The sequence below is a fragment of the Larus michahellis genome, chromosome 7 (genome assembly GCF_964199755.1).
Source record: "Larus michahellis chromosome 7, bLarMic1.1, whole genome shotgun sequence".
Taxonomy (NCBI): Eukaryota; Metazoa; Chordata; class Aves; order Charadriiformes; family Laridae; genus Larus; species Larus michahellis.
The window spans coordinates 54,152,191-54,224,279 of NC_133902.1; the positions used below are offsets into that span (position 1 = coordinate 54,152,191).

At 41.9% G+C, this 72,089-nt stretch overlaps 1 protein-coding gene across 1 annotated transcript; it reads right to left on the reverse strand.

Moving 5' to 3' along the window:
• Positions 1 to 5,195: 5,195 nt before the first annotated feature.
• NXPH2 (neurexophilin 2) lies at positions 5,196 to 48,540 on the reverse strand. The gene is made up of 2 exons (XM_074595237.1): positions 48,052 to 48,540; positions 5,196 to 8,316 (listed from the first exon to the last, which is right to left on the reverse strand). The coding sequence occupies exons 1-2, from the start codon at positions 48,103 to 48,105 to the stop codon at positions 7,573 to 7,575; spliced, it is 798 nt and encodes a 265-aa protein (XP_074451338.1). The 5' UTR covers positions 48,106 to 48,540; the 3' UTR covers positions 5,196 to 7,572.
• Between the last annotated feature and the right edge of the window lie 23,549 nt (positions 48,541 to 72,089).

Consider the following 72,089-nt stretch of genomic DNA (forward strand, 5'->3'; position numbering starts at 1 on the left):
CAGGAAACCTACTGTGATGTTCCCGTGTCCCGGTTGGTAGCAAGAGAGAGGTGTTGGCTTTGAGCTTGCCTGGGGCTGTCTGAGCTGTAGACTTCGAAGAATTGTCGAGGTGTAGATAGGGACACCTGTGGAGCCTGGGCACCTGAACTGTGCCCTGGGCCAGGCTTTGGCACCCCTTACCCTGTGCCCCGACGGGACTCTGTGCTCGCGAGCACAGGGGATCTACTTCATCCCCGGCGGTTGGGAGCTGGCGGCATCACTGCTGTCTGTAGGATCTCTGGATCCCAAGTCTTGTTTCCTGGGAATTAACACCGGCTGGAACGGAGACATAAACCTGACCAACGCTAGAAGATCGAAGCAAACACCCCCATAACTTTAGGTGTGGGGGGGTTTTTTGGCCATTTTTAACTTCAAGGCTAATTCAAATAACCTCCGTGTCTCACATTTCGCTATTCTCTTTCCTGCCAATTTGGAACCAATTATAACGTATCACCTTTCAGGAAGATCACCAGCTTATTTGGAGCTGTTAAGATAAGGTAGCCAAAGCTTAATTGACTGCGTAGCGATGAAAGAGCCACGGACTGTCTGGGAATGAGGCAAGAGAATGGAGAAAGGGGATTTGCGTCTGAGGTGGCTGAAATGTGGAGCTGCCAAGGGCAGATGCGCAGGATGATGATTGAAAGGAGATGTTAGTCTGGGATCGGGCTGGTAATAAAACTGTCTTGTTTTCCGACAACAGTTAAAGTGAGTGGAGGAGAGTGGTGGGATGTCTGAGAAAATGTTTCCGAGGTGGATTTTGCGCAGTTTCTCCTCCGTGGCTGCGTCCCGTGGTGTCCTGTGCGCTGTTCCGATGGCCCGTTTCTGGGTGAGATTCCCCGATCCTGCCTGCTCCCGAGCCAAAGAGACCCCGCTCTCCCCGTCTGCCAGCTCCATGCTTCCCGCATCGCTCCGCTCCCTGCAGGTAACGGTGGCTGAGCCTTTTGACTTAAGCATCCCTTAAAGCATGACTTAAGGGATGCTGGTCATCCCTGAACTCTCAGTATAACTGAGCTTCCCAGGGCTGGGTGAGGAATCCTGGACGTGCGTTTCTCGTAAGACGAAGAAAATATATTAAAAAGTCCCTGAACTAGTGTTGGGTTTTTTTCCTCTTTTCTGACTTTAGGACAAAACCCAAGAGCCGTATAAAATACTGTCTGTTTGACCCGCTGGGCTCTTTCATTAGTGTTGAAAAGGCAGGTGCTGGGATTTCTTTTGGAGTCTTGTTTAAGAGTCCTACCAATGTTATTTAGGTAGATTTTTTTCTTCCCTGAGTGAAGTGTTTTCCCATGAACATAGCTGCTTTTTAATTGGGCTGCAGCTGGATTTGTGCTGAGTTGGAGACTGAATTACATCTTTGGAAAAACACTTTTTGCGGGTGGGTTTTTTGGGGTTTGTTTTTTTTGTTTCTTTTTTTTTTTCCCCTTCAAAATTCAGTCTAAACGACTGGGGTTCTTGCTTGAGAGTACCAACAGCTGGAGGCTTGCTTCTGACTGAAACCCCCCCCGGTATTTTGGGTGGGAGAGCTGTGTGACGTGGTCGGTGGGAGCAGTCCCGGCAGGAAGATGCTGTCCCGCGCTGCCGGCAGCATCCAGCAGAATCTGTTCACTCTGCATCGCTTCTGGCCGCAGATCTGAGCGGGTTTTGCAGACCTGTGCTCAGCGACCCTCCAAGTGAGGCGTGGTTTGACTGAAGCAGGATCTTTCATGACAATTTACCTCTTCTTCCCTAAAACCAGTCCCTCAGATCCCTCTTCCGCAGAGCCGGTGTGTTCCTTGCACCTGCAGCAAGCTGGGCTGCATAGGCAACAGGGAGATCACAGAACAGTTTGGGATGGAAGGGACCTTTAAAGGCCATCTAGTCCAACCCCCTGCCATGAGCAGGGGCATCTTCAACTACATCAGGTTGCTCAGAGCCCCGTCCAACCTGACCTGGAGTGTTTCCAGGGATGGGGCATCTCCCACCTCTCTGGGCAACCTGGTCCAGTGTCTCACCAGTCTCACTGTAAAAAATGTCTTCCTTCTATCAAGTCTAAATCTTCCCTCTTTTGGTTTAAAACCATTACCCCTTGTCCTGTCTCAGCAGGCCCTGCTAAAAAGTTTGTCCCCATCTTTCCTGTAAGATACCTGGTGAAATGTGGTTTAACGTTTGTTCAGTGACTCCGGAGACCCGAATCCACGAGGGACAGAATCCCAGATTGGCAGGGGTTGGAAGGGACCTCTGGAGATCATCTGGTCCAACCCCCTGCCAGAGCAGGGTCACCCAGAGCAGGTGGCACAGGAACGCGTCCAGGCGGGTTTGGAATGTCTCCAGAGACGGAGACTCCCCCACCTCTCTGGGCAGCCTGTGCCAGGGCTCTGCCACCCTCAAAGGAAAGAAGTTCCTCCTCATGTTTGGGTGGAACTTCCTATGTTCAAGTTTGTGCCCATTACTCCTTGTCCTGTTGCCAGGCACCACTGAAAAGAGCCTGGCCCCATCCTCCTGACACCCACCCTTTCAGTATTTATAAGCGTTGATAAGATCCCCCCTCAGCCGTCTTTTTTCCAGACTAAAATGACCCAAATCCCTCAGCCTTTCTTCATGAGAGATGTTCCAGTCCCCTCAGCATCTTGGTAGCCCTTTGCTGCACCCTCTCCAGCAGTTCCCTGTCCCTCTTGAACCGGGGAGCCCAGAACTGGACACAGGACTCCACGTGATACAAATTTGTGATTTTGGTTTTTGTACTCCTGTGAGGGGGTTACCTTAACTCCTAGGGTTTTGGTCTAATATAGTGGAGGGAATATAGTGCTAGTTGCCAATCCGTAAGAAACGTCACTTTATCTGCTCTGTTTCGAACAGGAGGCTGCTTCTGGCGGCTGTGTGTAAGAGGTGTTCACGGGAGAGATGGGAATGGCAAAGTCTAGGGTTTTTTTCAAATGAGACACCCTACAGCTAAAAATCTACTTGATTGATGTGTGTTTCATTGAGCTACTTAATATATGTGACTTGTTATTGTCTTTGCAACTGTGCATATTTGAATAGGGACAGTGGTAATGACAAATCATTATTATACTATAAATAAAACATTATCCAGATTATGCTGGTCAACAGAGCGTAAAACAAATAGCAAATTCTAATGTCCTTGAATTACAATTAAAAAAAAAAGGCAGCAGCACAGGATGCTGATTTGCACTGAACACCTTCTCCTGGTTGCTATGGGAGGTTTTTCCGGTTGCATCGTGGGGTTGTTCTTTTAGCGCCACCCGGGAAATTCCCCCGAAAAAGAAAACGTAGCAACCCCAGGGAGCTCACAGCGAGCGATCCTCCGCTTTTTGCCTTTTTTTTTTTTTTTTTTTTTTTCCTGTCTCAAACACCGCTGCAGCCCAGCGTGGCCACGGGATGGGAGAGCCCGGGAACGCGCGCACGCAGGCGGGCAGAGCCCCGGGTCCCGCTGACGGAGGGGCTCACGGCAGCATCCCACCACCAGCCGGGGCTGAAAGGAGATGAGAAGGGTCCAAAGGATGAAATTATTCAGGGATTAAAAAAGAGAAACAAACAAAAAAAAAAAAAAAGAGAAAGAAAGAAACAAACAAAAAAAACCCACAAAACCCCAAACCAAGTTATTTCCCTGTTCGAATGGAAATGATTAAAAAAGGAAATGCTGAGCGCGCGTGGTTCCCGCGGCACCCTACGGTGGGGCCGTCTGAAGGAAAAACGCTGATGCTTATGCACGGATCATGAATTAGCTTCGGGGGGGGGGGATTTTTTTCTATGTCTATCCACGGAATGGGGAGAACAAGAAGACGGGTATTGAGTACGGCGGTTGAATACCTATTTGCATCGACATAAATGCACGCAAAACCATACTGTTGAGATTTGGCTTACATTAAAGTACAGGTATTAAAAACTTTTAAAGTTGCTGAGGTCCTAAGTCGTCATTGCCCACTTGAGACACTTTCCAAAAAAATGGTATTTAATCTTCCACATTTTCATTTTAAAATCCTTTGAATAAGAGTCATGAGAGGAACAATCATTGAAATTTGAAACTTGTCTAAAGTAGTTAACTAGGAAAATGTTTGTTGTTTTTTTGTTGTTGTTTTTTTAAATACAGCCTGTCCCTTGTGAAATCAAATTAAATTTAGTTTTATTTACATGGGCAGTGTGAAATTTGACCTAATGAACTCTGTCACTTCCTTTGATTCTTCGGATTGTGTTTTGCTTACCTTGCTAGGTGTAAATAATTTCTTCATAATCTGATTTTTAACTGCAATAAGATTGCACGTGCTTTTTTACAGTGACTTTCTTACAATTGATCTGAAAAAAACCACCCATAAAGCTCTTGAGCTGGGTTTTTTGGTTTTGTTTTTTTTTGCTTTTTTTGTTTGTTTGTTTTAAATATGGTGATTGGGAAAAGCGTGGTGGTGAGTTCTCTGGCGTCGGTGGGTTTGGTACCGAGGTTCCCTCCCTCCCTCTCCTCCTGCTCCTCGTGCCGGGGCTCGGTGGGAGGAGAGCGCTGCGACCTTCTCCTGTGGCCCCCACACCAGCCCCTCACCGCAGTGGTTGGATGGTGCCGCAGAGGCTTCGCTTCTCCCTGGGGAAGACACTTGGACTGCGTTAAAGCCAACGGTAAGTCTCCAAAGGCACCTCTCCTGGCTGCCCGGGCCCTCCGTGCCGTTGCTTCTTTCAGCAAACTTTGGCTTTCGACAAACCGGTTTGTGTTTATGAGGCGCGGAGGAGCTGAGCGGGTTTGAAGAGGGTCGTTCCTTTATCGTTAGGAGGTTTGGTGGTCGGTCCTGTATCATGAGGAGGTTTGGGGGTGGGAAGGCTCCTCGGTGGGACTCGCAGCTCTTCCCCGTGCTGTGCTGGAGGTCAGGCTGCGGCTGGCTCCCAGGGGCAGGTCTGGCAGGGCCCGGGGCTCCGTTTCTCCGCTGCTCTGATGGCACGGCGCCGTCCCGAGCCTGGCTTGGAGCCCGAGAGTTGGTTTAGGTCAAAAGCTGCGAGTTGGGTCCGTGTCTTCTCCGTGTTCAGGGGTTAAATCTATTAAAACGCTTGTCCCTTGATTCATAATAGCTTTTCCCTGTGAATCTCCAGGCGCCTCCAGAGTGATGTTTCTTTGCTCAAGGTCCCGGGTTGTCTCCCTGAGGTCTAGAACCCTCAGCCCGGGCCGTGGCTGTGGGAGGATGTCCAGGGGGGAGAATCCAGCTCCCGCTTCCATAGGAAACTCCGAGCAAGGGCTGAATCGGCAGCGGCTGCCCCGTCTTGCAGCGCCTTCCTGCTTGGGAGGAGCTGAAGCAGGTTTGCTCACTTGGACTGATGGGCCTTCACTTGTAATGTGTCGTGCACAGTTATTAAACAATTCACGATCGTCTCCGTTAAACCATTCGCTTCATTTCTCGAATATCCCGACTAGGGACAGCACAGTTCACTGCAGCACGTACCTAAATATCTCCCAGAAAAACGAATTCCAGCTGGGGAAGCATGTTCAGTCAAGTGTGGCAGTGTCTTAGTTCTACTTTGTGTCTTAATATATATTTAAAAAAAAAAAAAAAAAAACCAAACCTAAAATAAAATATTCCACAAGCAAGTGCCAGATTTAGTAAACTCTCTTTATTTACATACAAATACATGTACGCATATATTCTGTATATGTACACATATTTAAGTGTATATACATACATGATTTCCACATACTCTACAATAAATAGCATGTAGGGTTTTCTTTGAATTGCCTACAGTGCCCAGTAAAAATACATGGCAATAAAATCATGGCTTACAGCTAAGTTACAAAAGCATCAACCACTGAACTCCTAGCAATAAATCCAAGCTTATATACAGCCGGAACGAGGACACGCTATACAGAATACAAAGTAGAGCATCTTGTAGGAATCGACAGTAATAGACAAACTAAAAAACGTCATTTAGACGCGGAGAGACTCTGGATGAAATAAGATGAAGGAAAACATTTAGATTATTGATCAAACTAAACCACACATTTAAATATGTCACCTAAAGAGAAAAACAAATTAGCCGGTTACTTGTAGTATATTTTTAACGGAGTAATTTTTTTTTTTTTTTTTTTTTTTTACTTCACCAAGGAAATCGGAATTAATCTCCTGAGTGAGTCCTTGGAGCTGTCAGTCGCTCGTCTGCGTGCACACCACTTGCATGGGGTATTTTAACGGTGTGTAACCTCTTGGGCCCTGCGTGTAAGTTTGGTTGGAGGCAATAAAAAGCACTTCCTCAGCCGGCTTCTTCCACGGCCCCTGTGACACGGCGCTGTCACGGAGAGCTACGGGAGCACATTGGCAGCAGCGGCAGAATCAGCGCCCGAGGAGAGCGCCTTGGTGTGGGGCCTGACGCCGGAAGCGGCCTCGCGGGAGCCAACGGCCGCAGCGGGGTTACAGCTAACGGCGGTGCGATGGTGCTGCTCTGTGCGAAGGGGAAAGTCTGGCTGGGTGTTTTTATGTTGACGGTAATTGTTTGAAACCGGCTCTACGAAGTGAGGACGCATAGATTTTTGTTGTCCTCTTAATTTGTGGTTGCTTATAATTTGACTTAAGGTACGCAGTGCAGTGCTAAGGAAGACAAGGGGGTGCCGTTAAGCAGAAAGCTTGCGCAGGTGTTGTCCTTATGCTGTGATGTGTTCTCGTTACTGCAACACAGTGCTACGAGGGGTAGACAGTAAGATAATGGCTGCTTTTACGCGGCAGCCAGCCCCTGTTATCGTTGGACTTAAACAGAGATTATCCGTTTCCAAGGTGTGTATGTTCCCTGTCACCGTCAAACTAGAACTGGTGTATATGTAAACAGTCGAGAAGAACCGAAACCAGTGGTGACCACAGAAGAAAGACGTGTACACCAAACCTGCACCCCTGGTGGGCCTAATAAACTAAAGCTCGTCCATGTCTAATTGTATCATTGCATATCCATGGGTAAGAAGTCTGAAGGAAGAACTCACTCTTCACTTCACTGACTACCTACAACTACTACAACTCATAGAAATGCAGATTCCTTTTTTTTTTTCTTTTGTCCTAGAAATAGCTCTTTCTCTTAGTATTTGGCCTTGATTCCTTGAGCCCTGTGCGTGTAACATTCTTAATGAAATTAGTGGCAGAGCTGTTTATTTGGACTTTGTATATAAGCAGCTGGGAGTCTGCTCCACCGTTTGTTCCTTATATTGTCATCTTCTACAGTTCCCAGTGAGAAACAGGATCCTGCTACGTGCTGTCCAAGTCAAGTAAAAGGCAACCTCTCTGCCATCGAGTCTAGTTTAAAAAAGTGATTTGCAAGACCGACGTTCGGTACAGACATAATTTTATTTGATTTTTGTCATGTGCCTGCCTGGTAGTTCCCTTATTAATGACGAGAGAGCTAAAATGCGATGGTCTCAAATGAAAATGAGCGTGATTATTTACGATACAGCACGTACACAGCTACGTTGGGGTTTTTTTTAAAGACTTTTTAACCTGATAGGAAAACATATTCTTCTCCAAAAGGTTAATGGGAATGCTTATTTCTATGCCTGCTGCTGTATCTCTACAGTTACCCGCGATTGTATCAGCCGGAGGACAAGTACGGAGTCTCACTATGGTAATTGTAATCAGGACAGACCTTTTGCACCAGTTTGTAATCTACGCTGTAGAAAGCAATGTAAATGCAGATAACTTTAAATGGTTTGGAACACAACCAGGAGACATGGCTTTGAGTCTGCTCTTGATAGCAGATCTTTGAAGGGTCAAAATTGCACAAGGCAGTTTTTTTAGCGCGGTCTGTTTTTTCGTACTCGATTCGGCAATTGAAGGACTTGGATTCCTTGGTCTCCAGTGTTGACTGTGGAGATGATTCGAACTCAACCACTTTGGAAGGTGGCACCAGGCTTACGGAAACGTTTCCCAGACCTGTGGAGTTATGTCGGAAATAAACACTGAAGGTCCCATTGCCGTGATCGACGATTTTCCCTGTGATCAGGAGGTTCAGCTTAACAGTTTTGATGTTAGAGTGGAAGTCGCCCCATCCAAACATTTTCTTGAATTTCCCAGTTTTTACTATAGGCCTGCGTTTAGTTCGTGCGAGAGATTCCTGAACCTCCGTGATGTTGGACAACCAATCCCAAAAATTTTCTATGCTGTCTGAGTAGGACACCTGGCCGTGTTTCAGAACCGGAGACGGTTTAACAAACAGGCGCAAAGGATTGATGATCCTGGAGTGGACCACGTTGTCAACCAGTGTCTCTGCAGCATCCTTGTCTTCCCACTCCAGCACGTCTGTGGCTTGTACGACCTGATTAGCGTCACAAAATACCTGTTCCGAAACAGAAAGAAAGAGTTTATGTATAAAGTGTGAAAATAAAACGGTCAAAATACAAAAGGAGCCATTAATATTTATTTTTATACCAATAAGGGTGACGCAGTGCAGTCACTCGGACTACTGTAACGAGTAGCTTCTGCTGCCCCATGAAAGCATAAGGTTTTTACTCAAAATAGCTTACAGAAGATGCAGAAAGCTCAATGGGAGCCATCCATGGTGAGAAATGGATCAGTCTCTGGACAGGTTGAGGACTGGGGACAGACACCTTTTGCTCGCACATTTGGTAGATAAAATCATGTCTAAGGATGTTGGAAATCCTGAACAGCAAAGTGGCACCTCTGCTAAAAGATGGAGTGAAATAGAAAAGCACAATTTTCCATTCCCCTTTGTTGGTTTTTTCCCCCCACTTAAATTCCCAACTACTTTAAGCTTAAAGTCCTCTCTTATTCAGCTGCTTCTGGTGTTGTAATTAGGTACGAAAATGTTTATTGTACATTTGTCTTTTCTGGTGTTTTCCATTTTTTCCAAATTCAACATGCCCATTTGTGCTCTTAATTTGAGACAGGCCACCCAAAGAGCCACGTTTTTGGTGTGTTGGTTTTGGGTGCCAATTGCCTGTATTTAGCAAGGCCCAGCCTTCAAGACGCGCTGAGCGATCCCAGCCCCAGAGCACAGCTCAGCATTTTTCAGAAACATGACTAGGCCAAGCTAAGCCTAATGCAAAATTGTTTGCGATCAGGAAGCAAATAACTACTTCTGGTAGCGACGGAATGGCGTTAGATTTCAGAGTCAAACACACAGGTCTCGGTGAAGAGCAGATTTGCAGTTTAATGTAGAAACACGTTGCCCACGTACATTCTTCCTGTACGCTGTGAGAGAGGTGTCTTGCTGGAAATGCAAGACTTGAACATGTGCTCACGAGGTCAGAAGCAGGATCTGTGTTTCAACAGGTTAGAGGTGATCATCTAACTTTTTAGGCCCTTTAAAACTTGAATATAAGTTTTGGAGAATGTGTAGAGCAACCCCTTTCAGGGTTTGTTCTCTTCAGGACTGTCTTATGCCATCACAGACTCATTATGGTTGGAAGAGACCTTTAAGATCATCAAGTCCAACTGTTAACCCAGCACGGCCAAGTCCACCACTAAACCATGTCCCTCAGCACCACATCTACACGTCTTTTAAATACCTCCAGGGATGGGGACTCAGCCACTTCCCTGGGCAGCCTGTTCCAATGCTTAACAACCCTTTCAGTGAAGAATTTTTTCCTAATATCCAATCTAAACCCCCCTGGCACAACTTGAGGCCATTTCCTCTTGCCATAATGTACAAAGAAAAACTTTTTTGGCTGCAATTATTCCTACAAAACGTGTGAACAGAACAAAAAGGTGCTTAAAATGGAAAGAAGAACAAACAGTGTTGTGCTGCCCTCATCCCCAGACTTGCCCCCTTTTCCTTCTGGCAAAATGCTGTTCTCGCAGTGCCAGGGTTGGGGTGGTGGGCTCCCAGTGTTCCTACTGCACAAGATGCAGATGATGTGCTGATGCTGAATTCATGGGATGAATCCCCCTGTCTTGCTAGGGAAACTGCAGTGCTGGGCTTGCTTTTCCTTCTGCTGACCCCAAAGGGGTCTTCTATGCCGTTAGTTCCTAGCAGTATTCCCTTTCTATAATATTCAATTGCTTCTATAATCTTCAATTTTTCATCTCATCATCTGGCAAAGATCAGAAACTCCAAAGCCCTTAATCTTCACTGGGGCTGGTTTAGAGCAATAGGCCCTAAACCAGAGCCCAAACCCACGTCCCTCGTGTTCTTCCTGATCGTCCCTGTCATGGTAATTAGGATTGAATGTTGAGAGGCGGCCATCACTACTGCTAAATAAATCTATGGCTGGATCGAAATGTAGGGGTGAGGTGTGTCTCTGCAGAAATACATTATTTTCTATTTCAGATTAGAAAGGTGGGGGGGAAAAAGACAACGATCACTCCCAGCCTAAGACCTTACATGTCAACTTTCTGCCTCTACGCTAGGTTTTTTTATGGCTGAGCTATGAACCCAGGAAAATAGGAGATTCTAATGGAAACGGTGACAGATGCTTATCTGCACCAGCACAAATAGCGCTGTCATAACGATGCTGGGGGAAGCATCGTTTCCACTGTGATGGAAAGCTCCTGGTGAAGCAACGTCATGTTTATGCATGCTTCTCCAGCTGCTTTTAAGCCTGCTCGCAAGCTCCAAATCGGCTGGGTGATGCTGAGAACAGCTGGGCATCCCCACTGCCGGGGAAACAACTCCCCTGCTGCAGAGCGGTGACTCTCTCCAGGTGAGAGAAGAGCTGATGCACATGTTCACCCATCCTTCATAGAATCATAGAATCATTTAGGTTGGAAAAGACCCTTGGGATCATCAAGTCCAACCATCATCTCCACTCTACAAAGTTCTCCCTTACACCATATCCCCCAACACCACATCTAAACGAGTCTTAAACACATCCAGGGATGGTGACTCCACCACCTCCCTGGGCAGCCTATTCCAGTGTCTGACCGCTCTTTCTGGGAAGAATTTTTTCCTAATGTCCAGCCTAAACCTACCCTGTTGCAGCTTGAACCCATTCCCTCTTGTTCTATCACTAATTACCTGTGAGAAGAGACCAGCACCAACCTCTCTACAATGTCCTTTCAAGTAGTTGTAGAGAGTGATGAGGTCTCCCCTCAGCCTCCTCTTCCTCAAACTACACAGTCCCAGCTCCTTCAATCGCTCCTCATCAGATTTATTCTCCAGGCCCTTCACCAGCTTCGTTGCCCTCCTCTGCCCTCGCTCCAGCACCTTGATATCTCTCTCGTATTGAGGTGCCCAGAACTGGACACAAGACTCAAGGTGTGGCCTCACCAGTGCTGAGTACAAGGGGACAATCACCCCAAATCTGACCGGAGGCCTTTAGAAGGACAAAAAAGAGGCTTTTTCTGCTGCATTTCTAGATTCCAGCTGGGACCGGGGGCCTGGCAGTGTTGAAATACCGGAAACTTTTCTCTGTGTTTGCGCGACTGAATGATCTGATAGCTAAAACGCTAACGACCACTCAAAGCCGTGGGCACCTATAGTTGGTATTTTTGTCGGTAACTGAGCCACAGGGAACCGCGGTTGGAAATTTTAGGGAGAAATACATAGAACCGAAGCCGCTTGGTTCGCAGGAGGTTGTAACCTTGCTTGTGTCTGCCCCCAGCTCTGCCTGTCCTCTGGCAAGGGCGCAGGAGCACGCACCATTCTCCTTCTGGGCTACTTTTCTGCTGCAATGTTTATTGAAATCCGCACAATGGCTCTTTGGCTTTTCTCCCCTCTGCTTTTATGAAGAGATCTGGAGAGCATCGAGTCGTGTGTTACTGGTAATACTCAATGTATGTCTCTTCAGGGGGCTCTCACTCCAAATGAGCTGGCAGAGCATTGCTTTCGGAACTGCTTTTTTCAGAGGGCTCTGATATCGAAAGAAGAAATATGTGGGTACAAGGTTCGGGATGGCTGGAGGGTGGGGAACATTAACGCATGCTAAAACCAGGTGGGTTTGCCGGATCAATAAGGTATTAGGGCACAATTCATTCAAAACGGCGACGGAACTGCAGCGTTGCATCACGCTAAACCACTACCACTTTTACTAAGTACTCCAATTGAGGTGTACTTATAAGTACTCATGTACTTACTACACGTAAAACAAGTCCCCAGAGCTACAGTGACACGGACTATTTCCTGTGGCGACGAAACAGCTTTCGTCATATGGGCATATGAAATCATTAATGTGCTGAATTACAAGGATGTGATAGTCCTGTGTAAGGGCTAGATAGCAATCGTGAGCCGCTGCTGAAAGTTGTACCTTACGCTTAACCCAAGTCATTGTTTCTTCCTCCTCCTCTTTGAAATAGTTTGCAGGCTGTGGGATTCATAGAATCATAGAATTGTTAGGGTTGGAAGGGACCCTAAAGATCATCCAGTTCCAACCCCCCTGCCATGGGCAGGGACACCTCCCACTAGATCAGGTTGCTCAGAGTCCCATCCAGCCTGGCCTTGAATGTCTCCAGGGATGGGGCTTCCACCACCTCTCTGGGCAGCCTGGGCCAGTGTCTCACCACCCTCATGGTGAAGATCTTCCTAACGTCCAGTCTGAATTGACCCATCTCTAGTTTTAATCCATTCCCTCTAGTCCTACCATTACCCGACATCCTAAAAAGTCCCTCACCAGCTTTCTTGTAGGCCCCCTGAAGATACTGGTAGGCCACTATAAGGTCTCCTCAGAGCCTTCTTTTCTCCAGACTGAACAACCCCAACTCTCTCAGTCTGTCCTCACAGCAGAGGTGCTCCAGCCCTCTGGTCATCCTTGTGGCCCTTCCCTGGACACGTTCCAGCACGTCCATATCGTTCTTGTAGTAGGGGCTCCAGAATTGGATGCAGTACTCCAGCCTCTCCTTAATTCTTGACTGTGCTTTATCCTACTGCTGCCTTGTTTCACTGACTTCATTATAGGAGTGAGCTTCAGAGGCCGGCAGAGTTGCCAGCTCGCTCGGTTGCAGGGAAGGGGACTTTGCGGTCTCTCGGTAGCTTATGTCTTGTGTTTTGCAAATATTCAGTAAAAGGGGTGTCAAACAAAGAACCGCCTGGTTCTGCTCAGTGCCCAGCGCAGGAGCAGGAATGAGGGTGCATTGTTCAGAAATGCGAATAATATTTGTGCTTTTTTAATGTAAAACCTTCTTTGTGCGTGTGCAGATTTTTTTTTTTTTTTCTATTTTGAATAAAGCTTTCTGCAGTATAAGAGAACCGAACTCTAATGCATCATTCTCCTCTATACATCGCAAAGGCCCTTCGCTTGATGGCAGCTTTTCGCCATTAGCACGGATGGGCCCGTGCTCTTTGTTCAGCTGTTTATTCACGTTGGTTAGCAATTTCCGGGAAATAAAAAAATGTGTATTAAAAGAATGCAGCACATGCTGGAAAAAATGACTTCCTCAGCATCTTCCCATTTCACTGTAATGCTTCTCTATAGCGGAAAATATTGCTAGTAGGGTGTTTGAAAAAATACTAGCTTAGGGAAGTTAGCGTATACATTTAAATAGATGGCTATTGCTGCAGTTCTTCTCTGCTGCACCTGCATTTTCCCATTCCCTCCAAACCATCAATTGCCAAACAGAAGAAATCACCTAATCTTTTTCCATATTACAGAGGCCGTAAAATGTCACCCAGTGACCCCCAAATTTCCATTAGACCGTAGGTATTTTCCAGTAGGAAGCATAATCTTGGACCCATCGAGATGCTCAGAGTCCACAATGTGCTTTGCTGTTTTCTTTTGCCACGTTAACCGCAAGAACAGCTGAAACCAAAGTACGAGGTGCTTTATATTTATGTAGTTTTAAACTTCGAACCATTGGTTCTTCCTGTGCCCTTCCCTGAAAGATTAGGATTGCTCTTCCAAGCCTTCCTCTTCCATGGCTGGTCCTGCCCATGGTAGAGCAGCACAGGGTTAAATAACGTTCCCTGTGAATTATTTTTGAGCAGCGAGCCTGCGCTGATGAGATGCTGGTATCAGTAAATGCTGTATTTTCTCTGTTTGCCCAAATAAATTTGGAACTTGCTCCCACGCCTTTCTCGGTGGGTGAGGTGCTAAATACAAGCAGGTGTACTCAAGCAAGAGTTAATCATTTTGATGCTTTGGGAATTTTATCCAGGTTATTCATCAATCACCAGCAATCGTTTCTCTAGCTTCGCTCCTGCCAGGAACCATTTAAAAACTCTCGGCAATTAGCTGAAATAAATAGGTCTGTTGGGATAAACAGCTCTGAAGCACCGTTCGGCTGCTGGCTGGTGCCGCTGTGAGCTTTTCATCCCAGCGACGGAGAGGAAGGGGTGGTAGGAGGGAGGTGGTACTCGGTAACCTCCTCCCGCCCCCAGTTTCACCAGTGAAAAACTCGTATGGGGAGGCTTCCAGTGGCCTCCAGGTGCTCTTCCATCCCTGAGGCTGTATCTCCTGGGTTTATATTCACGTCCCTGCCGCAGCAGCACAGGATACTTCTCTGTTTTCCTCCTGCTAATTCCAGTCCCTTACGAGCCGTGTGCCGCACGGATAATGCAGCATCACCGAGCGGCTGCACAAAAACCTCCCTCTGAAGGGGGCTGGTAGGGGGGAAGAGAAATAGCTCTGCTTTGTCTGTTTGAAAATTCAATGATTTCAACACATTTATCAAATTTTAAATAATTTATGTCTTGACAGGCCTTATCAATTTTGCAAAGCACACACATTAACCAGATACAATGATCTCATATTAGCTTTTTCAGCATCTTACACTGGAGCCCAGAAAGATTAATAAAAACTCAGCCCGTCATCAATTAAATGGAAAAACATAAAATTGTATTCCGTTATAGCCTCTTTTTTTTTTTTTTTTTTGCTTTTGCAAGAAAATGATGACGGGTTCTAATAATTCATCACAACAAGCTGAGCTTGAACTTTACTGATTATTAAATAGGCTTTTCCCAAAGGCAGAGGCCGTGATGGGTTTTGTGGCAGCAGATGTGATCGCTGTCAGGAATGCTTCAAGGAATTCAGGAATTAAGCAACGTCTTCTTTCAGCAGGACTGTATAAAAGAGTCCATCTAGTCACGGCCTTGTTTTTCGGCATGTTATAAACTTGTGTGCTTTTGTAATTGTAAGGTGGATTAACCTTCATTTACTGCTGCAGCTTTTGCTAAGAATGAAAGCTGTGACTTAACAAGTTGGGTTACCATGCAGCAAAATCCTTAAGGATGCCAAGATCTTCAGATGCCCAAGCGTATGCTCAGCTTTGTGCTTGGAATTTTTTTGATTTTTGATCCCTTCTCCCAAAAATTCTGCTGGGAAGCTTTTGGATTCCCTTTGAGAAAACAAAATAATACAGGTCAGCCTGCCCTGAGAAACAAGGAGTTGCTTTGCACTGAATTAAAAAAAAAAAAATTTTTCATTTCCAGGCAGGTGAAAAGATTTGTTACTGATTCCTCCTCCTGCTGACTTTGCAATCAGCGCCAGCTCCCAGCCAAGTAGCCCCCAAGCCAACGGGAATCACAGAATCATAGAATGTGTTGGGTTGGAAGGAACCTTTTAAGGCCATCTAGTCCAACCCCCCTGCAGTCAGCAGGGACATCTTCAACTAGATCAGGTTGCTCAGAGCCCCATCCAGCCTGGCCTTGAATGTCTCCAGGGATGGGGCCTCCACCACCTCTCTGGGCAACCTGTTCCAGTGTCTCACCACTCTCATTGTAAAGAACTTCTTCCTAACGTCTAATCTAACCCTGCCCTGCCCTAGTTTAAACCATTGCCCCTCGTCCTATTGCTACATGCCCTTGCAAACAGCCCCTCCCCAGCTTCCTTGTAGGCCCCCTTCAGGGACTGGAAGGGGCTATAACGTCTCCCCGGAGCCTTCTCTTCTCCGGGCTGAACAACCCCAATTCTCTCAGCCTGTCTTCATAGGAGAGGTGCTCCAGCCCTTGGATCATCTTCGTGGTCCTCCTCTGGACTCACTCCAAAAGGTCCATGTCCTTCTTGGACAAGGGCAATCAGACAAGGGCAGCTGCAGTGAGGGAAAATGTAGTGAGCACTCTGCTTTGTAGGACGCGCGTAAAGTCCCGCCACGGCTTAGGGCTTGTGTTTTTTCTCAGAAGGTGTATTTTAAATAAGTAGAGAGGAGTTGATATAAGCTACTTATTAGAACATGGTTTTGTAAGTTAAAAAGTGTACGTGATTACCTGAGGCCCTGACAGCAGGGCGTGTGGTTCTCACACTGGGAAAATAACAAGAGAGCTCCAAACAAATACAGCAAACTTCTGTGTTTTATTTTGATTGTGGAGAAAGTGCAAAAATGGCTTGAAAGGTTTGAAATGAAGTGGCTGCAAAAACTTGGCCACGTATTTGGTTGCTTGTTTTACTTCCTGAGCTAAATTCTGCTGTGGTTATGGTGCGGTTGTTGAGGGACCCCGAGGTGCTCAGGGTGACCGTCCCCTCCCCGGTGGGTGGGCAACCAGGGGGCTGGGGGCTGCCGATGGTGCTCCCCAGGTCCTGCTGATGGCAACTACCTGCCTGGCAGCCTGCTCTGACCCACGGGGAGCCCAGGAGCCATCCGTGTCCTATATAGTCCTCCGAGCACTGGGCTGGTGGGAAGGAACAGAGTGAGCAGGGATTTAGTCTTGTCAGAACTTCAAAAACCAAAAGAAGTGACAAAAGACATCTCAACTGGAGGCTGAGAGCGGGGTCTCTGTGTCCTGTGTGTCTCTGGAAGCAGCACCTGCAGTTTGCAGCCTGCAAGAGAGGAGAGGTCCTGCCCGATACCTTGATCAGTTGAGCATCCCCAGTTTCATTATGTGTTTGTCAAATGCTGGGAATTAATTATTTCTCCATGTAAATGAAGAGACGCCACAGAACTTGCTGTCACCACTTATCCATGCTAATCGGGGGGGTGGGATGTGAATATTCAGACGCCCTCGCTCTCCAGGCACCCGAAACGCTTCCCTGCGCTTGTTCAACCTCTCCCTTGCTAAACCGTAACTCAATAAATACCTGCTAGTTGTTGTGACTGCCTTTCGCTCTCCTTTGGGCAATGAGAGGCTCTTTGAAACACTCTGGTGCAAAGACAAAAAAAAGTCAGAATTGGTTGATTTCTGTCGCATTTTAAAATGGACCAAAAAGAGGGACTCTGGGGTTCACCATACTAATTTCAGCGAAGACAGCCTTTACGGGGGGAACCTGCAGAGCCGGGGGTGGATTGTCAGAAGGGCCAAACTGAAGCTGGATGTTAGCAGAGTACCCAGACTTCTCAAAGTCCCCCAGTCCCAAGTGACAAGCGATAGGACAAGAGAAAATGGCCTCAAGTTGTGCCGGGGGTGTGTGTGCGTGTGTGTTAGATTGGATATTAGGAAAAATTTCTACACCAGAAGGGTTATCAAGCATTGGAACAGGCTGGGAAGTGGTGGAGTCATCATCCCTGGATGTATTTAAAAGACGGGTAGACGTGGTGCTGAGGAACATGGTTTAGTGATGGTTTTTGTCAGGGTTAGGTTGGTGGTTGGACTCGATGATCTGAAAGATCCCTTCCAACCCCGCCAGTTCTATGATTCTGGGTTGGTGGAGGTTGCAATTTGGAAAATTTTAAAGGCTAATGCAGCTATTGCTACTGTCTTTCACTTGGGAAAGGTGGACAGGAATCCCCTGTTCAATAGCTAGTATAATTGGATTGCTTTAACAATTTTGTCCTGTCTCCTGTAGTTAAAACTAAAATGACAAGCTGCTTCAGCAGGAAAAAAAAAAAAAAAGCCTTCACAACCGAACCTTGCAGCCCATTAAATTTCCTGCGTGTAAATGAATCCTACAAAGAAATTCCCCCCTGCAGAGGGATGCTGTACAAGCATCCCCGCCGGCAGAAGGGAGGCGATGGTTGCTGTACCACGTCCTGCTATCAGGGAGTGGCGATGGGGGATGCTCCAAACCCATCGCTCTTCAGCATTGCTGGGAAAGCGTCAGAGCCGCGTAATAGGAAAGTGACAGAAAAAAAATGAGGGATGACAGAAGAAAACTATATATCAATATATTAATTGTGAATATTAATACTTCCTGACATACCGTTGTCTGAAAGTCAACTAATGCTGCTAAACACACGCACACACTTAAACACCCGAGAGAGACACGACAGTATGGGTAAGCCTGAAGCTTCCTCTCACTTTTTAGCCTTTTGCCTTTCAGGAGTTTCAAACCGTCACAGAAGGTAAGTCGGAAAACATAAATTGGAAACATGAAAGCCAACGTGGGACTCAGCACTATTTCTCCATCCTATAACACGGCAAGCTCCTCGTCAGCTCTGCCGGCAGGCGTGCGGGGAGCTAATGAAGTGCGGTTCACGGCGCACTGCTGAAAGGTGCTTTGCCATTTTTCCTCAAAAGATCTGAGAGAAAAGGAGCTCTATCTACATCTGTACATACCTAAAGGCTGGGGAAGGTAACAGGTAGAAATCTTTGCTTTAATGAGGATATGAGATGATAACGTTCAAATAACCCACAGACAAAAATACAAATCTGAAATGAAGGGGTATGTTGGGAGAAGTTCCGATTCAGGCTACAATTTCATTGCGTGTTTTTAACCAAAACAGATACTTCAAACTTGGTATCATATTTTACAGAAAAAAAAAACCAACTTAAAAATTCTCCACTTTTCGTTTGTGAGAAAGCAAAATAGTATTTTACTAAAACAGCACTTTAGTAAAGAAAGAAGGAAAGGAAGGAAGAAGAAGCAGAAGAAAAAAAGAGTGAAAATTAAAAATAAAGCCTGCACGGACTTCCTTTTTTGAAAATGCATTTGTGGAAAGTACATGCCGTCTTTCCCGCAACCCTGATGAGGGGGGTTAGGTTATCCGAAGTGTTCCTTCCAGCCTCAATTGGATAAACTGCTTATAGCACAGACAGCTTTTAATTGATACCCATGCATTGACTTGATCTACCTTTTTGCTGAGGGAACAGACAAATTGTTCTGAGAAACGCTTCTTGCCAAAATTGCACAAATTCTACTCTTGAAGACTTCACCTCTTTCTACTTTTTGGTCCCCGCCCCCCCCCAAAATCTAAAATAGAGATCTCTGAGGTAGAAAATAGGTATCTTATTTTGTTTGTAGAGGAACGACTCCTGTGATTTGGTCTGCTATAACTAAGTAGTTTTTCTCTTTACTATATATGAAGCATCCAGCTCTTCTTGAAGGCTGGAGAAGTAACATAAACGTAAACCATTCTGTGAATAATCCGAAAAAAAAAAGTCCTGTTCAAAAAGATCTAATTCAGTTACGATAGCTATGGAAAACTTAGCTTATATATAAATATATTAAACATTCAAGAAGAATTTTTGGTTCATAATAGGACAGAGGAGGCAATGGTGTCATGGAGTGGGTCAGTGGTGCCCCTGTCTTGAACTGTGTTAGAGATTGACTGTTCTTCAGCAGAAAAAATAAAAAGGGCATCGAGTCTATGACATACTAATGGAATAATCTAGGTGGTGGGACTTCTGAAGGACTTCTGAAGATAGACGGCTAAAAGCTGAAACTCTGACTTCAAAAATCAATGTGCATTTATTTCAAGAACAGTTTCTAACCCTGGTAACTGGAAGGGAGAAGATGCAACCTGAGCTGAGCGTGTGGGTTCCCTTTCGGTGATGGCCTGTGTCTTCTGGCCATCTGAGCGTGTGTCCAGGCTGTGGTGTGGAGGACGTTTCATTTGGTACCTCTCCTTGTTTGCTCCTGCCTCTACACAACCCCCTCCTTAGACCTGGCATGACCACGGTGCCTGATGCAGACCAGTTCAAGGTACTTGTCCATCTTTAAGAAAAAAACACAGTTCATGCTGTGACAACGTATAGACAGGAACCGATTTTCAGGTGCTTTTTGAGTCACTGTGTACACGTCCTTGAAATTCAGGTCGCACTCTTGCAATCTGTTTTGCGCAAGTTATGGACACGCGTATTGTGGGACTGAGACTTGTGCTTTTAGGATGAATCTGGCATCCAAAATAATATCCAGTCATTTTAAGAAGACATTTCTGGTCACCTGGAAAGCTTGTGAGATGCCCCAGATGTTTTCCATCTCAACGGAAGCCACCGTGCCCCTGGCAGAGGCTGCTCAGCAGCTTGCAGGACCCAAACCCGAACGGGCCTCCTCTTACCGCAAATTGAAACGGGAACGGTCAACTCCTTTGCCAAGACAGCACCTGCCCACCGTCCCTCTCTTGAACTTTACAGTTAATAATGTTCCCTCCCGCTTATTTCTTTAATGCCTGGGAGATTTCGCTTTACATTTGCTGAGATCAGTTCATTAAAATACTAATTTGAAACTGTAATTATCTGTTGGTGAGCGTTGCTGGTTGGAGCGGCGGTAGCACCGGCGCGCTCCCCGCTGCTGGAGACTTCACAGATGCTCGGGACCCTGGAAGCTCCGAGCGGGAGTCACGCTGGCACTCAGCTTGCAAGGATTTTGGGGGGGGAAATGTTTTAAGAGTCATAGTTAACTATTAAAATTATTTTATGGGGTGCGGAAAATACATTAGCAGAAAACTGCTGTATCTGTTAGAAATGAACCTGATTTTACTGAGGTTGTCATCGAGGTTTGGTATGCCTTGTAAATTTTAAATTAAAAATCAATTACGGAACAGCCCTTAATCTCATCTTGGGAGTTGATTCATATTTGGACGTGAACTCTGAGACCCTGAGTGACCTCCCTCCCCGCTAAGTACGACACAGCAAAGGGTGATTTTCTGTCTCGCCACTCACGGGCCATTATTCAATTTTTTTTGCTGCATTATGAGGAAGAGAGTTTTAATAATCGAGCCAGATTAAACGAATAAAAGGATGCTTCTGACAAATTAGAAACCGAGAGAAGCGGCGCATTTCTAGCAGCTTTCAAGCTCTGTATTATTACAGCACGTAAGAGATGATTAACAAAGAAAAATATTACAGTTATCTGCTGCCTTTGAGAATCTAACTAATGAACCTCGAACAGCTGCTGTTGAAAAATCAGTAACACTATCACTATCAATTTCAAGACAAAGCACAGCTGACAGATGTTTGAGGTGATAAATCAGGCTGCGCAAGGATTAAAATAACAAGCCCCAAATGGCCTTTAAAAGACAAAGGTGCTGCAGCAAAGTATTTCCAGCCATTTTGGATACTGTCAAAAGTTAGATCATTGATACAATTATCTTGCAAAACAGTAATGACCAGAGTAATACGTTACGAAAAATCTAACAATGGCGATACTTGAGCCAAGTTTTTGAGAAGAACAGGTTTTATAGTCATTTGTGCTTTTAATGGCAGAACTGAGAATGCCGTGCTGCCCCGAATATTACTTCTGGGAATGAGTTATGAAAAGTATGCACGGAGCTGAAGCATAAAACATAACTGAATTGCATTCTTGTACATTTTAATTAATCCAATCCTAAAGCAAGAAGTTGCATGTTAATAGGCAATGAACGCCATTATTTAAATAAGGCATAAGTTTTTTCTGTTGCTTCACTGCAGGCTGCATCTTCTGTCACAGCCGTGATAGAGAGAATTAAAAGAGCCCGTTGCTGGAAGATAGGGCGAGCTTGCAAACTGCTGCCTTTCACGGGAGACAGCCGTAGTGAGCTGCAAGAAATTCCAAGTTTCTGAACTTTATCTCGGCTTCCACTGTTCAGTGCATCTTGGCAGAGGGTGAGTAACTCTCTGTCGGGTTAGGGAGGAAACGCGCAGGTTAAAGAATAAAAAAATGGTGGGTATTTTCCTGGCTCAGAGAGGGTGCTGCGCCGGGGAGGGATGGCAGGATTTGCCGCGTGGCTGCGGTGCCAAGCTGGATGGAGGTGGTACCCGCGGAGAGCTGCCGTGTCCCTGGCTGGGCACAGCTCCCACCTCCTTCCCACCGCGGTTTAGGCAGGGCTGAGGGACACCGCAGAGCTCAGCCTGCGAAGCTCCCAAAGAGCTGCCACAAGTGCTTTTTGTGCGGACATCTTGGGAAAGCTGTGGTCACCCCAAGTCCCTGGGAAATGCCCCTCTAGCAAAGAACCTGTTAATTTGGGTTATTCCGTGTCTCTTAGCAATTCCTCCTGGATCCTCCTGCTATTTGAAGAATGTGTGTGGATGTATCCAAGAGGCCATCAGCTGAGCAGGGACTGGGGGCAATGACGAGTAATCTCAAGTTCAAAGCTTTCTTCCAGAAAACACATTTCATTGGTTACTTCAAGGAAGATGTTCCTTCCTGGAAATCCTACTTCCCGCATGCGCTTTTGTTAACGCACCGAGAGGGGGACAGTCAGACCCAAGCCACTGCAAACTGTGGGAGTTATTGGCATGTCCCTAAGAAAAATATTTCTGCTGAAAAGCTTGGTGATAGAAACACAAGGAAATTGCAAGAGCACACTGGATTGCTACCAATACAGAGGAAAAAAGGTGACCTACAGCTCAAGAAGAAATGCTCTGTGTTGGGGGTCGGGCTGCCTGGGGAGGGCAGGGGCACAAACACGGGGGCCAAGGGAGATGTGAGGGTCACACGCCGAGGAGAAGCCCCTCCATTTACATCTTTTCAATGAAGTGGAGGTCATTTAGGAACATTCCCAGCGTTCCCAGGACTGCCCCGAACACACATCCCTTTCCGAGGGGTACCGAGCAGCCCATTCTCCCTGCCTTTCCCCACCTGCACCAGCAGGGACGAATCCATCGCACCCATTCGGGATGAAGACAAGGCTGAGGCTTGTCTTCCTCCCCAAGGCTGAGGTTTTTCTTCCTCCCCAAGGCAGAGGCTTGTCTTCCTCCCCAAGGCTGAGGCTTGTCTTCCTCCCCAGCACGCAGCCGGCTGTGGAAGCTGGAGCTGGGCTGGGAGCTGCCTGTGCTCACGCCTGGCTCACAGCTTCTCTCCTCCCCGTGGTACGTGTGAAAGACCACGGCAGTTTTCTAAATTAAATTAAAATCTTTTTCCTTTTCAAACCACTTAGCATGAGGTAGCACACTGGGGCACTTGAAGATATTTTATTGCTGCCTACACACATGCATGCACGCTGCTTTCCTAAATGAATTACTCTCTTAAAGAAGAGAAAATCATTGACTGAAGCTGCCTTGTTATTAAGTTTTAAGGTGAAACAATATTAGCCTTTGCCTAGCAGCAGCCAGCCATGCCTGCAGCCATTGTGCGCTGCATAATGGTAGAGGAACAGTGACTTCATACTGTAAGGTCCTATTGAAGGCCCATTTTAATCCCTTTTAATTTATTCAGCCATATTTTATGTCCCCAAGAAGAGAAAAAAACAGAACTCCTTTCAGGCTGAATTTGTTTGTGCTTTGAAGATTTGGGGAAAAGTTTGAAATTGGTCAAATCCTGTCTGAATTAAAAACTTCCTGAAATAGAAACATTTTCCTTAGCGTTTTTTAGCTACTTATCAATTTAAAAACTCACCTTTTTTGATTAAATTTTTATAGCAAACAAAAAAAACCACCCAAAGGAATCACAATTAGTCCCATTCAAGACTAGTGTTAAGTACGTGGAGTGCTAATTCCAAACCAAAATGACAGGTTTGAGACACGTAAAAAACGGTGAGGTCCAAATTTGAAATCCAGTCACCATGTAAGTTTTAGCAGGGTTTAATTAGAATTTGGTTAATCATCTGTCCTGATAAAATAAATCCATGACCAGGGTTTAAAAAAGGGAGAAGAGATGAGTTTGATATCCAGTTGGACTGGAAGAATGCCACGACACACGCCTGGCTTGTTCCCTTTCGGTAATTTACAGAGATATTTAATATCTAGGATCTTCGTACATGCCGTGGAAGAACAGAAAGAGGATGTGAAGAAAGAAAGGCTTACATCAGATGAAAATGTTACATTCTAGCACAATAGGAGTTAATACAAATTGCTGTCATTTGCATATAAAAATATAATTTCAAACCTATTTGCTCCACATATGCTGTATCTGTATCAAACAAAAAGGGAATACATTCAACACATCTTTACATCTTTCAATCTTTCTTTCGCTGTGAATTACTGTGCACATAACCCCGAGTATTAATTTGGTCTCGTCCCACGATGCATTTGATGTGTTTCAATTGGCATATAAAGAATAACATTTTCAGGTTGTATGAAAGAACTGTACTAGCAGGGGGCTTGCAGTTGGTGAAACAAGCACTAAAGGCAGAGAAATCACCCGCTGGAGGGCTGGGGGCGGGAGAAATGGGACTCTCGCACGTTGCTTTTAAGGCGCACACGGCTGAGACATATACCTCAGAAAATGTACAATCCTAGAAACAAGACAGCAGGAAGCATTCTCTTCGGATGCATACTAAAGGTGTGTTAGAGGAAAGGCTATAAAAAAGCATAACCTTAAAAAGTCTTCCCTGTGTTATCAAGAATAATGCAAATTAGGATGCAAATTTCAGTGGATCCGTGTGTTGTAGCAGCAAAGAGCATCCCAAACCTTTGACTGCAAAACCTCCAAAGGCCTAAATATGAGGTCAGTTTGGATAAGCATTCAATGAGAAATCTCGGCTCTGTTGACTTTGTTGACTTCACTCACAGCAGACCTTTTTTCGCCAAAAAAGTTTAGATACTGCCTACATTATCCACATTCCCCTGTTAACAACCCCTCTGAATCTCTTCCCTGCTCCTGCACTTGACCACACACGATAACAAAACCAAAGTGTTCCTTTTGCACCTCGGTGTTCAAATTTCTTTTGGGATTTTTCTCTTTCAGTGATCATAGTCTTGAGCTCTCTGGCAGATAATGCATTTGCTTCCAAAATGGAGTTTGCTAATTTAAGGTTTACTCTGAAAATAGCCACTGTGCAGTTTTTAAAAGCAGAATGAACCAGTTCAGAAGAATCCATAATTGCAAATATGACTTACAGGTCACTGCTTAATTCACGCACTCTCTGAAAGGGTTTAATATGAAATAGATCTTTTTCATTAAATAGCCAAGTCTGTGTAAGAAACCTAACCACAATTTATGAATGGGCTTGGGCATGAATGTTAACAAGTGGCATGAATATCTCAAACCCCAAACAAATTGGGATTAGGAAGAAAAACTTTCTAAAGCAAGAGATAAGAGATGTGAGCTGATATAAGCAGAAAGTACAAGGGCTGATGGTGTATAAGTGATGTCAGGCTTAAAAAGTCAGACATTCCCTCTTGTTTCTAATGCGTGTTTTCATACGGATTGTGGAGATCAAAGGAGGAAACAAATCTAAATGCAACTGCTGCCTAGACCAAAGCTGGTAATAAGCACATGACAGACAACGAAGCAAGTCTGTTGTAAATGTTTTAAACTGCCTCCTGTGGATGCAAAAGGTGGTTCTGTAGGGACAACAAGTAATCCCTGGTATTAAAATTGAATGTGCTGCCCTACTTGATCAATTACAAAGACTTTCTCAGTTCTATAAATATGTATGTGCGTGACTGAATCGGTAATAAAAATGTGATTTTATAAATCTGAGTCTCCATGATCAGGCCAATAAACTGTGTTACAGCAAATAACATTACAGCCTCTGATATCTATGAAAGTGCCATTGGCTTGTGATGACCCCTTTCAGGAAGGGCTTGTTTGTCTGTCCTACCTGCCCGCAATGCTGCAGGGTAAGGATGAAGGGAGCACAGCCCCGTGCCAGCTCCCTGCGTGCCTGGATCACCCACCGCTACAAACTTAATCTGGACCAGGCATGACCATCAAATTAGGCAATGTATACGCACACTAGCGTGCTAGGGAAAATTTGTAAATCAATCTGGTTTTCCTGTTCATCTTGGCTGGGGCTGAAGCAGGGGACCTTGCAGCTCCTGTTTGAGGCACAGCAGCTTCTCCATCCACAAGTCGCGCACAGAGGGGAGCAGGATGGCTGGACTCACAGTGAGAAACAAGGATTGTTATCACCTACATTCAGAGAACAAGAGGCTTGAATACGTTATTTCACTGAACAGAGAGTTGGTATTTCCAAATCACGCTCCACAAAAGAAAATCTTGGCAGATCTCCTTCCAGTCAGCAAAGGGCAACACCTCATAAGCGTAGATAAGATGTACACGGCTCGTGGTCGACTTTGCTTAGGGCTCAGCTGAATTTCAGCCAAAATTCTGATAGCTGAATATGGATCAAAATGTCTAAACAATTTTGATGTGCACTTCCTTGCTGCTCAATACTCGGGAGGAGATGTTTTCTCCAGGGTGCCAACAGCATGCTTCACTTAGCTGCTTTTTTGCCCCTTGTCTTCATGGTCGCCACACAGGAAGAACATTGCACAGATTGGAGGGAGGAGGAGAGGTGGCTATGCTGCTGCTTTGCTCCACTCCCTGGTTTGGGATGATGCTTCCCTGACCCCGTAGCCAGACCATCATGTTCCTCACCCCTGTTCCTCTCTTCTCAAGGTACAAGAGCTGCTCCCATTCAGGTCTGGCTTCAGGAACGCAGGGTCAGCCACTTGCCAACAGCTTCCCTGCTCCTTGTATTCCTCCCTGGTGCCATCCTGCCTGGTGCTGTACATTGGGAGCATGTCACTAATACTGGGCTTTGCATTAAAGACAGCCTGTCTCCACTTCTGTGTCCTGGCTTGTCACGGAAACCCTCTCATTGCCCACCATCAGTGAAGGGGCATTCAGGCATGCACACACAAAACAGAGAAAGTGTTTAATTTGGAAGAACGTAAGAACTAAAAGGTCAGATGAAGTCAGATGTTCCACATTTAGAGATGTACTTAATTTCCTGTACATTAAGTCCAAAGCTAAATGTACTACGTCCAGATCATTTTTTGTAATAAAAATCTTGTGTTTCGCATGACTGTTTGAAGAAACATCCCCTACCAGAAGTCAGACCCACGCAGCCATCCATGAGTTTCAGAAAGAAGAAGCTGGAAAGCATGTTGGCTGCAGATTTAACTTCTCCTGTCTGATAGCTACAGGCTAGACTCGTGCAAATAACTGATAGGTGTGATTGTGACAAAAGCAAATTATAATACCAGGTAGTACTGAGACAATATAAACTGTTGCAGGTCAAGAATGGCTAACCACTGTCTTTGGTTTTAATTAGTCATATTACATGACAAATGACTGAACATGTGTTTTTTATTGCTCCACCCACGGCTTCAACCGAGCATCTCTTATTTTTTGCTGTGGCCAATATTGAAATTAAGCCTTGGTATACAATCTGGCAATCCATAAAGAAACCTTCTCAGCTGTGCTGCACAAAATATTTCTTACGGAACCGTTCCTTTTCTGGTTTCCTTCACGCCTATATTATTTACAGAGCAAACAAATAGAGGGAATCAAATCACACAACCTACAAAAAGAGTGAAAAATGGGGCCTTACTTGCTCCCAGTAGTAAAGAAATGTAGCGTTAAGACTTGAAACTCATTTCCAATTTTCTGTGTTCGTAACACGGTCTCTAAACAGTGCATTATCTCACATACCAGATGTGCAGCAGTATCTAGGTACAACAGGGTGCGATAAGTACGGAATTTCAGCCCTATTTCTTCTTTTATGTTTTAAGTCAAATCCTTACTCTGATTTTAATTTAGGTTTTTGTCTTGTTTTCAGTGTGCTTTGGCGGGTGGAAGAGAAGTGGGGAGTTTGGCATTCAAGTATAGAAATGGAAACGAAATCATCTGGGACTCAGAGTATCTTAAAAACACAAGAGAAATCAACATCCAAACCTCTAATTTTATTTCAATTGGTGTAAAACTACAGTATAGAAACAACTTTTGCTGATGTGATTAACTCCACTTAAGTGGAATTTGCCCCCAAGACAGCAGTCCCTTGGCTGACACAACAAGCTGCATTTGGAACTGAAATAAAGGGGCGAGATCTTGAAAGTTATTTGAACCACTGTCAAATGAAATATCCAAATAGCACTGAAAATGCTATTTGGATATTAAGGAATCGGAACGCATTTCAATAAATAGCTCCCTTACTTTTGTGTTCCTAAGAGGTATAATAATAATAGTAATAAATATTACTGTTCTGTCTCAGCTGAGAGGTGGTAACCTTGTAAAGCAGTCAAATGGTGTTGCAAGAGCATGTTTTTCATGTGTAAGTAGTCATCCTGGAAATACAGGAAATAAAACTTTGCACCAGGATGAATATAAAACTTGGATACAGCACACTAATTTTCTGGTATGTTAATAGTATTTGGAAATTGGAAGGTGGGAGTTTCAGCTCAAGGGAAAAAAAAGACCACAGCGGGGGAAAATGAGCTTTATTCTTCAAAGCACATTTTTGTCTTGCTGTTTCTCCAGGAAGGTTCCTTCGCCTGCAAGGAGCCATCGAGCGCTCTTTGGATTCAAAGGAAACTTCTTACTGGTTTCTGTGGACTTTGACTGGGGCCCAATGCCAGAACATCAGCGTGGTGCTGATGGTCCTGTAGGTGTGAAGATGGTTTCTATGGAAGCTGATTCCTTGCAGGATCAAATGGCTGCACACCTTTAAAGAAGCCGAGCATGATGTGCAGTGCTTCCAGTCATCCACAAATGAATGAGCTAATTAATTTTTTTTTTTTGCTCTGATATACTGCATAGTCCAATCAAGTTGCTAAGCCAATCATCTTGAAATAAATCAACCATATTGTTACATAATTCTTTTTAATAAACAGAGATATCATTATATGAACTAGGTTCTAAGGGTGCCAGATGCTCCTAAACAGGGAGCCTAATTTATGTAATTGATTTGAAGAAGCAACCTATTCATGTGTGATTGCTTTTATCATCCAAAATACTAATTCTTATCTGAGTTTGAAGTACATTTCTCTCTTTCTCATACATAAATGAGAGCACAGAAGAGCTAAATATGGACCTTCCTTAATTGTCCATCACACAATCACATGAAACTGTTGTCCCAAAACACTGAATAAACATCCTTTTAAACACGATTAATAGGATTGCAATAGAAAAGAGGCCGAAAATCCCTCTCAGAATTATTCAACCCAATATGAAGAAAAATCATACGACCTTCGAAAACAAAGGCTTTGCTGAAGAAAGAGCATGTGCTGGAAAGTTCGCACCCTGTAATGGGAAAAGGGGGATGAACTGGGCTCGTTGCCAGCTGCGGTGCTGCCCAGAGCAGAGCACGCTGGTAGCCAGCGGGGACTGCACGGGTTTAGCATCTCAGACACTGGGAAACCTAGTTCCCTCTGTAAAAATAGAGATTACGTGCTTTAGTTTTGATTAACGTTTCAAGGGTACTATTAAAGGAGATGGGAAGTAGAGATGTTCCCTTCAAATACTGTCAGTGACGTAGGCTCCTCCAGAGGAGAGCACAGTGCATGCATCTAACCCAGTAATCAAGCAATTTTATCCTTCTGCCCTTGTTTTTTGCTTTTTTCTCCCATAAAGAAGTTTATGCAACACAAAAAATATTTTGCTTGTTTTTTGTTAGCTTCATTGAAGGGTCGAATGAGTCATAGAGAAGTCAAGGCATGCAAAGTAGGTTTAGTGATAGTCCTCTTCTAACCTGCCAGCAAGTGCTTCCTGAAGAAATTGCTACTGAACATCGACAATCTCCACCCCTCAAAGATGCGGGCCATCAGAACACCATTGAGAAGAAAGAAATGGTAATTACTGAATTTTTGCTGAAGAAATTGCTACTGAAATTGATAATCTGCACCCCTCAAAGTTGCAGGCTATCAGAACATCATTGAGAAGAAAGAAATGGTAATTACTGAATATTTTTGGTGCACCTGTACCTACCACTCCGATTTGTTCCTGTTTATTTCAGACCTCAACAAAACAGCTTTTGCTTTGTATTTTTACTTGGACAGTGATGATTGAAAGCTATTTCTCCGGATAAAAGTTGAGGGAAAAACCCCTGTGGTTTCCATTTGGACATTAGAGGGTTGATGTGTTTTGCTGTCACGTTCTATTTTTAAATGCATGACACTGCACAGGTGTTCAGACTCCAAATCCTTAGCTAAATCTGTCATCTCTCCACAGCTTGTCACTACATCAGCTAACAAACTGAGGGGACAACGAAGTCCCCGTATGGTAGAAAACTGCAAGTGCTTGACAATGGTTAACGATAATTTCTTCCCATAGCTGAAAAATATCACTACGCTTGACAAATTTTCAGGTGTTATAATTGCTTTGAGGTTCGTTTGCCTATGTAGATTTTCTCAACTTAATAATTTATCTACAAGTCCTTAATATGTAGGACACAAACTAACAGATGATTAAAAATGCAAATCGTTTTTGCAGGAGAAAAAGTTGTTAGTCTGACTCGAAGCACAGGCTGGCAGTTTTACCTCTGTGCTTGCTATCCATAAAACACTGGCTGAATTCAGAAATATGAGATTTAAAAAGAATTACAAATCATCTCCCTGCGTCTGCCTTAAGCGTACATTATTCCTCTATCTGTGGGTATTGCTAAAATGTAACGCAGCAAAGAATATAATAATCAGTATTGCTGTTCTTGAAATCTTTGCTGAATCTTATACACTGCTGATGTAGACTTCAGGGAAAAGTCTAGTGTGTTCAAACTATATGGGGATAGAGAAAGACAGGAGAATGAAGCAGTTCTTACGGGGCTGGTGCTCCAGAGTCACCAAGAGGATGCAGGTTGCTGCTCCCCCCTGGAGCACCCTCATCCACAAGGAACATTTCCAGTGCCCCAGAAGCACATTTCCTCCTGCCTCTACAAGGCCATTCTCTTTTGCAATATTGGAAGACCAAATTCAACACCTACCCTTATAAGTAAAGCTTAGATCTCCTAAAGAGACCAGATGGAACCATCATGTCCTTCTAGTTAATTTAGAGAAAAAATTGTGAATGGCAACTATTCCTTTGCAGATGTTTATTTAAATTTTGGGTTAATGATCATTTAGCATCCATCACTAAACAAAAACAGTGGTGCTTATCTCAGTGATATTGTATTGAACCTTAAAGGATGTATTTTGACTCTTGCACAACTAAGCGCAACTAATTCAAGTCCTCTGAAGTTTTGATTCTATTCCCTACGTAATCCTTACTATCGGTCGCAGAGGAGAATTGAGTCAGGGATGCCCTGCGCAATCTGATCCCATACATAGTCCACAGGGATGGATGGGTACCATTCAAGTGTGTTGAACGAGCTGGCTGATATTGTCATGAGGCTGTTCACTATCAAGTTTGAAAGGTTTCAGAGATTGAGGGAGGTCCCTGATGACCAGGAAAAACTCAAATATAGTGACCTTTTTTTAAAAAAAAAAGAAGGCTAAAAACAATCCGGGAGATTACCAGCTGCTCAGACTCACTTCAGCCCCTGGGGAAATCATGGAGCAAATCCTCTCTAAAGTTCTATCTGGGCACATGAAGGGGAAGATGATGACTGGGAATAGCCAGCATGGATTTACCATGGATTTACTAAATTTACCATGCTTGACTAAACTGATTGCCAAATATTTATCAAAAGACTAGATCTGTGGCGGAGGGGAGAGCAGAGGAATGTCATCTACTTTATCAAGGTTTCTGACCCAGTGTCCCAAGCACCTTTGTCTCCAAGTTGGAAAGTTCCTGCCTTGACGAATGGACGCAGCTGGATTCAGGCTCAGAAGGTAGTGGTTAACAAGTCATACTCGTACTGGAGGTCAGTAACAAACGGAGTCCCATTCTTCTGTAGGACTATAGACTGAATTCACAGAGGGATTTTGTAGGCTTAAATTTTCGTAATCACTGTGATTACTAAAAATTTTTTACGTAGTTCACTGGAAAACACAGTATAAACAAACCCCCCCCCCCAAAACCTAATCTTCACAAAGAAGATGATTTAAACAATCTTGTTTGCTTCAAATTTCATTATAAAGTTATTTTCAAAATATGTTGTTGAAAGTTGTTGCTGTTGGGTTTGAAGAATCAGGAGGGGTCCTATTAAAGATGCAAAATTTCCATATTAATGAAAATATAACTTTCAATTCAACAGACACCGATGGGTGCTGAGTATTTAAGTTAGCTGCTGCTTCTCAGCATGAGTAGCGTGCTTTTACCCCTCAAAGCCCACTCTTACACCAGCAGTGCATTGTCACTGGGAAGGTGGACTTCCTTCACCAGGTTAAGCAGGCACGGCTACCACAGAAGGGACTGCTGCTGCCTTCCTCCCACTCTTCCCATACACTGTCTTTCCTTCATCCAAGAAATGCTTGCAGTAAAAGACTAGATATGACCCATTTTAAAAGAGAAAAAAAAAATCCTAGCAGCTTTATTTTTTAAACGTGATGACTCAAGGTCAATTATCTCAATTATAGGCTTCAAATGGCAGTATATAAATTAATTTAGCAATTTTTTTCCCCTCATTTCTAATGTATGCAGACATTATGTATGCAAAGACAAGTCATATTTGTATTGTGTGCTAGACTTAAAGGACAGCTTTCATCTGCTAACTTCCCAGGACACTGTCTTACACAGATACACTGAATGTCTCATAGGATGAGATGTTCTTCCTTGCTGGCTAATACAGCTAGACACGGACTTCTTCCTATTTGAGTTGTCTGGAAGACAGTGCACTTCTTGAATAGATGGCTGAAAAGCATTTTGAAGAAAACAGGTATTTTTTTTGTGCCTGATTGATAGACTTAAAAATACCCCCAGTGCAGACACACTACTAGCACCATGTGAAAGAAGAATCTATCTCAAAAGTTAACTTTTGAGAACTGTATTTCTATTTACAAAGATAAAAAAATAAGATTCATTGTGATCTACTGACATAGTCTTTCACCCTAGACATGCTTCCAGGATTGTGACACACCACAGAGAGAGCTTGGTCCCAGAATTGAGACAGCAATCAGAAAATGAGCAACCAGGTCGGAAAGAGAGACACATTTATTTACTTTTATGAATTACCTCAATCAGTTGTATTTATTTATATCGTCTTACAGAACATTAGTAAATGCATAGAATGTTAATACATTTTTAGAGCAGTGTACTTTATAAAAGGAAAAAAATTTTAGGAAAATCTCTGATGCATCTACTATTAAATTTTTGCTGAGGAGGATGAGTTAAACTACTCCCCTTGCAAACACTACTTAAAATTGACAAAGTACAGCGTAGGAAGGTTATTCTGTATCTTATCCCCCAGGGTCAATAATTCTATACTTGGAGCCTTCTCTGAACCGATTCGTCTATATTTCAGATAGGCATGCACCTTGATGTTTCTAACCAAATTGATTAATTTCTCCCACACATTTATTGTTCTTAGTTCTGACTACTGCAAGAAAAACTAGCACCCTGTCTAGCTCTTAATGGAAAGTTTATCTATTAAAGATGATGACTTGTATGAGAAACTGGAGGTGGTTCCCGGTAAAAGGACTATTGTACAGACTACTCCAAATGTATTTCTTTCAGAAATAGGAAATTATATCAACAGAACATGTGATTATTTTTTTTTTTATAGCATCTTTCAACAGAAGCTTGTCTTACACACTGACAGGACAAAGGTTGTCACTGCTTGCAAAGAAACACGTCCCTCGGGAATTCATGGGATATTTCTTTAATCAGAAATTAGAGACTGACCAAAATATTTAGATGTACAATCTGTTTATGTGCAATCCCTGCTGTTATTTTTCTTTTCAGCCACTACTGTATTTACTCAGAGCACTGATGTGTGCTCAGTCCTGTACACGAAGCAGAAGGCACCCCTGAAGAGCTTGCAATGGAAATAATACGTCAGGGAGACTGGTAATGTTTCTAGCTGGATACGAGAATGTTCTCCCGGAGCTGATCAAAACCTGTACTTATCCTGCCTTTTGGTGTTGTGCTTGTTAACCTGTGCTTAGTGCTAGCATAGTCTGGTAGTTCACCTCTTCAGAATATACACATAGCACGCATAGTGTCCCATCCACATGGGCTGACTGCAGATGTCCAGAAAAAAAAAGGTACCCAAACTGCCTAGATAACGTGCCCAGAGACAGACAAAAAAATAAAAAATATTTGGTAGTGAAAGCATTGCAGTTTGAAGTAGAAAAAAAAATTCCAAGACAATTATTTAGAATATAATGTCTTCCTCCCAAATCTAGCCCATTTTCTTCATCTGCAAAATTGCCATATCCTCCAAGAGTCCTCTATGCTTAGACGGTATCTTTTAACCCTAACAAGTTGGGTCAGCACTGCGGATATCTTTCCATTAAGATCTTCTGTGTAAACCAACAGGAAAAAGGGAAGAAAAAAAGATGTAAGTTACTCCAAACACGCACGATCAGGAGAAAAGATCAATAAAGAGGCAAAACTTGCTGTGACTCACAATGCTAACATCATAGTTCTTTGAGGAAGAAGTCCCCAGGAACAGGCAAATGATGCAGCCTAAAGCAAAGCGTCTCAAGAGTGATAGAAAAGAAGATAGCTAAGCACAACAGGAAGGAATTAGGAAGACTTTGTGTATTAGGAAAAACTTACTAAACAATATGATACCGTCAGCTGTGAAACTTCCTAGGGATTATCATGGGACCTTCTGAAAAAAAAAAAAAAGAACAAACAACTAAGGAAGAATACTAGGAAGCGTTCAGTATGAGTGATCCTACATCACAGGAAGGTACTGGGTAGCTTTTCCTGGTATCCATCTGCTAAAGAAAACAACAAAAGAGCAGGGAGCGCTTGAGAGATGGCAAATACAGTTTTTCCACAGGCTCATACCAGATGCCTGGATCCTAAATCTATAACCTCTAAAACCATACTGAAAGACATGACCCAAGTAGACCCAAGCAGTCATTATGTTTTAAGAATGCAAATTCCCTTTGCTTTGGTTTGGAGCATGCCTCCCAGAGCACCTGGGCTCCTAATCCATGTATGGGCTCTCTCGGGATACAAGTCTAGGCATTCCTTCATCGATTTCTGCTGAAGGGTCCAACCCAGGATGTGGTTTTCACAGACCTTTGACTAAGGTCAAAGAAAGGAAAAAAAAAATCCTTGCAATGATAGAATCATAGAATGGTTAGAGTTGGAAGGCACATTAAAGGCCATCTAGTTCCACACCTCCAGGGATGGGGCAGCCACAGCTTCTCTGGGCAACCTGTTCCAGTGCCTCACCACCCTCAGGGTAAAGAATTTCTTCCTAATATCTAATCCAAATCTCCCCTCTTTCAGTTTAAAACCACTTCCCCCTGTCCTATCGCTCCACTCCCTGAAAAAGAGTCCTTCCCCCGTTTTCCTGTAGGCTGCCTTTAGGTACTGGAAGGCCACTATAAAGTCTCCCTGGAGCCTTCTCTTCTCCAAATGATGCCTCCATCACTTTTTTCTTTTGTTTCATTTGTTAGTTTTGTTTAACCCAATGTCTCCTTGCAGGAGCAAGTACAGCTTCTGGTAGGTGTGAGAGGAAAGCCACTTTGCAGCTCTCACTGAATTTGTAGATACATATCCCACCTCAAAATAAATAAATAAGTAAAGAACAAATTTGTACTTATTCTCTCTCTTCCTCCAAAAGGTGGATCCAAGCAGCTTTCAGTCCCTTTGAGAGCAGGGACTGAGCACCCTCCTGTAGCACACTGCCTACCCTGATGAATATGATACTGCCTTGGGAGACACAGGCTCCTTTCCCTTCCACTACCCTAATTAGGGGATAAGAGCTGCCTAATTTGCAAATAGAGAATGGTGATATTATCACCTATTTATTCATTACTCTTTAAAAGCTGTTCTATCTTAGGCTAACCAGCTTCCTTTAAAAAGCCTGCTAATGGAAGTGAAGGAAGGCATCCTGCTGCCCAGAGGAAGGCTCTGAAGTTTCTAAAAGGGACACATTTTAAGCTGCTGCTCCTTTCTTCTCAGGACCTTGCTAGGTTTCTCCCTTCCTTCTGCATAGGGAGCTTGCTGAATCTCATTCTCAGGCACCGTATGCAAACTGTAGGTGTTTAATTCAAAGCTCTGATACAGGTAATTTCTGTGCTATTTTTTAATGAATTTGAATTTTTCCAGAAATGTAGAAAAATTCCTGACCACATTTAGTTGTTATTCTCAAACTGAAGAAGTAAGAAAAAAGAAAACACAACTTGTGTAGGTTTTCTTATCCCACTGAAATTGATTACTATTTCTTTTCCAGTTGAGTATTTTGAAGAGGAGCCTGAACCAAACGAATTATACAGTAGCCCACATTTTCATTACAGCCAAGGAAAGACTAAAATGTCTTTTGCAGCCTCTGCATGTTATACAATAACGACCAAAACCCTGAAATGTGGCCACCTTAGGAAGTCCTGGTGAACTTCTGATTGAGGCAGGTGTGTTTTAGTTTTCAGACTCATTTCTGTTTCAAATATTATTTTCAAATATTATTTTAACTCTTTTCTTTGCTTGCTATGATGCTGTTGCCCATCAGCTGTACGTCAGTCCCACTCAAATAACTGTTCAACCATTCTGTGCACTTCAATCGGATCCGACAGAGCTGGTGATCTCAAGGATAATCAGATTTCTATTAAATAATTGTAATGGGTAAGAGAAATCGCAACATAGGGTGCATCATCATAGTAGAACAGGCTTTATGAATACCAGCTCACAGACCAGTTTACCTCAATATTACCTGAATGCACAGAAGGATGTTAGTATCACTGGTATGGGACAAGTCAGTGAAGCGACTACTCGTTTGTGTTACCAGCACTACAGTTTGAATACCTAAATAGAATCATAGAATGGTTCGGGTTGGCAGGGACCTTAAAGATCATCTAGTTCCAACCCCCCTGCCATGGGCAGGGACACCTCCCACTAGACCAGGCTGCTCAAAGTTGAACATTAAGTTGAACCTCCTTCACAGTTACCAGCTTTATTGTCATCAATTAAAAATAGATCTAGTAGTTAATCTGAACTGGACAAGACAATCCATTCATCAAAACCCAAAACCTATTATATTTGTATTTTTCATCATATTAATCTTGCTATTCCACCAAAAATAAACTGTGCTGTCCATTGAAAGAATATTGCAAACTCATCAGAAGGCAAATTTCTGCAGAATGGGATTCTTAGTCATCGCAAATACAAAGTCAGCTATTTCAAATTCCTTCCTTCCCCCATTGTTCAACATTACATATTAAAAATGGCAATGCTGAACCTTCAGTCTAAGCAAGCAGAGTGAAAGATCCCATCCAATACCCACAAAAACGTTTTGTTAAATAAAATGTGGAGTTTAAATTCCCTAGTCACAGCAGTGTTAGGCTGTCCATTGCTGGTAATTCATAGGTCGTGCATATCTGAATAAAAGGATTATGGGGTGAATACCATAAAATGGATCTGAGTATGAGGTATGTCATGTTTTTTTCATTCTTACGTTTAGAGCCATTTCATTTATTTTAAATCAAATTGGTCCTAACTCAACAATGAATTTATTCTCCTGGCAGACACTCAGCTACCTTGGTATTATTTTAAGCTTGCTTCAGTAAGGTGCCAGGATCTGGATACTGCATTTTAGTAAGACAAAAAATAAGAAGAGGCTCGAAGAGCGAGATGGATGAGGATGGCTCTCCTGCTTTTTAAGGACTTTAAGGAAAAATATCAGCCGTGATTTCACCAGAACTTCTGTAGAAAAAAAAAATCTGGAATTTGGGGTTCTAGGGGGAAGGAGAGAAAGCGTAAAGAAGAAAAACACACCTTCTGTGCCCCCAGAATGCAAAGGTAGTGGAAATGGAGTTTGTTTTATCTCTTGGACTTGATCTAAATTTTACACAGCAGAGCTCACGGCCACAGCAAGACCTTGATAGTGAGAGGGTGTCAGAAGGGAAAAAATATGCTTTTTAGAGATATAGTGCAGTGTCTACAGCATCTGCAGTTCTGTAAAACTTGCTTCTTAAAAAAAAGCATGACAGCCCCCACATTGTGTTCTAGTCTTTTGCTTGGATAGTGAATATCCACTCAGATTTTGCCTTGTAACAACTGAGTTAAAGAACAGACAATTTTAAATGGAAACCTTCTAGAAGTACTTTATACAACCTAAGACTCAAAGCCGATAAAGCCTTTGGATTGATCTGCTACCAGAGAGTTCAGACAGAGAGCTGTCAGCCAGGGGTGAACTAAAGACTACTAACTGTTCCTGGAAAGGTGGCTCTAACCATTTAATTTGTTTCCTGTGCAAATACAGTACGATTTGCTTTAAAAAACAAAGTTGAATTATTTTTTTCTACTGGGCAGTGGAAAGGAAGGTAGCCTTCCTAAGTGGTCCTGGCTACCATGCTTTGGATCAGGTGGGCATCTCCAGGAGGAAAAGGAAAAGTGAGGAAGCTGCTGCTTCTCCCAGAAGAATGGAGCATCCTCTGCTTGGGAAAAAAAAAATTCCAGAGGATGGAGCAGGGAGGGAGGGAGAACAAGAGGTGGCAAGCAGGGAGCTCACAGCACAGCACGGTTTGCAAAAGCTCTTTGGAGGGCTAGAGATTTCCTTACAGACCCTACACGGAGAAGACTGATGGATTTGTCATTCAGCACAGAAGACCATGCAGCTTGATTCAAAATTAACTCAAAAATGGACGTTTCCAGTACTGGAAGACTAATTCGATGACTGTAAACTACACAGCGGCTCAGCAGTGGGATGACGCAGAGTCTGGCATACAACTGCAGCTGTATCACAGGATTTGTCCCAACCCAATAAGGAGTTTAATATCATTCTTTTCCTTGCCCTGAATGGCCACAGAATTGAAATTAGCCGATGGACAAAATTTAATCTGTTTTAAAAGAAGGTGAGGTGCAATATAGTGAGTGATTGTCACATATAAGTATTTCAACCATTTAATTTAAAGTGGCTCAGGCTAACACACCCAATAACTCTTCAGTGGTGCCACAGTAGACATTATCTACTACAAATTTTTCCACAAAGCTGATTAGCATTTTGTTAGTTTAATAAATGGAAAACACGGGCCTTCTCCCTGGCACACTGGTTGCACAAGAAACTGAAGAACTGGCTTTCGTTTCTCCCTTCCTTCACATTCTGTCACTTCGAAAATGCCCTCATCACCAGCCAATGATGAGTCAAGACTCAGCAGCTCTTTTCAGCTACTATGATGCTTTAATATTATTTTTTTTGTAATTAAAAAAAAAGGTTTTAAAGATTGAAGTTTCAATCTTTAACTTATTTAAGATACTGCTTTCCAACTTTTTCTTTTATGTTGTTTCTGAATATCTTAGAGATTTTTATTTGCTTTTAAACCAAGCAGGCTCCAAACTAAAAGTGTGTTTTAAGAATCCATAACAGACTAAAATATAAGAGGGGGATTTTATAGTTATCCCCAAATTAAACATTAAAATCTGTGAAATAAGGAGTTTAGTTTCTCACATGCAATACTAACATTCCTGACACATGGGAACACATGTCTACATGGTCTGCCACTAGCAGTCGTACAGCTGTTTCTACTGTATTTGAATCTACATATGTACCTGCAGGTTGCTTGGACATATTTAGGTTTTAACCTCACCACTCTGGTATCTCAGCAGGATTTAGTGGCACTGAGTCATGCTACTGTATTTGCCTTCCATACTGAGTTGGGTTGAACCCCATAAGCCAAGGAGCACAGTGGCGTTTGTACGTGCTCATGTAGACCACAGCCTCATAATGCAACCTCTGCCCCATAGTATATAAAATAAATATATTATAATTATACCTTGACCTGAAATTATATTAAAGTATATTGTAAAGATATTCAGGAGGGTTTTTTCTATTTTTTGTTTTTCTCCTCAAAGTGCCACTGAAGGGTAGGGATAAAGCTATTTCTTTATGTCATTCACATATTCTCCATAGTACAAACCCTGAATTTACTCAGTTTCCAAATACATGGCTCTAACATGACTATAACCCACATACAATATACTGTACTTTAAATCCACACTCTTAATTATACACTTTCTTGTCTATTGCAGACAAAAACAAACAAACAATTTTGTAATTATATTACAAGTGTAGATATATTAGAATTTTATCCAAGAAAAGCATGTGGTACAGCACTAAAATCCAACTTGGAAAAAATATGTGCTGTTTCACCTTAATAGTCATGGGTTAAAAATTGTAAGCAGGAAGTCACATTAATCAACCTATGGTGTTTCACCATGAATGCAAACACAGCACAGAAGTCAGCTTCTTCTCTGACAAAGTTCATCCCTGCCTCTGTCTCTGTCTCAAGATGGGCCAGCGAAGGAGACGATCCGTTCTGTTGTGCAGAATATTCTTCTGGTCCATAGGAGGTGAAGCTGAGAAACATACCCCGAAGCTCTATTTTGTTATGCTGAGCCAGCCTTTGTTCCCTTGGTTTCCCAAAATAATGATGGCACACATGTAACACATCTTGGCTACAAAATACCATGAAGTCCAACTACAGAGTACTATAAAGCTACTGTTATGTACCTATTCCTGCACTACAATCTCTGGAGGTTTCTTCTTCTAAGAAGAAACCCAACTGCTTGGAGTAAGGAGAAAATTCAACTTAGGAATACCTCGTATGGTTAAGGCTGTCAGTGGTGGAGGAACACACTCATTAGTAACAGCTACAGATGAAGGCTGGAGAACAAACCACTGGCCATGAGATCCTCAAGCCTCATGGGAAATGGCAGTTCCAACTTTCCAAATCCATTTAACGAAAAACAGAAGCAATCAGCAGGTGTTTGCAAGGACAAGAGAGCCAGGCAGCCTCAAAGGAAAAAAAACTTCAAAGTCCCATATTTTATCCTCCTGGGGTGCCAAGCTCTGAGGTTCCCTATCACCCTTCACGGGATGAAAAAAGTAACAGCACGCAGAACCGCTCATGGCAGTCACCAGATTCTTGCACTTGTACAATCAAAGAGATGGACTAAGCCAGAGCGTTCAAATCTTCCTTCTTTTTGCTTTCCCCTACTGAGGGGTTCGTTGGAAAAATCCCACTTCCAAATTCGCTCCAATGGGAAGAAAAACAGCAGAAAGGACCTACCACAGCCTCTCACATGCAGAACTTGGTGTTACTGTGGGAACATTCCTTGTGACCATTGGTCAGTCTGTCTGTCCCTCTCCTGCAGTAACTGCTCAGGCTCACTCCACCTGCCCGCGGGGCTGTTCTATTTCCATCATCTTCCTCTCTCTCATATTCACCTCTTGCTCCCTCAGCCAAGCCCCAGCACTTTTTTTTCTTCAGTCAGCTTCTCCATCAGAACCATAAAAAGCCCTTAAATCTACATAATAACAGAACAAATCTAGAAGCACTTCTATGCACAGTGGTTTATTTTCCTAGAGAATGGGTACAGTAAGGTGAAATTAAGGTTGTGTTTATACTGGTGATTCATGGTATTAGAAATCACCAAACCCAAGTATTATAAAGTCAGGAAATTCTTGACTGATCACTGATCGTAAACATAAACCAAACATGCTGGATCTGGAAAAGCAGAATTAGGGCATTCTAAGTAACTTCAACTCCGCACTGTAATGACACAATAACCATAATTGGTCCCAATGCACATAAAAACTGATTTTAAAGACATTAGATTCTTAGTTTTATTTTTTATTTCTCCCTATTCTTTCATTTTCACTTCCCTGCTAATAATAGCTTCTATTACTACCAATCGTTTGGAACAAAGAGAAAACCTATCTCAAGAACTACAGCGCTTAAAGCTCTTTAATTCTACCTTAAATTACAGTCAAGTTGTTCAAATTCTGTATTTACAGCAAGTACTGCCATTCCAGGGAGAGCAGAGTACTATACCAGCACTGAAATCTCTGCTGCAAGAACAAAACTACTTAGTCTTAATTGCAGACCCGTCTTCATAGCCCTTTATTTCCTCTCCACTCTTAATTTGTTTCCTTGAACCTCTTCGTTAAGTGCGACTGAGCTTATAGCTGACACAGAACACCAGCCCACAAGGAGATTCCCTACAGGAAAGGGATTAACATTGTTTTCCAAGTCCTGACCCGCAGACCTCATAGCTGTTGTGTGAGATTCATACAGAAATTCATCCACCCACCGTCCCATCTCCTGCTCACCTGGCAGAGTGCTGACAACTCCCATATTTCTGCACAGGACCCATAGCTTTTCCAGCATCCCAGGCATGTGGAGTCTGGGAGCAGGTGAATGTCAGGGCTCCAGCCCGTGCTCCAGGCTGCGAGGAGTCCTGCCGCAAGGTGCAGACTCCTGGGCTGCAGCCTTATGTTGAGGCTCCTCCATCGGTTCATTTAATGCAGGGTGTATCCCAAGTGCGTGACTTGATGTGCGGGCACGACCGCGTTGCATGACTCCGCACAGATGCTAGCACATTTTCAGTGCTACAACAGTCCAGTAATAGTTTCTGAAATATGAGCCGCCAGGAAATAACTGATAAATGGGATTAATATAGATAGACTATCAGAGAAAACCTGCAAGTGCGAAAAGCGCTAAACTGGGGGAAAGGGACTCTAAGAGGGTAAAACGTGACAGTCATGGACTTACTTAACAGTCGTGATGCTCTGCCGGAAGCAGACACTACCTAGCAGCTCCACCTATTATTTTCTTTAATTCCGATTGATTCTTTAACAACCTAAACAAACCACAGAAACTTCAAACATGGTGGGAAATGGAGAGAATTAAAACAAAATGGGAACAATGAATGGAGTTAGGGAAATATACACAAGTATATTTAAGATTTGAAGTGAAAGGCCAACACTGCCCCAAAATAGGATGTTTGGAAATCAACTTCAAAATGAATTTATAATGGTCACATGAATGAGAATTTTCACTTTCCTCTCTTCCAGTTCTGCTAGATTTGAACCAGTTCTGCAAAGTTTGCTCTAGTAAAAATTTCAAGGCCGGTATCTTTGCTTTATAACAGGTAGAGCAAAGCAGTGAGTTAGAGAGGTGGGCAAAACCAGGACTAGACAACAGATTAACAGAGCAAACGCACAGTCCTGTGAAGTACATGTGCTTTCAAGCAGTCACTTATCACAGCAATTTTGTGATAAAGGCAAAAAAAAAATCTTCCTTTTTCCTCACTGCATTTGGTTTCGATACCTTGACAAGTACGTGTGAAAGACTCAAAGCGACAGTCTTCCCTGAGCACCAGAACAGCTCGCTCTGTTTCTCATGAAGGTGCAACCCGCATCTATGGAATTACAGCTTTTGTCTTAAAACCATTCAACACTGACTAGCCCTGACCTTCTCTTCTTGCCACTATTTACCAGAAATACCCCCAAATTACCATGTCTTATTCGATACTTGAACCAAACACAGATTAACATGTCACCCACAGACCACAGGCTACGAATGACGGTTACTGCCCAGTGCTCATTTCCCATGCCGTGCCGTGCCAAGTAGCTCTTGCTTCTCCTCATATATTTTTGTTTGTGAACTGTTGATTAAGGTTAAAGTTTTCAGCAATACAGGAGGAATTCGTGCACCTAGAGCAGAGTTGCACCTCTCTGGGTCCTTACGCCCTGAAAGTCCAGATCAGCAAGTGGTTTCTGCTGTTGCACCCTTTCAACACCCATGTGTGAGTTCCCTTCTCGCAGAAGCCAAGGCTCAAAAAGAGCCAAGGCTCCAGGCTCAAAAGAGAAAGGTGGGATCGATCAGCGCATCCCAATTTAGTGTTTGGGCTCCACCGATCTTTCTATTTCACTTCGTGTCAGTTATACTGTGCTACTGGTAACAAGACGTACTTACAGCACATCTCTGACACGAATCTCTCAACACGCTTTACAATGGCAGAAAAATACTTCCCATGTTACAGGTGGAAAGACTGAGACTTGGATTTTACATGCCCTGGGTTATCTGGAGTATCTTGCGGTCTAATGAACATCAGTCAAACAGACTTGCTGTAGAGATTTTAAATAGTAAGTATAACCTTTCTGTGCCCCAGTCAACGTACAAATGAACTGAAAAATACCCGTCACCAATTCCACAGAAGTAGGTCACAAGATGTGACGTAAGGACAAGTTGAGTTTGGTGTTGCATATCAGCCTCCTGTGTAAACTAAACCTAGCCCCATCCACCTTAATACAGAACCCCGCATTCAGGATAATAAATTCTCAAACTGCTGAAACCAGCAGTTGTTGAGCTGTCTTCAACGTCAAACTGCCAGCATTCCTTGGGTTACTTATATTACTTTATTACACAAGAATGAGATGTAGGCTTACAATGCCTACAGCATCGAGAAAAATACCAAAATAAACTGAATGAAATGTTGGGCCCAATATATTTCATGACAAAGATCTCCCTGAAATTAAGTGGGATGGAATTTCATCTCCGCACTTCAAGATGACCGGAGGGAAGCGTTTACCTTTCCGAAACAGAGTTGAGAGTTTTGCACTGCGCCCATTTCTGATTCTCACTGCAAGGGCATGTTACACAGACCACTTTTGCAAGGCTACGGAGAGAAAATTAAAGTAGCCAGGAGGAACATACCTCTGTGTTTCTATGCCTCGTGTGGTGTACATATTTCAAATGGAAATGCAGCTTTATCTCAGTTTTCAAGCTATTTCTGTGTATGAAGCAGTCAATGTCTTGTACTACAGCAAGTTATAAATGTTCTTTTCAGCTCAAGTTGTTAAACTCTGTTTTTAAAAAAAAAAAAGCTCTGTAAAAATTTTGGCTTAATTGTCTGACAAATTGCTTTTCATTATAGGTAAAAATTTCATCCCTTGAAAAGTCCAAGACAAACACAATCCATCACTGAATTTCACACTCATCAAATGCTATACTTCAATCTTGGTGGAGGAAAAAAAATATAACCTTAAAATAACATACTTTGTCTTTCTTCTAGTTATTTCTCATCTATACAAACACTACCACAAAAAATTAACTGCTTTTAAGGGTTTGTAAAATAATTGATTCCTAGGTTTATAACATGGGGACAACTCTGCCCATTGATAATGTTAGAAGACAGTTTCTTGATAGGAATGCTGATGCGACTTTAAGGATTACAGCAGCATTTTCTAGTGCCTATACTTTTTTTTTTTTTAATTTCAGACTAAGATGTAGGAATAAACAAATAGTTAAGGTGCCCGATTACCCTACAGAACCACAGGTCCCATCTGTGAGCGTTTGTCTGTAACTACACCTTGCCAAGATAAAGAGAAAGTAGTGGCTATCTATAGCTAAAGCAAACTCTGCTTCTTGATTCAAAACCTACATACAACCTTCATTCCCCTCCCCACTTCTTTCTTAAAGGAAAGGGGGAAATGTCATATATTTTGAAGACCCCATATAAGCTATTTAAAACCATGTTATGAAACATGACATTTTAAAGGTGCAAATTAATAACATGAAAAGAAAATACTGGATACTGACAACACATTACATTTTTTTTAAGTAAGATTTCTTTAAAATAACAAACAATATCTGGAGGGAAGCAGCAGAAGCCCCCCTCCCTTCAAGGCATTTAAAGCTAACTTAACAACACACTAGCCAGCATTCTATAAACCATATAATCCTAATGCTTCAATCTTTTTAATCTCCAACATGTAGAACTCCATTATTTATAAAGAGAGAACTAACAGGGCATTCAGCAATTATGTGACAATTAAAAAAAACTTTACTGAAAATTAATAATAAAGCAAGAGTACTTGCTAATGATAATAAAATACAGCAATTTTTGGTCTTCTTATCAACAGCAGCCCAAACATACTGACTATGCATTGCAAATTATTGTTTTGATCCATATTGACGACATAAGGCGAACCTGACTTCTAAAATGAACGCACCTACACAGAAGCAAGTCAGCACCTCAACCTGGCTCAACAGCAGGCTTCATTACTGTTTAATATACCCAAATATGCAAAGTAGTTTAAGAAATACATATGTGCTCATACTGCATGCATACTGGTACAAAGTAATAAGCCAAGAATATGCTGCAAAAATATATCCATTCTATTAAGGAAGTACTAAACATGAACTTCTGATCGAACAATATTAGATACAGCATATAAACAATCACCTAACTAACACTGCTTTCAGAAATTCAGTGAGATTGTCTGCCATAATCTTTAGCACCTTCTCAAATTTGTGAAGTTTTACATGGTTTTTATCCTACATTTTTGCATCTTTATAAAACAGGTAAGTAGATACCACACTTTGGTATTTGAAAGCCAAGCAAGCGTTTGAAGTTAAATCTAATTTTAAAAAAGTACTTCTACCTTCAGTAAAATGCAGCGCCAAAATACTGTGCATTCTAACATCCCTGATTTCATAAAAAAATTAAAATTGCACCATCGGGAAGGGTTTGATGATAGCATTTCTGGGTTACTAGAATGCTGCTGTATTGCAACACAGAAACCCACAAATTTTTCTCTCTTGGATGAAGTGCTGAGCCTTTAGTGTTGTATTAATATTAACCACGTTGATCTTTGGCTTAAAACAAACAAAAAAAAAAAGCAAGAATTAGCACCACCAATTCCTGCCTGCTAAAACTGCTAATTAGATTCCAGGAAGCCACCAGTCCCTCCAAATACTGGCTAGAGAACAAAGAATAACACAGAGACTTTTATTCCGTGCATTACTACCAGCATCAAGTATTTCCAAACTCAATTTATAATAAGCTGTAACTTTATTCAGATGTTAACCAGATGTTCTGGTAATAGTATGCCAAAAATGTATTTACACAACTTTTTAGTAACAGGTTAGCACTGAAAGATATACCTGAAATGCCTCAAAAACTCACACATTCTCGTTTTGCTTTAATTTATTATATAAACTAATTTATGTAAGCTATCGAAGTAATTTACTCCAAAACTTTGCTGGTTTGTGTATAAAGAAAGCAGAAAAAAATGAATGCTCCCGGGTGAGCTGAGTGCCACATCCACCTGAAAGCCTGCACTGACTGCTCATGATTTTTGTTTGATTCAAGACAGCAACTTTGCTTCTTTCGTCAGCTTTCACTCAAGGCATGTGAGACCACAGCAAGCAACTTCCCGACATCATCCATAAAACATCGTGTAACAAACCCCGATCCCTCTTGATACAAGTTTCAATCAATCCCTTTGATATCTGCTTAAAAAAAATAATATATATATATAGAAGGAGGGTGTGAGCGAGTGAGAGAGGCTGTAGGTGTGTGGAAGGAGCGGTTTTATTTTGTTCCCTTCTGCTCAGCAACTTTGTAATGCATTTACAGCTTTCCTTTCCCATCTCTCACCCCTGAGTGTTGTTCAGCTGGAAACTGGGCTGCAAGAATGTGAAGAATGTAAACAGCCTTTTATTGTCCAAAAGGATAGGAGTATGAAAGAAATGTCTGCCTTATCGCAGGGCTGCAGCTCGCCACTTCATTGCTATGATAAAGTGCTGGAGCAAAAAACATTACACGACAAGCACAATCCAAAACCGGATTAGAATTTGACATAAGCTTCCTCAAAAACTAATCAATCAACTCATGCTGTAATATTAGACTCCAGTTCTTAAGGAGGGTGTTTAATCCCTTCAAGGTTTATTACACACTCCCTATTGACTACAGTGACAAACTTTCAGATAGAAGCCAGCTGGGGGAAGAGAGGCATAACTTCTGCAGCACAAATCAGAGATAATTACGGGAGTAAAAACCAAAACTCCCCCTAAAAAAATTTTCCAAGTAACGTTTTAATACGAGAAGATTGCCAGACTCTTTTGCAAATACACTTTTTCTCTTTTTAACCTCTCCCGCCACATTAACGCGAATATTAAGACCATTTGTTTTCCACCATCAATGCCCCACAAACAGGACCATTTGCTGGTTTAGGGACAAGTGGTGCCCTCCGCGTCCCTGTCCCCAGCCGCGCACCTCCCTTTGCCTTCCCCCACTACGCGTCTTTGAGTTCTGAGATCTGCATTTCACCTTGTCAGCCCCCAAATTCCCCCACTACGTGCAAAACGCGCAGCATAACACAGGTACGTGCGACAGTTTATAATAAAAATCTAACAAGAAGCCTGGCGTGCGCTGCAGCGAGCCCAAACTACCGAGGGAGCTTTCAAACTCTGCCTGCGCATCCCGCTACGTCGTGTACACGAAAAGAGGCGCTTGAGGACAGCGGAAAACTTTCCGGGCACGGACAGTTTGGGGTGTTACCGGGCATCCCCCCCACCCCCCGCCGCGGTACCCGGCTCCGCGGCGGCTCCCGAAGCATCCCGCGGCCGGGGCACCCACCCGGGCTCCCGGGGCCGCTCTTTGCTCGGACACCCGAGTGCCCCGCGGTCCCCAAACAATCCCGCCGAGCGGCAAACACCGAGCAGAGACCCGCTTTTGAAATAAATAAATAAATAAAATAGGCGTCGGGTGCGGAGCGGGCTGCCCCGGGTGAGCCCTGCCTTCGCCTCCCCGTGCCCGCCACCCTCCCCGGGCGCCCGTTCCCCCGAAGCGTCGCGGTCAGGGGGCCGGGGAAGGAGACTTACGAGCTGGAGGAGGCCCTGGACCACGACGAAGGGCAGGGGCCGCAGGTGCACCATCCTGGCTGCCGGTCTAGGAGGCGACTCCCCTCGCCTGGGTCTCGCACATCTCCGCTCCGGGGAGGAGGAGGAGGAGAAGGAGGAGGAAGAAGGGAGGGGGGGGTGAGGGGGGAAGAGGCAGGACCGAGCGCAGGGACACGCCGCCCCGCTTGTCGCCCCTTCACGGCGGAGGGACCCCGGCGGCACTGCCGAGCCGCTCCGCGCCGCGCCGCTCGGCTCCGCGGGCGGCCATGGCGGGGCGGGAGGCGGGAAGAAGAAGGCGGGAAGGGCGGGTGGCCCCGGCACCCCTCGGCGGGGCGGAGGGAGGGTGTCCCCTCACCGCCCGACGCCGCGGACCGACGGGGCGGCAGAGTTCCGGAGGCCGGAGCCCGCCGCCCCGTTGCCCGCCATGGTGCCGGGCTGAAGTTAAGGAGAACCGGGTGCGCTGAGGAGACCCCGCTGCCCCGGGCGGGGAGGCTCGGCCCTCCCCGGCAAGTTTAAAGCGGCGGCTCGGCCCCTCCTCTGCCCGCGGCCACCCTCCCCCCGCCGCCCTGCCCTCAGGGGAATGGTGGCCCCCGGGGACACAGCCCGGCTTCGTCGCGGCGGGAAGCCACCTTCCCTCAGGGAGCTTTCCCCTCCGCCCGGCCCGGCCGCTGGCCTCCCGCGCTGGTGTAAAAGGAGAGGCAGGTGAACGGTTTGGTTTCACGTTTACTCCTCCATCCCGTTTTTATAGGAAACCCACTGTCACGGCTCCATTTCTCTCAGGTGGATCTGCCCCCCCCGGCACCCACAGGTGGGTGGGCGGCCGTGGTGCTTGTGGGGAAACTCAACGTGTTTCTTCTCCCCAGCTGTGAGGAGACATGAGCTGCCTGCCCTGGCACCTGCCTGCCCAGCCGGGACCCTCAGCTTGCCCTGGGAACACCTGGCAGCTGGGGATGGTGTCCCCTTGAGTGGGTGCAGGGGCAGGGTGCAAGGACGAGTTCAATGGGCTCCTCGCATGGGGCTTGAGCTGGGCCGGGGAGAGGGGAAGAACAAGCAGGGCCTGGGGAATGGCGCCCGGGCAGGCTGGGATCCCTGGGAGCAGGAGAATCCGTCTCCAAAGAAGTCACTCTGTGGTTATGCCCATTTAATAACATAAATTAATACGCTCCAGACCTGTTTTTGAGATTGGTATAAGCAACCTGAAACTTTTATTCATGTGACTTCTAGCTGCAGGAGCGACAACCTTGTAACGCTGTTGAAGCTGGTTTCCGTCTGAGCCCAGCCGCGTTTGGCGCACGTGCCTCCCACGCCGCCTGGCACTGAAGCAGTAGCACCATCACCCATAATGGAGATGCCAGTGTCGAGTCTGTCAGCGCCAGCGTTTGCTCATCGGTAATGCACACATGATGCGATACGCAAGCTCCCTGCCACGGGGCTGAAGTGAAGGTGGTGGTTTTAGTTTCCAAACCCTGCCTGTCGTTTGCAGATTAGTTTCCTCTTAATTCTCGGTTGCCCTGTCTCATCTTCTTACTAGGTCCATGTTCAGGCTAGGTTACATTTTGGCGACCTTTGTATTTTCAACTGCTAAAACCCTTGCCAGTGGAAACAGCTTTGCAAGCCCTTTCATTGCACTTGAGAGCAACCATGGTGTTACCGGATGACGATTGTGGTTATTTAGTTGTTAAATCCCACTGGTTCCTTTCCTAGCTCTGCTGATAAGCGTCTCATAAAATGTATTACGTAGAGGTGATCCAGCCACAAAATCCATTAGAATAATAGAATCATAGAATTGTCTAGGTTGGAAGGGACCTTTAAGATCATTGAGTCCAACCATCAACCTGACACTGCCAAAACCACCACTAAACCATGTCCCTATTGGGTTCAGAAAAGATGCTTGATCTATAGCAAAGGAAACTATGTATAAACTGAACAACTCTAAAATGGGTTAGTTTGCAGCAAATTCAAAGAATCAGAGAAAAAACTGAAACGGTGATGATCACTGAATCAATATCTTGTAATGTAATTCATGTGGTTACCTTTTGCATCACTATTTAAAAGTTCTTTTTAAAGTGTTTATTTTCGTGGTCTTCAACCTGTTGTGCTACCATTTGATTTTATTTTTAGTATGGAATGACCAACATAAAATATGTCAGGATTTACTGATTAGAATTTAAATCCCAAAGTTGTCTTTACATCCCGGATGGAAAATAGTTAAACGCTGCTATGCGTGTGTTTAGTATTGAGAAATGGTATTTTCTATGGTACTGAAATTATATTTTTGCACGTGTAAATGAACCGGTTATTGGCTATACCGTAAGGAAGCGCCCTGTTGGGCTGCCCAAGGGTCTGGTATCGAGCACCCTGTGCCGGGATGAGCCGGGGAGGTGGGATTTTACCGTCTGCCGGGCTCGGGTCCTTATCATTAATGGAAATATCTTGAGCGCTATCTACTGCTCGCAGGCGGTACTGCCCGCAAGTGCAGCGCGAAGGTTTTACTTCTTCATGACGAATTGCATTATGCAGCTGGGTGAAAAGACTGTTATGCAATTAGTTAGAATTATGAAGACTAAATTCGGATGAAGTATTTAGATAGGTCTTTTTTAAAATGAAAAGCTGTGCTCTATACATTCGAGGAAAGCTGAATTTCTGTAATTGGCTTTTAACGGAACAATAGTGTTTAAACGAAAGTACTGTAGTTCTATCCTATTAAATACAAACAGGCTCGATTTAAATGACATTAACTTTGTCACACAAGCTATCAGAAGCTGGCCTTAAATCATACTTTTTCAAGATTAACTAGCAGTAAATGTTTGTAAAGCGCTTTGAAGATGAAAAGCACCGTGCACAGTAAGTGGTATTATTGTTATTTGTATTACTTCCCAGAAAAGTCACAGTAGTGTTAGTTAAGAACAGAATGTAAGGCCTGAGCTTTGCATTCCCTTGCTTTGGCATGTTAGCACGATCTTCAAACGTCATGTAAATGGTGAAGGGAAGATTTTCTGGTCTAATTTTAAGGCACAATAAAAAATAGTTTGTTCATCTCAGGAAATAACGGTTGTATACCACAAGAATTAATCCTAATCTCTCTAGAAATGGATTAATGAGCCAGCTGTGGAAAAGCTAAACTAAGAGCTCAGGGTCCTACTAAACCTTCTCGGCTGCTACAAGACAGTGAAAAATATCTGATTAGCACAAGATCTCTAACGCTTGTGTACAAAGTCAATGGTAATTTTTATTCCTTTATCAAGTCATTTATAAATACAAAGAATTAAAACCTGTGGTTAACATCAAATCCATCTGTCATTCAACCTGAATGCAATTTTCAAATCTCATTCCTCTGAATTAACTTAAAACACTGACATCAACCTTTGCTCTTAGTCCTAAGAACACTGTTTCCAAATATCAGGAACAGTGGACTGGAAAGAGCTGCCTGTGTCATTCCATTCATCTCCCTTGACTGCAGACAGTGAAGTGTAGGGTTTTTTTTTGAAACTCTTCAAGATCTGTCTTTAAATTAGCTGGTTAGGAGAGGGGGAGTCCCATGCAGTGTTAGGAGACTGCTCAAAAAATTCACCCCTCTGGCATTTGACAACCTTCTAACTTCTGGTTTCCAGATTTACTGTATTTGGTATCTGGTTTCATACACATTTGTCCTTTTGCAGTCACTGCTTTATCTTAATGAGCTCTTGTTTCTCCTTCTGACAATGTGTAGCCCCAAAAATTTATAAGGTACAGATGCCCTCTCAAATTTTATATGTGAGCCGGGCACTGTCTCTCAGGCAATAGCGCTCCATTTCCTGTGTTAGTGTAGTAAAGCTTTTCTTTTGTCTATTCCCATTGGAATTAATCTTTTTTGAATGTGGGTGAACATCCAAATTTAGATGTTAGTAGTCTTGTGGAACATCATTAATGCCTAATCTATCTCTGTTGGAAATATATTCTCTGATACATGGTGTTATTGTATTTTGCTTTTCAAGAATACATCACAATTATATTTTCTCTGTTCCAGTTGGTCCAATATGTTATCCAGATCCTTCACACTGCTGACTGCCTACCAATTCTGTGTCAGCAGCGTATTTCATTAGCGAGGTCCTAAATTTTATGCCAGAATTTATAATTAATTTATTGAATAGTAATGGTCCCAAGATCAATCTTTGATAAACTCTATCAGTTATTTGCTTCCAGACCTTGAATACAACCTGTAAACCATACCTTACCCTCTTCACCACTTTTTCCTAATCACCGTCTCCAGCATGACATCCAATCACATTTTGATTGAAGTCCTGGTAGATGACTCCATTTAATTTGTCTAGAAAATCAGTAACCTAATCAAAGGCAGGTAATGAAATATTCATCATCCTAGAATAATCTACCTTTCTGGAAAAAAATCCAACCAACCACACAAACCAAAACCAAAACGAATGGATACGATTTTCTGTTTACCCATGGTTTCCAAGCCTTTTTTTTTTTTCCTTCCTTCAGATTGCTTTCAGCAGCTTTGCATATTTCTAAAGCACATGTTTGCTGATACCGTGTTTCTCTTCCTTTCCATATTCTTAGGGATAAGAAGGGCATTTGCTGTTCTACGTATATACCATTCCTGATTTTATAGATGTATTACAAATCTCTTCTACCTGACTCGCGGTTTCCTATGTTGGTTATTTCAGAATTCTGGAGTGAAGATTGCCTGCCATCGCTTCCGCATCTACACTTGACTGAATGTATCAACCTTTGGACTACAGTTTTACCATGGGGTGTTAAAACTTCCATTTCCCTTTTCTTCTGCCTTTTGTATTAGCGACATTTGCCCTAATATTTAGAATCTCCATTCAAAATGAAAACTAAAGCAGAAGATTAATTTGAGGGCACACCTAGTCTATCTTTAGTTCTTTCTTCTTGCTAAAGAGGAGTGCTTTGGGTTTTTTTCTTCCCATATCGTCTTGTATAAAGCTGAAGAATCTTGGCTACGTTTTCATGTGAATTTTTATGATTCTCACTTTATTAAACTTTCTGACCTCTAATAAACACATTAGCTTTGATAATCAGTATTTTGCCATTTTTTGTGATCTGTGCTTATCTTTAAATATTAAGTTAATTTTTACCTAGTTAGGCCTAGCACACTTGACACTGAGACATTAGGTAGCTTAGTTGCAAGCCTCTTTTTATTTATTCATTTATTTAATTTGAACAATGTGAACGTTCTTTTTAAAAATAATTTCACGTTGATTTTCTGTGATTGGCTTCTCTAAATATCCTATCTACACACTAAACAAATAATCGCATACCAGCTTTCCATTTTTTTTGTATCGCAGTACCTAATTGTTTTCCTCCAGTCCGTGCAGGAACATTTGTAGCGTTTTTTCCCCAAGCAGGACTTGGCAAGCTGACATATTCTGCATCAGTGCTCCTGGGCTCTCCTGTTCTCCGGAACCCATGCACTGCTGCCAGAATATTCAGTTTGTTGTCTCACTGTGTATAATGACTTTCATATAAATTTAAAATCTGAAGTTCTCTACAGCTGCTCTAACAGCAGCACTTTCTGCCTCTTTCTTTGCTATCCATCCTCTTCCTTTCTCCTTTTTCTTTATTGATTGTTCCCTCATTTACCTGAGGAGCTCAGTTGTCTTTAAGTTGACCTGTAAGCTTGACGTGAAACAGAGATTGCCTCTCCACTGGAGTTTTCTACCACATCGGTTAATTTGAATTACACACACAGGCTTTTTCTCAGTGCAGCTACTGTACTGGGTTTCTCTGTAGTGACTAGTCTAAATAGAGAATAATAGTCTGCTACTGCTATTTACTACTCCTGCTTTAATTCAGGTGATGGATCTGTGCTGTAGCACTGTCAAACTCTAGTTCAGACCCTCAGAGGAGTTCATTACACATTTAGATTTAAAGCTTATTTTTAGAAGGCTATGAGGAACCACTGTATTGAGCTCTTTTTCTTCTGTATCCGTTAACTTGAGTTTTGCTCTTGAAAAGCATTTGAAAGAGAGAGAGATGAGTCACCAGTACTTACTAACTCCTTTTGAGTTCCTAGAGTTTACATATTTGTTTGGCTTTTTTTTATTAAAAGAAGTTTAAAAAGCCAAGCAAGTGAAGTATAACACATTTTACCAATGAGCACAGATCTGTGAGTAAATAAAAAGGTGCATCCAGATCAAATTCTACGGACAAATACAACCTTCTGGTGAAGAAAAATTTTTGGTGACATGCTGACACTACTGGAAGAAGATGGGTGAGAGCAGGTCACAAATTAAAACTGAGAGGTATCCGATAGCAGTAATCAATACATTTTAAAGCTTTTTATGAGCATGAATGAATGAATAAAAAGGGACATCCAGAAATTAGTAATCTTTAGTCAAAGTCTAATGCCAGGCAAAATACCTGTGCAAATGTTAAAGGAATTAATACAAAAGGACCCAGAAGACAATTTGGTGACTGATCTTCCTGCTTTTATGGAGGCTAGACCAAACTTAACATTTCAGGTTTTTTTTTGTTTTGTTTTGTTTTGGTTTGGTTTGGTTTTTTTGGTTTTTTGTTTTTTCTAATTACATCTATTCCTATTAATAATAATATTATGTGAGGAAGAATTTGCAGGATTTCAGCTGTAATAGTCACAAGAAATGTATGTTGTGTGGTGGGTTTTGTTGTGGTTTTTTGGTTTTCTTTTTTTTTGCTGTTTTGTGGTGCGGGTTCTTTTCGTTTGTGGTTTTGGTTGTTTTTTTTTTTAAATTAGGTATTTATTTATGTATTTGGTTTTGTAAATCAAATGGTTTTTTTGATGATGAGTGGTTCCCATTCAGGGAAGTGCTGCAGCCTGTATTGAAGTCATTTTTAAGAAAGTATTCCAGCGTCTGCCCAACACCACTGACTTTAGTCACCTACAAACATCTTCAACTGAGAAACTTTCCTTAACGGGAGCCACACAAGTAACTGTGTCAGGTGAAACAAGTTATCTATTTAATCTACTGTATCACTTACAATATTTTTACATGTTTCTGTGCGAAAGTGCAGGGGATACTCTAGGCATAGATTAATTCTGATTTAAGATCGTGCTTTACACTTGGTAGAAAGTGCTCAAATTCTCCACATTGTTTATTTTAAAATCTGCTAGATGTATTATAATTTACTAGAATAGCTAAACTTCTGAAGTTTATAAACCATGGTTAGAAATTTCAAAACAGGAATATGGAAAAGATTTTGGAAGATATAATAATGAGGAAAAGTAATGAAGAAAATTCTGCTTTAAAGGAAAATGAGTTATTTGTAACTGGGTAAAAAGAACTATTAAATAAAATTGTCTTTAGAAGTCATACTAGCCAGAGTTATTGCAATACTAAATATTCACATAGAACAATCATAGCATTTGAGCGCAGTGTCCCTGCATTAACACTCTCAGTTGATTTTTTTCCTGCCTTCAGAATTTTAAAAATATTTTCCTCATCATAAATGGATATGTTTTTTAATCAGTTAATTTCTTGCAAAGGAATATTTTATCATTTAGAATGGATCCTCATGTGAGATTCATTTATGCTGTGGCTACTCTGTTTACTTTAGCTCTAAGGTTCTAATTTCTAAAATGCTTTTATTTTTGATTGTGTTTTTTGAGAGTTCTATTTTTTTAACTATTTTTTTCCATAGAATATGAATAAACCATATCAGCACACCTGTACCACGTAGTTTATGGTCGATCTAGGAGACAAAATAAGCAAACCTACATTATTACAAAAATATTTACTGTGTAATTCTGCTAAAAAAACCCCCCAACTTAATATTATGAAAAAAAATAAGCACAGAGCCGTGCTAAAATGATGACTGTGACTTGAGGGGTTAGAATTTGCTATTGCATTCATCTAGGATTGAAAAAAATAACGTGATCTTTGGTTCAGTGAACGCTTCCAAATCCACTTCACTTTCACTTTTATTACACTTCTAAGATGTAATCTCTTATATAAAAAGATGCAATTTTTTTACTGTCAACTTTCATATGGGGAGCGATAAGAAAAAATCTGCATAGAACATGCATGATTACTAAGTATTAAGGTGAACTCTTGGTAGTTATAAAAGACAATATAAATAGAATATTTTTAATGTTTTTTAGAGTTTTAGTTGGTCAGGGATATAAATAGCTTAGAGAGATGATAACATGCTCAAGTGAACTTTTTCAAAGATAGAGAAAAACCTATCTTTTTCTTCCTTAAAGAGGTCCCATGTGGTTTTTAAAAAGATCATTTTTCTAGCCAAATTGACCAAAAATGGGTAGCTGTTTATTTACATAATTTCCAACATTGAATCACTCATTAAGACATTGTGTTCTGCATCTATTTTCACATTGTTTATCAGCAAATGTCAGATTGTATGACTCTTTTTTTATTCTTCTAAATCTACCCAGGCTAGACTGCAGCACATATCCCAGTGGCCTTTGGTACTTCACAAGATAAAATTCTTCATAAACCATCCAGAACATGCGTTGTGTTATCAGAACAATTATAGCAGGTTGACAAATAACACAAGCTCTTAGGCTAAGTACATAATAGGTTGTTTCGGAAAATGAGCACAAATTCTTTGTTTTCTTTATCATCTTCCACAATGCCAAAGCAATTATTCACAAGACATTTTTATATCCCAGGGAAACTGGGAATCTTTTGAATTTGTGTTTCCCAGATCCTGTCTGTAAGCTTGTCATTAGGCAGCTGAGGTGGAGAGTAAGCACAATTTCTCCCACTGGTTTCCTGTACTTGGTGCCACAGTTTGGGGATCAAAGAATTACAGCCTGTAATACAAGCTCCACTGCTGCTAAATGTGGTATAGATGTTGCAGACCATTGCAGCCTGTAGTTAGTTACTCGTTTGTGGGTTCAAACTTCTAAATGTACTTTATTTCTGCATGATAAACCAAAAGTTTCCTTTGACATTCAACATAAAATTTTGCAATTTAGATGATAAGGGAAAACCCTCCATTTAACATCCTTAACATCTAAAACGGAAATTATTTTTCCGTGTAAAGGTGATTGCGGACTTCAGCACCTTACTTTCAGCACTGAAAAGCTATCCTTTTTTATTTTCTTTTCTTTTTTTATTTTCCCCACTGTTCCTTTCCTGTGTTATTTTAAGCATCTACTCCTTTCTCAGGCACAGCACCGGCCTGCTGCATTCACTTTTAAGTTGTGGCCCAGCTGGGTTCATAGCTGCTGGGAAAGGAGGGAAGTGTCTTGGGAAGGGCAGTTCAGGAGTGGGGAAACCAACACGAGCCTCTTATTTTTTGTTTAGAATCGAGACCAGAACCACCAAGGAACTTTGGATGAAGCTATGCTTTGACGCGCTGGAGAAACAGCTTCCCCTCTATTGATCAAGAGAGTAAGAAAGGCAGACTCGAATTTCCAAGCACAGTTATTTTGGAGAACTGGCAAAGCCTGCTGCGAAGGTGCTCTCTTTGCTCAGCATTGGAATAAAACAGAGGGCCTAAAGAGTCTTCCCTGAAACAAGGTATTTTATTTTGTTGCTTTTAGTTCTGCATTGGCTGGGATTTTGTTTGAAAAATCTGTGTTCTCTGGAGACCAGGTGCTTGGACTTCAAACAAATGTGGGGGAAAAGAGCCTGGCTGGGAGAAATTGTTTGTGTGTTGGACCAGAAGCCCAGGGGCACAGCCATGGGTTTGCAATTAAGTTTGCCACGCATTCCAGTCAATGGCATTTAACTTTGGCTCTTGTTCTGAAAAACCTGTCTCAATAAGGGCAAGCTGCCTAAAAATGGTATATTGAGAGCAGTTGGCTTATCTAAGGAGAGCAGCAATAATTTATGAGTAACCTATTAACATTTCCTATATAAGGTCACACTGCAGTTTGTTCTGTGTGGACCTTAGATTTTACTCTGCCACCCAGCTCGGGGGATAGATACCCGTGTGAAAATTGAAATACAGCAGTGAATGTTACATTACCTTTGAGAGATCTGGAACAGACTGAGATTCCCCTGCTCTGGAAAGTGAGGTAGCAATTAGTCTACAACGGCCTTGAGGTTACAGGAGTCCAAAATCGCATCATGGGGTATGATCAGTATCATCATGTCTGATACTGCTGGACTGAATAGGAGACATCATCCCTCTGCTCACGGGGAGACAGAGCTGTAAACCTGGTGTGACTGGAAGATGAGGAACGGAGTGTTCCTGCTGGTAACTCGGAAGAGGTTTTCTTTCACTTACAGCAGAAAGAGGCATATATATGTCCTGTTACACTCATTTTTATCCACCGAGTCTTTGACAAACCTATCACACTCTCATTTTTCTTGCTTGCAGAGTTCTGCCATTTTTTTATGGTTGTAAGACTAAGTTGAAAAGACCCATGAAAGCCTTTGCCATCTTTAAAAGTCTCAGAATTAGAGAAAGAAAGATTTGACAGATTAATTTTTCTTTTCTTTTGAGAGTGGAATTGGGAGGGAGGAAGAAAAGAAAATGCCCAGGTGGATGAGAAAAGTTAGGTTTCTCAAATCTGAAGACATTCTTCAGAACTGTTACCAAAATTAAAACGCTAACAGCCTTCTTTGATCTGATGATTAGTGGAGGCAAGTAGTACTGTAACTTTTCAATCAGCAAATATCATCAATAAAGTAATGAATCGAGGGAAATATGCTTTGTAGGATTAAATAATTCATAAAAGATACCTTGGGATTTCGTGCAATCCTGCAGTTCCCTCCGTATTCTCAGATCACATAAGGCATGTTGTAGCCAGATTGTGAATTAAGTGTAGCAAGTAGAAATCCTCAAGAGCGTGTTTACTATTGAAAGGCCTACAGCTCAAAATTCATTTTAGAAGTCAAAATCATTGGTATAAACAGAAAATGCTCCATGCCTTGCCCTCAGTAGTGACATTTCCAGTCATTTCAAGCAATAGCGGACATAAGTTTAGGCAAGTGGAATCTGACATATATAGACTGCTTCAAAGTTACTTCAGACAGCTTTTAAGTTACTAGTAATTTTTGTTTAGTAATTGCAATTTCCACAAGCTTACAGCATTTCTGACAGTTTTCTAGAAACAGCTACCATAGTTAATTTTCTAGGACAACCAATATTTAAGATGAAATCTATTGATATTAGCGCTTAATACAATGTGTTTGGCAAGACAAACCTCACTGTAAAGAGTGGAAAGACGCTGGGACATTAAAAACATGAAAAAGTGTTATAGTGAGGTGGTTTGTGTCTGCTGTATTTGTAATTTTTTGCTCTCTTCGCAGCAGTTGGAGGGGCTTTGAAAATGTTTAACTACTTTTACTGCAAGCTTCTTTTAGCAGCCCTGTATATGTGTGAGTGGGAATGGTCCAAGGGCAGACCTGTGCCTGTGCCAAATGGTCTAGTTCAGTGGCTTCTGACCTGTTGTCCTGAGGTTAATGGGTTTCTTTTCAGGGATCAAGAAGAATAACTGGGAAAAACATGCTAATGATAAGTTGGTTTACATTTGCAGTATTGGAATATTGGAACATTTTAAAGGGCCTGCCAACTAAGGAAAGGTGGAAAACACCAATTTAGCTATTCAACTTAATAAAGCAGTGGGTTTATGCAGTTAGATGTGATTACACAGTAAGATATGGAAAATTCTTCATCTCACAAGAGAGAGAGTGCCACATGTAGGGCTGTTCTATCCATTATGCCTTTTTGTTTCTTCCTCTTCTTTTCCTGCAGTGTCACATCTGGCATGTGTTGCACAGGCTGGTTATACACGGCAACCTTTCCTATGCTGATGCATTCCCAGAGTGTGCAGGTTCTTATCCGTGAGGGCTGACAGTGGTTTATCCCGCAATTGCTCCTCAGGGCAGAGGTAGTTAGCTAGTGCCTCTTTTCCTTCCATTTGTGACTGCCTAATGAGACTCAAAATATGATCAGTCATTCTGTAGTATGTGTTCAGTATTAAAAGAAAATCACTGACTGTAGGCAGGAGGTCATTCAGCATTGCCACTAACAGCTTTTGATATTTCTGCATTAAAACCCAAGCCAAACATTACAGGCACTGAACCATCTGCAGGCATAAGTAGGCTTATTGTTGCTTAACTTCTTAGTACAAATGAAGAGGTCTGTTATGTACTTACATCTGCTTTTGTGTGATCAGAGCTCCTAAACAATGAATCCTCTGCTGCTATCACTGCTGTGTCAGAGTTGAATGAGATGCAAAGAGGTTCTTTTATGTTATTAAGTGTGTGTTGCTGCTCTCTGCTCCCTCGAAGCAACATGATCTGACAATAAGAGACGGCTCTTCGTAAGATAATGTCAATAGTTTTTTTTCAGAATAGGCTGTCATACCTGTAACCCTTCTCCCAGTGGTTCAGCTGTCTGTGACCCAAGACCCAGCTTGCACACAGCATGCTTGTGTAACCCTGGCTCAGACTTCTGAGAAATCTGCTAAACTGATAGAAAGAGCTGTAAAAGCCTATATAGAACAGAGCCACGCAAGACAAGAAAGGTGAAACTGCAGAGATAAGGTTGGTGAGAAGGGCATGGTTGGCAGCTCAAGGATTCAAGGGGAAAAGTAAACATGGAAAGATATGCAATCCTAAGGAGAAAACAAGGAGACCAAGGATGGCAACTCTGCAGCACTGAGGATCAGCCTGTCCCAAGGACAAGTAGAGAAAAGCCTCCTCACAGGACTTGCCTGGCTGGCAAATGTTGGTTGGATGTCATCTCTGGAGCAGTGAACTTCTCAACCATTGGACTGGTAGCTCATTAATCCTATCAATTGTTTTTGTGTATTGGACAATAATGTTTGTACTTTTACATGGTGTGTGCCCTACTTCCAGAATCTCTTTGTGCATGGTAGAAGTTGCCTAAAGTGACCCGGAGCAGAAGTGCTACATACCCAAGAATTTCTCTGCAGAGGAAACCACATCAAATCATGCCTTTGGTTTGCCTGAGTGCAGTTATATCATTAGCTGATCATGTGCTTACATATTTCTTCTCCTTTCTGTTTCCTACTTCTCCTTCAGGACAAGACTAGGTTATTAAAAACTTCTTCAGACCTTTTGTGCTTAGGCTTTGGAAGTTCAGCTGGAGTTTCACCAGTCAGATCTTCACTCGTGCATCACAGCTGGCTCCTGCAGCTGTACTGCTTCTTCGCAACCTAGGTCTGATTTTTGTGACTTGGTTTCATTTCCAAAGCGTTGGTGCATACAAGGAAAGAAAGAGAGGGACAGATACTTTATCTGAAACATTTCTGGTAGTGTCAGAACTAAGAAGTTGTTTTATAAACAGTTAAGTGAAATAGTTTTGTAGGTACAGAGACTTATATAAGGACAAGGGCTGCCTAATGCAGGCAATATTAGAAAATACGCTATGAAAGACTGGATGAAATCTGAGACATTTTATTGTAAAGTAAAATTATGAAGGATTAAACAGAAGAGTGAAGTATTTTCTTCTTAATGTGGAGAAGTTCTAAACTTAAGCTGTGGTGATGTTGATTATACATTGCATAGTGTGTGAAGGATGTTTCTACCTCCATCAGCCAGCCACATAAACCAGATTTCCAAAAATTTGCCAATGTTAGTGGTTGTCAGGGACTTCTGTGTTTATAACTGAGACTTCATCAGAACAGCGCTCACTACTGAATCTGGTTGGACTGTGGAACTGAAGTCTACTTCATTGCCATGATCTTCCACTGATGGCATTTGACACAGCTATGGAAGCTTGCTGAAGATGTGGTACGCAGTATATGTTATTAACCGAGACAAATTATAAGAACAGTGGAGCTAAAGGTTGCTTATAGGTGAGCAGTGACATAATCTCTCGTGGATGAAAAATGCCCTAATAAGACCAGCTTGTCTGAGAAGAATTTCAGGGAACTTTTTTACAGTGTAAAACTGCTTTTGCTGAAGGTCTGAAGGAAGACTGGGAGATACGGATGCAGCAGGCCTCCAGAGAGCATTTTGTCCCAGATGGGTATCCAAGACAAGACTAAATCCTTTTCAGACCTTGAATCAACCAAGAAAAATGGAACATGGGGGTAGCCTGGAAAAGCCAAAGGCAAACACTAGAATCAACATCGCCAAAATTAAGTATCCAGATTGTTTGTATCCACACACTTGTCATTATCTTTCTAAATTGTAGACTCTATTTTTGCTTCCTAATAGTGGGGCAGGGAGTGAGAATGTGGCTCCTCATAAATTTTGATCTGTTGTTTTCTAGTTGCATTAAGCCAACTAACCTAAACATTGGAAACTGTCTATATCAGATATTATTACCTGCAACTCAATGGCTGTTCTATTCGCTGGAAGTGGCACAATGATCTTCTTGCCTCTGCTAAACTGTGGCTTAATTTCTTGCATATTTATCTGTTTAGAACTGTTTCCCATGCATGCCTCAAATTTAAGCCAAATTCTGCTTATTTCTTTATGGTGTCATAGTTCATCCACATATAAAATATTATCTGTCTATATTATTTTTATATATTAAATATTATCTTTATTACATATTATATATTTATGGTATATATTTATTATATATTTACCATATTTATTAATATAGAATATATATTTATATATACATAACTTCATATATAGATATATGTATCATATATACATCTATGAAGAATTTTCTTGTGTTATGCAAGCTCATCCACTCTGATTTAACAAATACTATAATGATATTAAACTTCTGCTGTGTTAGCTATCTATAAGACTGAATGTAACCTTTACATTTCTAACTCTACAGTTACAACATATTTCTGAAAGTAGGTAAATTAGAACTCCAGTGGTAGTGGAGCAGATTTTATAATCTTTCCGTGCTGAGACGTGTTACAACAGAGGTTAAACTGGGCTATAATGCGAGGAGACAGAAAGCTGGCTTGTACCTTTAGGGACAGCTGGTGAATTCTGACATGCCTGCTCATGCACTATTAGCAGTATTTAAATATATAATGACATTAGATCCTGTTGCCCCTCTTTTAACCTTATCTTTGTTAAATGCTACTTCAGATAAGAGTCCTCCCTCTCCCTGGTACTACGATACATCAAACTTATTAAGACCTGAAGAATTAGGGGAGGAAACACTGGGAAAGAAAAGTCAGGGAGGAAATACAGATTAAAAGTAAGGTAATAAGGAGAAAGAGGTCATAAAAACGAAATCAGAGGATGAGAAGAGTATTTATCAAAAATATAAAGAATTGTGTCATCAGTTGCCATGATGAATATAAGGTGTGCTCAGAAACTGAAAAGCAAGTAGGATGTATTAGGGCAGAGTAAGTGGAAAATCTGTTTGCCTGTGTTTACTGTATTAGGTTGGTGCAGACCTTTTACTGCTGTTTGTCACTATAATTGTCACCATTTAAATTGTTGTTACGTTGGGGGTCTTTAAATACCATCATCATTTTACTCCATTAATACTGCAGTACAAAGGATTTTTACATCCTTCTTTGCAGTTCATCTGTTTCAACTCAAAGCACACTGAATTTCAAAGGCATATTGAAATTAGGACTTTTTGAGATAGTCTGTGGCAACAATTGCCTGGTGATGCTCTCCATGAATAAGCAGATGGTTTCAACTTCTGCTCCTTGACAGATGGACTTTTAGAGACTAAATAATCCTGGGAGCTGCAAGGAGCAGCTTGGGGGAGAACATGCTCCTCCTGACAGTAGCTGAGAGTCCCAGGGCAGCAGGAGCTGGGTAGGGAGAGGTCCTGATCTGGGTGCCCAGACCTCAGAGGCTTGGAAGACCCTGTAGCACATGAGGCCACCAAGAGCATAGGCTTCACAGCCAGTGTTGCCATTGATGCTGCCCACTCCGGCTCTGGTGTGGGAGCCATGTGAACTACACTTACAAGCTCAAACCAAATGGGCTTGCTGTTTTGAAAAATTCTATATGCTTTCACATGCTAGAAGGCCCTCCTGAGGCCTTGCTTTATTACGATCAATTGTGTATGTGATATGTTGTAATTCAAGAACACTATATTGATTGAAAGAAGGTTTTTCTTTCACTACAGTGCTGAAGCGGCTGCTACTTGCAACATAGAAAAAGTGGAATTGTAGATGCTTCTGAGGGACGGAAGAAGGCTAATGAGATCATAACAAGGTATGATAAAAACACTGACAAGCCAAAGTAGATTCTGGTTTCCTTAACATGTATTTTGAAATGGCCACATCATTCTGGCTATAGCCATGACACAGTGGTTGTTGATTCTTTGCACTTTTATAAAATTACCAGTCAAATATACTGTTAAGCTGCTCTATTGTCAGAAAGTGAAAAGGATGTACCCAGGCTACCTAGGTATAGGGTATATAGGGTAAGAGAGGATCCATGAGAAGGCTATCTATATACTGTGAAAACTATATTATAAATACACCCTAAACTTCCTAACCTGAAAGAACCACATCACGTGAATTGAAATAAGCCTTGCATACGAGGGAGAGAAAAATGCACTTTTGTTATGTTGCCCACAGCATTTCATATAACTACTTTCTCATAGGAGCAAACCGCAGATTGCAAGTGCAAATAGGAGTGCTCATTATCTCAAGGCCATTTTGGTTTTGAAAATGCAAGGAATTAGGAATTTAGAATGGCTGAAATCTGTACATGCTACTTACTTGTGTTTTGTTTCTGTTAAAATTAACATATGGAAACCACTTAAATGAGTACTAAAAATTTGGAGTTCATTATTTTAAATTTGTTAGGTGTATACTCATAGATATGCTGCTGCCGCCTTTTATACAGGTAGGAAAGGGAGATATTTTTAGCTATGTCTGTATATTGTTTGACATTTGTTAGGTGTATACTCATAGATATGCTGCTGCTGCCTTTTATACAGGTAGGAAAGGGAGATATTTTTAGCTATGTCTGTATATTGTTTGACAGCAGGAAAATATCTTGTGTGGTCAAGAATTGTGAAGGGGCGAGGATAGAAGAGCTGTTTTTGTTGCTAGAAATGATGTCCTGAACTGCAAATAGAGGGCTGGAATTCTAAATGTACAACCCTTTCCGAGTATCTGTACCAAGAGACTTTGTCCAGCTTATCTCTGCTTTCCAGAAATCTTTTAATTTCTGCAAAACATTAGTTTGAAAACAAAACGAAACAAAACAAAAACCAAACACAAAACAGCAAAAACCCAAAACCAAACCAAGAATCAAGGAAAACTTCACTCTTTGACTCAGCCCCTGAAGGACTTCTGAGACACATGACTACAATATTTTCCTGTGAGAGAATGTATAGGAACGTGGGTTTGAAAAGACCCAATTGCTTCTTTCTGAAAGTTTGTTTCCCCTTTAGACCTTTTGCGCAGAGCTCGGGCGAGCTAAACAGCCACATGCTGCCATCTACTGGCAAAAGGCACAATAGGTTCTCTCTGGAGCAAGTAATAGCAAATGCTGTCAAATTTATTTCATAACTTTTTCTTGAAATTGATACACGGTAGAAGACAATCCAGTAATTGAAAGACAAAGTCGAACAAAACCAAAAATATGCTCAGAATAAAAAAATTGCAATGAAAAATGAGTGAAACAGGTGCTATATATCACAATAGTACGCAAGTCATCAGTATGCAGTATGTAAAAATTGTGCTTCACGTTAGAGGGAAAATGTGGGAGAAAACAAACCATTTTTTTCTGAATAAGTTTCATCTCTTTCCCAACACGCTGAAAACAAGAGAAATATGTGGCATTTCCCTCAAGTAAGGTACTTGAGATTGAAACGGTTCTACAAATCTGAGAGCTAACGATTGTGCAGCCAAAGGGGAATGTTGTGTGAACGTGTGCAGTAAACAGTACTTAGCGTGAAAGAGATTCAGAAGCAAAAATGACATTTGTAATCCCCTCTGAACTGATCTAACTTCACATACTTGAATAAGTAATGTGTCTTACTACTTTTAACTCTCTCAGTCAATCTCTTGGGACCAGGTCTGTAAAGAATGAGGGCTTGTATATGTGCAGTCAACACCTCATCTGGGGAGAACATGTAAGCAACAGGCATTCTTCAGTGCTTTTAATGAATTGTTCTGAAAAATGTTTTTCAATGCATGATCTGTTTTGGTTTCCCATACTGCTATACAAGACGCTAAGAGGGGGGGTAGCAAAAACCTGGTACCGTGTTTCTATGAATGTTGACGGCTAAATTTTCCTAAATATTTTGTATATGAATGAAAAAATATATGCAACTCTTCCTTCATTCCCATTAAACAGGAGCCTATATAAAAATCCTGACAACTTGATGATATGTCTGGGTGTTGACCAGAGAGTAAAGTCATTCTGTTTATTACCAAGCTTACCATCTGCCACCAGTGAGTTGATGTATTTGCGTTTGCAGAAGAGGTATCCCTCTCCAAACTGCAGAAACATCTAGAGTCTCTTAGCTTTTTGAAACAAGTATTGACTCTTAAGGAGTGAAATGGCATAAGCAGAACAAAGCGTCTCATGTGAGCCCTTGTTCCCAGTGTCGGGGTCTATTTGAATACGTACTAACTGTTTTCCGTCATGTCTTCCCAAACATCTCATCCTCTTTTTCCCTAAGTCATTTTCTCCAATTTCCCAGCTTTGCCTGATTCATCCACCTTCTTGATGGCTGATAAATGGCTTTTTTGATGAATGTGGAACAAGCATTTTCCTAAAACTGTTTAAAATCTCTGTGTTCAGTTAAAACTTTGTGTCAAGAAGTTGACATTCAGTCCTGTTTCTTGTACATGAGACATACCTGTCTTTACGTGAATGCATGTTTTTGAAAAAACACATGTAATGTTAGGACAGGTTCTCGTATTATTTGAAATACTTAATTTATTGCTATAACTTAGAATTCTGACCAAAAAATGAGGGGAAAAAATGGCAAGAACTTTCATGAGTAAACTTCAGTGTTTTTTTCCCCGTCTCATTCAGAATACCACCAGGGACACTAAATGTGTTTTAGAGAGTAATAGATAATATTTGTGTTTGGACAGAGGAGTTTATTCTGTGATGGAGATTAAAGATTGACAATAGGAGTTGTAGGCTGACTTTCCTTTGATGCAGTGTTGGCCACTATGACTTTTTAGTGTTATTTTATTATACTGATAACTGGATTTTGTGACACTAATTTACAGCTGGGCGTTGATACTGTCCAGTATGTAGTCCAAGACCTAGGCAAAAGCTGGAGAATTGGAAGCTGGGCCTCAAAGGGCTCAAAAGTTCAGTTGAGGAAAGGCTGAGCAGAAAGAAGAGTGGGAACTGCCTCCTTCCAAGGCTGTGTATGTAAATGCTGCCAGCAGTGTTTGTGACCTTTGTGTAACCAAAGCAGTTGAAATTTCTTGACATTTCTGCCTGCCTATAGGCTGCCAAATAGCAGCAATGATCTGAAAAAGGTGTTGTTGGTTATGGAGCTCGTGTCGGGGATTTCTCCCCCTTATTGTTGTCTTTCTCTTCCATCCATGTTTGGCTACAGGAGGACGACAATTCCTGTATGATATTCAGCCGCTTGTTATACATTTCCATAGAAACTCAAGGCCACTATGATGGACCAGTTTTCCAAGGCTGTGTCCTGAATCACCCTGAGGAGTAAAATTGCCCAGGATGTATGCAGTGGTCAGCAAGCTAAGCTGGCTACCATCCCTGTGGATTTCGTTCTACGTATTTCTGTTTGGAAGTGAAAGAGTTCAGCTCAGGGATGTGTAAGTGGTGGCAATCATCTGCTGCTCTAGACAGCAGAGATGTGTGACCTACTGTGGCATAAAAAGACCAAGCAAGTAACGGGCTCTTTTTCCTTGTCTACCACTTTGGCTCCTTGCTTTTCTTCCTACTATAGTCTGACTGCTGGAGTACCCTGTATAAAGTTCGTCACTTTATTCAGACTTTCAAGGTGAGGGTGAGTGCATATGAATGTCTATCCCTACTTTTTTGATTTTGAGTGAAGTCCAAAGTAGGATGGCACCTGTTTTCTAGATCTGGATGGGCTGCAATCCAAGTTGATGGACATGTCATGAACAGCTGATCTTGAAGCAAGGACTGTCAAAACACTCGTGGTTTACAACCTTAAGCCCATTTTTAGCACCAAACAAATAATAATGTTCTGATATAAGGAGCAACAGAAAAACTCCTGTTTTCTTTCTGTTGTTTTCTCTTGAAATTTTGCTGCGAACCATATCATACGCTGCTGCTTTCAAATTCAAAAAGTCTGTTTTACAGTCATAAAATCAAGCCTTGACTCTGAATCTGCCCTACACATGAATCCAGATCTGAGTACTGCCTCCTGAGGCTATCTCCAATGAACAAAACGGTAGGAGACGGCATATGAAAAAGATAACAGGCTTGTACTAAATTAACCTGTAACTGAAGAACATTCTGAAAAAAGTTAAAACCAAAACCTTATAAGGATATATACATATTTTTTGAATCTTCTGTATGGCAAGATTTTTGAAAGCCTTGCCATAAGGTACAGATCAGCCAGGTACAGAAACACATAAAGTTTCAATGCTGCCCTAAATAATTTCAGCACAACTTTGTCCTGTATTAGAACCTGTGCTCTCTCATGCTAAACATTTCCTCAGTTTTTGTACATGGCCTCATGGAAAAGCATAGGAGACGCAGTGACGGTGAAGATTTTATAGAAGGGTTGCAATCCTGTCTGATTTTTATAGGCAGTCTCTTTGGATACTGGGTTGGTGGGCTATCTCTGGTAACCAAGCAAGAGCCTTCTAGCTTTTAATCAGGTTTTAAGCTGAGAGTTTGGCTAAATTTATGGGGCAGAGTATTTTATTGACAGAAGAGCTTGCCAGACCTCTTTGGCAATGCTCTCTTTTCACTTAAAGACCTTGGTGTAAATCTTTTTAATGGTTCAGCTGCAAAAAATTTCAAAGAATCTTTCCCTACGTCTTACCATTGCACTATCATCTGTGTAAATCATCTCGCTTACTCATTCTCTTAGCTACTTTAGATTGTTAGTCTTAATGACAGGATTGCAGCAAAAGTGGGAAAAAAAGTATTTTAAACTGTCATTAGTCCATAAAACTTGGATCATTTATAGTAAGTGGGAATTCATCTTGGACTTCTAAGGGAAGGGAGAGGTCAGTCAGACCATGCCTACTCAGTTGCGCACCCATGTGATAAAGCACACCTCAGGGGAAAAATAGAAGGTGGAAATGTAAGTATTAAATGTGCTAAGACTTGGATACAGCTAGTCTTTAAGTTATAAAATATGATGCAATAAGTACCAAGGGCTTTTTCCTTGAACCTTTCCTGTACTTTACTTTAGTGTTGCATATTCTAGAGTAAGAGTTCTTTTAGTGGCACAAAGTTTGATTGCAGTAAATCATTTCAGAGTAATTGCTGTCATCATTTAGCAGTTCCTGAAATGTGAATGCCATGCTTATTGTAGTACTGAAAAATGACTTTTTGTTGCATGTTCTGTATTTGCATTTGTTTTTAATAACTGTGACAATGTGCAGGAAACTCTTCCAGAGTAAATGTAAATTTGGGTCCAGTGCAGAGAAATGTTACAATATCATTATCACTTTTCTAGTTAAATCTTTAAAAAAGCTTTTAGTGAGACAGAAGGTGTTCCTTGGGACCTTGTGCTATATTAATATGGACTTCAACCACAGCCTCTATGTTTGCCAAGCTTCATTGGTATTGATAAACTGGAATGCATGACCAGACCTTAAATATTCCCAAAACAGGCTTTTACTGTAATTTTTAAGATATGTCACTTGACAGATTAAGAGTCAGCCACTTGAACTACCAACACTTTATGTATGAATTCTCTTCAAACTTTAAAATTAATTTTGGATTACCTGAAAACATAAGTACTGGTGCAGTGTGCAGGTCTCATTCAAAACAATTCAATTAAAAATCTTTGCAGAGTTCTAAGCGCTGCATAAGTATATAGGAACTTGTCTCTTAAAACAGGGAGAGGCGTATTGTCATCATTAATGAATATAAGTCGTTTTATGTACATAGGTATTGGGCTAGTAGTATGTGTGTTTTCTGTTTTGTTTTGTTTTGTAGGTTTGGTTTTTTTGGTTGTTTTTTTTTTTTTTAATTTTTATAATACGTGAAATTTATAGCACACCTGAAGCTGCATTCCTGCCATTCTTTCAGGCATCGTTCCAGTTCACTCAGTGACTTCCCCCCTGGCTCTTTCCAAACTTATGCCAAACCCATTTAGACTCTATTTTTATTGTGCTTAGTTTCAATAGAAACAGATAATTGTGGTAATAATTTGATGGAAATCTGATTATTCCTTTTAAGTGAGTAGAATATAAAAAATACACTGTTATGCCTGCTATGTAGAACAGTCAGGCTGATTTTGGAATACTCTTGCACCTTGTGTAGTTGGTGTATTCGTGAAGCGGTGCAGCACGCTACTTTGTTGTTTTGAACTCGTGCTTTTGTCTTGCTGTTCCTCTTACATGAAAATCAACAGGCTTTAACAGGAGTAACCACCTATGCAAATGGAACAAAGCAGCACATGGACTACCTTGCTTAAACATGCACACATCTTTTGGGAAAGTGCAAAAATTGTTTTGAGCGGGAACCGTGAATGGTGTGTATTATCCTGAAGAGGTTTGCCATGTTTTCTCGTTCCCTGGTAATTTGTAGAAACTCAGGTTGCTTAAAAGGAGAGGTAAACACTGGGTAAATATCTTTATTGAATTTCAACCTGGATTATGAATAATGATTTTGAAGTCTTACAACTCATCTTACGATATATGCATTTCAAAAGGGCTTGTTCCTAGTTTGCTTTATTTAGCATTTCGCAAATAGTTTTTTTTTTATTGATTTTTGTTGTTGTGTTTTCCTACAAGATTTACTAGATGTACTGGAGTTGTCCTTTGTACAATTTCATTTTCTTTTATTTGTTCCCTTAGGACATCGTTATCCTTTGAATAAGCACAGAAAACTGTGTTCTCCTTCTCCTGTTTGGATTTCTTCCATACTCTTTATTTCTATTTGAACAACAAGATTGGTCAGGGAATTCAGAATTAAGTCTCTATTTCACATTCTCTTCTGTGCCTAACTTCCTTGCAACTAATATTGTCCTCGGGGTATTTTATAAAATGACGGAGGATTGCATCCTGACAAAACAGTAGGGCCACGTGTAGAGGGCTGGAAGGCACAAGATCACAAATAATGTGAAAATGTTCTTAAACTCAAAAGAGCTGACATGAAAAAGTTTGCAATCAGAATTACTGTATGAGGAGGAAGGGTATGTCAGAATTAGAGCAGGATGCCCACAAAATAAGAGAAAACTCTTTTGAAGTTTCTTCTTCTTGTGGATCTCTTCTCCTTTTCTGCCCCTGTCTATCTTTCTATATAGTCTGACTCCTACTTTCCATTTATTGAGAAAACTCCTTTAAAATGAAGTTATAATCCAGTGGTGCAAGCAATTGTGCGTCAGTCATGGCAAAGAGAACAAAAGAAAATCTTCTCTCAGCTTGTTTATCCCAAAGGGATGGATTGTTTCTGCTATGGTTTCAGGAAAAAAGAGATACTTTAAATGGCATATTTTCTACTGACCCAAAGATTTCAAGGAATTAAAAAAAAAAATAAAGAAAATGAGAGCACAAAAATCTTTAAATTAAAAAGCTGAGCAGAAAGAATTTTTCATGCTCATTTTATTTGTTCTCTAAAGCTTTGACTGCTGCAAAGGGAAGAAAAAAAAATATATCTATATTTATCTTCAAGTTTGAGCTGGAGTAGAAATGAAAGAGAAATGTGTTAGGCCTTTCAAAAAAACCCCAAATGCAAGCTGAAAGGCTTCCTCTTAGTGCAGGATGTAAGGGATAAGTTCTGCCTTAATTGCAAGGATGCAGAAACTGCAGAGCTGCTTCGAGTTGATGTATCACATAAAAGCAGAGGCAGACTGTGCTGTGGCAAAGGTTTCAATTTCCTTGGTTTCAATTTTATTGTTTTTTAATGTAAACCAGATTTACTTTGATTAATTGTATGCCACTAGTCCTGGTTTAAGCCATGAGTTCTTCACTCTACTACAAGCACCGCAGAAATATTTAAGTGAGAAGCACTTTTAGTAAAACCATTCCTGTTCCTCTGCTTTGGTATCATGACAAACCCTTAATGTTTATTGCTTTATTTTGCATT

Coding starts and splice junctions, on each gene's coding strand:
- NXPH2 (XM_074595237.1), bottom strand. CDS start 48,105: ATGGTGCACCTGCGGCCCCTGCCCTTCGTCGTGGTCCAGGGCCTCCTC. Junction 8,317..48,051: donor TCCAGGGCCTCCTCCAGCTC/GTAAGTCTCCTT, acceptor GTTTCGGAACAG/GTATTTTGTGACGCTAATCA.